The sequence below is a fragment of the Vicugna pacos genome, chromosome 15 (genome assembly GCF_048564905.1).
Source record: "Vicugna pacos chromosome 15, VicPac4, whole genome shotgun sequence".
NCBI classification, from domain to species: Eukaryota; Metazoa; Chordata; class Mammalia; order Artiodactyla; family Camelidae; genus Vicugna; species Vicugna pacos.
This window is the reverse complement of record NC_133001.1, coordinates 2406745-2458021: the sequence shown is the minus strand read 5'-3', so window position 1 is coordinate 2458021 and position 51277 is coordinate 2406745. Positions and strand designations below refer to the sequence as shown.

Here is a 51277-nt window from a genome sequence, read left to right as displayed (position 1 = left end):
AAGTCACTTGAATAGGTCGGTGTACAGTGATAGCTCATTGTGGCTTTAATTTGTATATTCTTAGTTACTAATGATGTTGAGCATCCTTTTATGTGCTTATTTGTCATCTGTACCTTGTCGAATGTGAAGTATCAGTTGAAATCTTTTGTCCATGTCCTGTTTAGGTGGTTTATGTATTCTGGAGACAAGCCTTTATCAGATCTGTATCTTGCAAATACTTTCTCCTAGTCCATAGCTTCTCTTTTCATTTTTTTGAGCACTGTCTTCTAAAGAGCAAAAAATACTTTAAGTGGTCACCTCTGAGATGTGGATGGGGTTAACTCAGGAAGACCCTGCCAACCACGGGACTTTCTTTTCTGAAGGAATCATGATCTCAGGGGTCAGGAGGAGAATTCGCGTCAGGGTTTCAGGAAGACATTTAGAATTGGTATCACTTTACCAAATACCACAGACTCAGGGGCTTAACAACAGAAATTTCCTTCTGAAAGTTCCGCAAGCTGGAAGTCCAAGATCAAGGTGCCTGCTGGATTGGTTTCTTCTGATGCGTCCCTCCTTGGGCTGTAGATGGGCACCTTCGCACTGTGTCCTCACATGCTTTTTCCCTCTGGGCACATACATCCCTGGTGTCTCTTCATTTGTCCAAGTTTCCTCTTCTTATAAGGATACCAGTCAGAATAGATTAGGGCCCACCCCAGTGGGCTCAATTCTACTTAACCACTTTTAAAGGTCCTATCTGCAAATACAGTCACATTCTGAGGTAGTAGGTTTTGGGGCTTCAGCATATGAATTTTAGGGGCTAAAATTCAACCCATAACAGAATTATATGCTTATGTATGTGGGAAGAGCCTACAAGGTCCTCAGGAGTTAAAGAATCCATTGACTTTGGTACAATAACTAATTTTCCTGTTTTCGTTCTTGCCCCCACAAAACTATTTTCAAAACAGCATCCAAAAAATTAAAAAACAAAGCAAAACAAAACAAAAAACCCCAAGCATCCATAATTACTCCTAAAATGTCAAATTGTGTCACTGTTCTAATGGCTTCCTGTGGTAGGCTGATTAGAGGTCCCCAAAGAAGTCACATCCTAGTTCTCAGAACCTGCGAGTATATTACCTTACATGGTAAAAAAAAAAAATTGTTGCAGATGTGATTAAGTTCAGAGTCTTGCGATGGAGAGTTTATCTTGGATTATCCAGGTGGACCCAATGTAATCGTAAGTGTTCATATAAGAGGGAGGCAGGAGTGTCAGAGTCAGAGAAGGAAATGACATCAACGAAGCAAAGTTTGGAGTGCTGTAGCCACAAGCAAAGAAAAGCCAGCAGTGATAGCAGGTTACAAAATTAATGTTCAAAAATCAGTTGCATTTCTTTACACTAATGATAAATCAACAGAAAAAGAAAGCAAAGAAACAATCCCCTTTAAAATAGCACCCAAAGTAATAAAATATCTGGGAATAAATCTAACCAAGGAGGCGAAAGAATTTTACACAGAAAACTATAAACCATTGATGAAGGAAATTAAAGAAGACTTTAAAAAATGGAAAGATATTCCATGCTCTTGGATTGGAAGAATCAATATTGTTAAAATGGTCACACTGCCCAAGGCAATCTACAGATTTAATGCAATCCCTATCCAATTACCCAGGACATATTTCACAGAACTAGAACAAATCATAATAAAATTTATATGGAACCATCAAAGACCTAGAATTGCTAAAGCATTACTGAAGAGAAAGAAAGAGGCTGGAGGAATAACTCTCCCAGACTTCAGACAATACTATAGAGCTACAGTCATCAAGACAGCATGGTATTGGTACCAAAACAGACATATGGACCAATGGAACAGAATAGAGAGCCCAGAAATGAACCCACAAACCTTTGGTCAACTCATCTTCGACAAAGGAGGCAAGAATATACAATGGAATAAAGACAGTCTCTTCAGCAAATGGTGTTGGGAAAACTGGACAGCAGCATGTAAAACAATGAAGCTAGAACACACCCTTACACCATATACAAAAATCAACTCAAAATGGATTAAAGACTTAAACATAAGACAAGATACAATAAACATAGGCAAAACATTATCTGACATACATTTTAAAAATTTTCTCCTAGAAGAAATAAAAGCAAGAATAAACAAATGGGACCTAATGAAACTTACAAGCTTCTGCACAGCAAAGGAAACCAGAAATAAAACAAGAAGAAAACCTACGGAATGGGAGAAAATTTTTGCAGGTGAAACCGACAAAGGCTTGATCTCCAAAATATATAAGCAGCTCATACGACTCAATAAGAAAAAAATAAACAACCCAATCCAAAAGTGGGCAGAAGACCTAAACAAGCAATTCTCCAAGGAAGACATACAAATGATCAAAAAGCACATGAAAAAAATGTTCAATATCACTAATTATCAGAGAAATGCAAATCAAAACTACAATGAGGTATCACCTCACACCAGTCAGAATGGCCGTCATTCAAAAATCCACAAATGACAAATGCTGGAGAGGCTGTGGAGAAAGGGGAACCCTCCTACACTGCTGGTGGGAATGCAGTTTGGTGCAGCCACTATGGAAAACAGTGTGGCGATTCCTCAAAAGACTAGGAATAGACTTACCATATGACCCAGGAATCCCACTCCTGGGCTTGTATCCAGAAGGAAATCTACTTCAGGATGACACCTGCCCTCCAATGTTCATAGCAGCACTATTTACAATAGCCAAAACATGGAAACAGCCTAAATGTCCATCAATAGGTGATTGGATAAAGAAGAGGTGGTATATTTATACAATGGAATACTACTCAGCCATAAAAACCGACAACATAATGCCATTTGCAGCAACATGGATGCTCCTAGAGAATGTCATTCTAAGTGAAGTAAGCCAGAAAAAGAAAGAAAAATACCATACGAGATCGCTCATATGTGGAATTTAAAGACTCATGGACAGAGAATACAGACTTGTGGTTACCAGGGGGGTAGAGGGTGGGAAGGGATAGACTGGGATTTCAAAATTGTAGAATAGATAAACAAGATTACACTGTATAGCACAGGGAAATATACACAAAATGTTATGATAAATCACAGAGAAAAAAATGTGACAATGAGTGTGTATATGTCCATAAATGACTGAAAAATTGTGCTGAACACTGGAATTTGACACAACATTGTAAAATGATTATAAATCAATAAAAAATGTTAAAAAAAAAAAAAAAGAAAGAAAAGCCAGCAGCCTCTAGAAGCTGGAAGTGACAAGGAACAGGTGGTCCCCTGGAGTCTCCAGAAGGAACCAGCCCTGCCAACTCCTTGATTCCAATCTTAAGACTCATTTCAGACTTCTGACATCCAGAACTGTCAGAGGATACATTTGTGTTGGTTTAATCCACTACATTTGTACTAATTTGTCACAACAGCAATAAGAAAACCAAAACATTTCCTATATCACACTGTAAAAGCCGAAGTTCTCACAATGGCTGTAAGACTCTCCATGACATGCCCCCTGTTACCTCTCTGATCACATCTCCTGCAGCTCTCCCCTTTTGCTCACACTGCTGTAGTCACACTCACCTCCTTGCTGCCCTGCCTCAGGACCTTTGCACCTGCTGTCTCCTTGCTGCCTGAAATTATCTTTCCCCAGAAAGCAAATGACTAGCGGGCTAGATCTCTAAATCTTTCCAGTTACAAATGATCTTGTTAGGGACACCAAATGTTCATTGCGAACACATTATCTATTTCAGACCCATTCCTGGCATCTTTTTATCTTGATCTCTCCAACAGTTTGGCTCAAAGAGTCAGACCCTTCTCTTGAATTCTTGCACTACTGACATGCACAGGATTCAGGGCTCATTACAGAATATACACTGGCTGCCCTTTGACATCTATGGTTTGGTGATTGAAGCCTTTAGTTCTGCACAATTTTACTTTATATCAAAGGTTTGTTTTCTCAGGTACAGTTTAAAGTTTTTGAAGGCTGGACCACCTATCACATGGAGTAAGAGTCAAATGCTAATTTAGGAAGTGAACTAACTTTTGAACCTAGTCTCTTTACTTCATTTAATCCTTACAGCATTAAATGATTCTTTTTTAAAAATCATTTTGTTTTGAATAGGGAGGTAACTAGGTTTATTTATTTTTAATTTATTATCATTTTTCAATGGAGGTACTGGGGATTGAACCCAGGACCTTGTGCATGCTAAGTGCATACTCTCCCACTGAGCTATACCCTTCCCCCATCAGATGACTCTTTTAATGAGACTTAAGCTATGAAAACTTAATGTTAAACTAGAACAGGATAATTGAAGTATTCAAGGATGAACTGTTAAGATGCCTGTGATATAGTTAAAAAAAAAAAAAAAAGAAACCAGAGGGCCATATAAACAAGAACAGCAAAAGCTGATATTGTTAAAGCTGGATCCTGGATTCAGAGGGGTTCATTGTTCAATTCTCTCCACTTTTTAAGAGTGTTTTTAAATTTCCCAATAAAAAGTTCAAAAAGAAAAGGTCAGAATGGAATAAATCCTATAGACAATTAAGAGACAAGATATTTGGAGAATTCCACCCATCCTCCTTTCAAAAGGTAAAAGGAATTACTTAAAAGTCCCACATCCACATATAGATTTGCCTTTTCCCACATCCTCTGGTCCAGCTCAGTTGTTCATTTTTGGGGAGGAGCAGGAGATGATAAGATGTATATAATATAAAAGATAATTTTTAAGTGTACAATTCAGTGGCATTCATTACATTCGCAAAGTTGTACCACCATCATTAGTGGCTCTTAAATGTTCAATGTTTGTGTGCAAATAAATTACTAAGTGTGGCATCAATTGGTGCCTGCGGAGGTCCTGCAGCCCCCAAACTTCCAGCCCTTTGGCATCTGCCTGCTCCTCTGCAGGATATAAACTCCTGATGGCTCTTTGCCTTTACACAATCAGCAACCCTGAGAAATGGCTAGTCTCACCATAGGTCAGGTAGACTTGTCACAGCCCACATCTTCCCTTATTGGAGTCATAAATTTCACTGCCTTGCTTGTGTCAGCCCATGTCTCCAACTTACTGGAGTCATAAATCCACTATCTTCCCATATACCAAAGCCCCTTGCCTCACTTATAGCCAATCAGAAGTCTGTTCCCCCATCCCTTTGTGTTCATAGCCTCTTCCTCAATAAAACACCCTACATGTTCACACTTGGTGGACACATAGGGACCTCTTGCCTGCGTGGCCCACTGTTGTCTGTAGCAGTGAACGTATTAAACTGTCCTTTGTTCTTGAACTTCTCCCTTTCTGGTAAATTCTTCCTACCAACCCGCATCACCGGCCCCACCAAGTGCCCCCCAACACTAAGCAGAGTGGGACACGCTCATCCTGAACATTGGACTTCATGGGCAGATGCCGGCCTTTGAAAAGAATTTGGACAACAGGGAAGCTTTACTCTAAGCACCTGCATTATTCATCCCCTTCCATTAGACTCCGCTCCTCCATTTCTCCCAGAGCGTCTAGCTGTGAGCTGAGGCCTTGAGCTCACCGCCCACACAACACACACACACACACACACACACACACACACATCCTACTCACACTTCTGGGAGGGAGGGGAGGATGCAGTGGAAATCGCATTATTCACTTTGCCCAACAGGCTCTGCCCTCCCAGGGCTTGTCCCCACTGCCCCCTCACTCTCAGCAAGTTCAGTCTCAGCCCACATTGTTCTCCAAACAACAGCCTCCCCAATCCATAGACAGAAAGTCCTGGCTTCACAGAGCTTTTTAAGTCACCTGGTAACTGTGTGGCTTTGGAGCTGGGTGAGGTTTGAGCCAAGCGCAACTTGCAAATCTTTCGGTCTGTGTGAATCAGTGAGGGACTAAAAGCTTCTGGACCTACTGAGTCATAGTGCCAGAGGGGGGGCGGGAGGATTTTTAAAAGGGGGTGGAGTTTGGTGAGCCAGGGTCACGATGAGCTTAGAGTTAGTCAGGGGCTGGATCACTCAGGGTCTTGGAGGCCAGAAGAAAGAGTCTGGATTGTATGCTGCTCTAATTTCCTCTTTAATGAGCTACAAGGTGGGGAGATACTCTACCCTACCAGCTTGCAAGGCTTTCAGCAAAGCCGCTCTGCAGGTGTCCGTTGTTATATTAATAATAAAAGCAGTAATAATGACAAAACTAACTAACGATCTGTTTTGTTTTGCTTTGTTTCAGCCATGAGGCTAAGTGCATTCTCCACCACGTTATAGAACACGTGCTCAGGAATGATTGTTTTCAGCCTTTATTGATTGTATCTTGGCCTTTGGGGCTGCAGCCAGAAGACAGTAAAGGTCAGGGGCTCTGAGCAGTATTCATGGATTCGGCACCTGTGCCTTAGAGCCACCTCCAGGGCCAGGGTTGGCAGGAACAACCTGGCAGATTGGAGGAAACTTTCAAGCAAGTTAATTCTGGCCTATTTAGCCCCAATCCCACCGCCTTGATTTTATGGATTTCAAACGTATCGACATGAAACCACTTGGGGAGGTGTAGCTGAATGCCCTCCTGTCACTGAGAATTGAAAGGAATGTATTGAAAGTGGCTCTTCTTTCTATGCTGCTGATCGAATGTCATCTTTTACCGAAAGCTCTTAACAGCCCCATTTCTAAATGTTGTTAGAAAGCATGACCCAAGATCAGCCCCTCTAGAATCAACATTGTCATTTATATTTCATGCTTGTAACATTTAGTTGTCTCACTTTCAACAACTTTATTCAATAACGTCTATCATTCAGTTACTCAGTGGTTCTCAACCCAGGGCAATGTCCGGGGGGCATTTCTGGTTGTCACAACTGGGCAAGGAGAGCTACTGACATCCATTGGATAGAGGCCAGGAAAGCCACTAACATCCTATAATTCACAGGCCAGCCCCCACAACAAAGAAGTGTCTGACCCAAAATGTAGAGTGCCAAAGCATTTTAAGATGACTGGATTTTATAAGGTTCAACAGGAGGTTATATTGCTTAACATTGTAAGTTCCCTGAGTTCTTTGCTGATGAATTTTTATGGCCCTATTGGATAATTGGTTACAACTCTCTGAAACTTTTCCAGACAAAAATATTTTCCAGTCATGCTTTTGTGTAAAGAATGTTGAGATTTCCACCACCCACATGTTAGAGCTTGTATCAAACATACCCAGAGTGGTTTTCAGAGGGAAATCTTGGCCCTCCACGCACATCAGGCATGTGACCTCAGTCAGCACCCTTAATCATCATTACTATCAACACTCAAGTTCTTGCCCAAGAACATGACTGTGGCAGGGCAGCTGGCAACCCAACAGATCTGCACTCCCTTCTAACGAGCATTTTTAACAGACAGTGGCCAGCTGCTGCCTCCTCAGCACCCCCCCAGCCACCCCTCTACATCTACATGTGGCCTGGGTGTGTATGCCATTTCTGAACCGATATGATTGACAAGAGCCCCACTGTCACCTCGTCTTCCCCATCTGCTGACTGTGAGTGGAGCCGGAACGTGGGTGAAGCCCAGGTGGCTGAGTCACCCTTTGGAGGGAGGGGAGCCGTTCACCTGTTTGGACTCTACATGAGCAGAAATACACTCATGGTCAGCCGCTGAGATTTTGAGGTTTGTCTGGAATGGTAGTTTAGTAGCTAGTGTTACCCCAACCCCTCACCTCCTGCTTTCTTAATCAGTTAGAAAAACTGCTCCTTATGAAGGATCATCTGAAGCAGAGGTCAGCAAACCATGGCACGTGGGCCAAATCAGCTGGCTCCCTGTTTTTGTTTGGCTACAGTCCACAAGCTAAGAATGGATCTCACACATCTAAATGGTTGGCGGGGGTGAGGGGCCGGGAAACCTCTAAATAATAATTCTATCTTTTGACATATGGAAATTACAAGAAATGCAAATTTTGGTGTCCACTAATAAAGTTTTCTGAGAAGCCACTTGTTCACAGATTCTCTGTGGCTGCTTTTTCCCTACGACAGTGTTGAGTAGTTGTAACAGAGGCCTAATGGCCTTAAAATCGGAAATACTGACTATCTGGACCTTTACAGAAAATTTGTCTTCCTCTGGCTTGAAAGATATGCAAATCATCTATTCATTTAGAAATAATGTTTAGAGGTTGTCTCCTGCCCCCATTCTGGGTAGGACCAAGAGAGCCTGGAGTTCATGGTAGGTCTACTTTCTTTTAACACTTTGTAGTACAGCTTTCATTGAATAGTTCCAAGGCACCATTACAGGACGATTTTTGAGGACTCCAGGAGATACTTCTCTTAGGTCTTGGGACCCAGAAAAATCTGTGCCACTTCCGTTGTGACAACCTCACGACCTCTGTGTGTATGCCTCATGTCTTGTTTGGTCTCCTGGTTTCCCTGGAAAAGGCCCCACCCCAGTCAGGCCCTAGAGCCCTGAGGCTGAGTCCACGTGACCACTGCTGGGTTCATGGAATCCATACCTACCTGTCTAGTTGTTACCGGCCTACCAGCATATCCATCTCTTTCAAGCTCTTTGGACCTTCTTGATGCTCATTTACCTCCAACCTGACCTTCTCATCACCAGCGGTGTGATTTTTCCCTGCCGGGGCCACCTTCTTTTCCTCAGTCTATCCAGGGTGCTGGTCCTGGCCAAGCTTGTTTCATCCTTCTGCCAATAAATGCCATGTTGTGTCTGCGTAAAACTGAGCTTTGAAGAATGCCCACACCTAGAAGCAAGGGAAGGGCAAGAAGATATTTGGGGCCAGCCTGTGTTGAGAGCCTCGCTAGGTACCCCTGCGGCACCTTCACAGCACCATGAAATCATTTTGATTTTGGCCTATAACCCTGTCCTTCAGTGTCTCCCCAGTGCCCAGTACAGAGTGTGGCTGCATACATGGATTCAATCAATATTTGTTGAATAAATAAAGGAAAAACTGGAAAGTCAGGAAGGACCTAGAGAGAATTGACTTACTTAAGTCAAGGAAGACAAGTTTTAAGAAAGAATTAGGAATCTTATGGTTTGCTCCTCACCCGTTGCAGCACTGGTGTGGCAGTTGGTAGGTGACGGTCACCCAAGAGAGGCAAGATAAGTGCCTGTCCATTCTTGATGCTAAAATGCACTCTTGACGTTATGCTGCCTAAAAGGGTTTCAGTGATGGCTATTTTTTCTTGTGCTACAAGATGCTGCATAATGAGGTAAGTGCCAGAAACACTGCCATAGAGGCCTGGGACTAATTGGATAACATACTCTTGGTGTATTCTGTGCAAATTATCTGAGTATCCTTGACGTTTACCTCTAATTCAGTGACTCACAGTCCTGATGTGACTGCTCTCAAGGTGTCTCTAAATAGCTCAAGTATCAGCAGACTCTCCAAATGATGTGAATTTACCTTCATCTGAATACAGAGTCCCAGGGCCCACCCCCAGGCATATGTAATAGAAATTCTTGGAGTTGGGCCTCGAAACCTGCATTTCTTCACAAAGCTTCTCAGACAGCTCTGATCTAGCACTTTGGAATCATTGCTCTATTCCATGTCCTCCCATTTTTCCAAACGAGCAAACGAGCCAGGAGAATGTGACTTAGCATTGTCACATTGTGCCAGGATTGGGGCCAGGATCCTGGCCTCCTGACTCCAGCTCCAGGACTCTCTCTACCATTCTGCTCTGCCTCAAGGTGCCAGACCCTTGAGCCTGACTTCTAGGGAACTGAGCGAGGCTTACCCACAGCAATCCTGCTCTGCCCGGCCTTGTTCCTAAATGCCAGGCAGCCTGTGGGGGCAGGGAAAGGGGCCGGCAGTGGGTGTGATGTAATGTGATCTCTCTGAGAGGCTTCTGCAGCCACAGTGGCAGAGCTGTGAGTCTGGTGAGAACCACTGTCCCACTGGTCTGCTGGGAGCCCTGCCTCCCCGTCCCACCCCCACCTCCAGCTGTGTTGGGCTACTATCAACCTCTCCCCACCCCATCTGCCAACAATTCCCCCTTCATTCTGTAGCTCCCCAGAGGTGAGGCGAAGAGGAGAGACGGTTATGCACATGTCTCCTTAGAATAAATGGCTACAAAGAAAGGAACCTAGGGGTTGTGAGAGGAACGGCTGCCTGGGCCATTGCCATAGCAACGCCTCCATCCTGCCCTAGCAGCTACGTGCTGCCTGGCACGTGCACTGTGTCAGGTCCCTGAGGGCACTGCTGTCTCTCACTCGCTCATGGTTCAGGAGTGAGTTTTTAATCCTGGTATTCAAATAATAATATCCAAAGGCATCCGTGGGACCTTGAACCAGCTGGAGCTGAAAGCACTTGTCCGTGGGCCGTCTCTGGAGTGTCCGGGACTCGGGCACCGCTCTCTTCCTCCTTCCGCAGGGCTGGCATGCGGTGGCTGCTTAAGTACTGTTGCATGAATGGCTGAACAAATGAGAATTTCTCTGAGGCTCGGTAAATTCTTCTGGAGGTGAGAGAAAAACCACAGTAGAGCAAGATAGGCCCCCTCCAGTTAGGGGAGACACACAGTGATCTCCAAGTTACTTCTAAGAGCCTCCCCTCTTCACGCCTTGCAAACTGCGTGCCTGCCGGCCCCTCTGGGCTGCAAGCCGCCACTGCTGAGGAGTCAGTAACAAAGTGTCTCCCCTGCCTGGGGCATGTGACCTCCTTCCTCTGCAGAATCATCCTCCCATACCTCTCCCACAAAACACAGACACACAGACACCCCCCCCACACACACACACTTTGGGAGAAAATCACACACTTTGTGTGAAATCTCCGTGATGAACATGTTTATAGGGAGAGAGAAGATGCTTGGACACCTGCGAAGGATTTGCCATCGTCATCAGAGCCCAGAGCACATTTAAAAACAGAGATCTTCAATATTCTTCGAGGGTGGCTTTTGAATTTGGAAATACCAAACAAGACTGGTGAACAAATTAGGTAAATAAACCAGATCATACCATTGGGGATAAAAGACTCCTTACACTTAAATAAATTGAGAGGCTTGGATTTTGTTTGTGTTTGTTTTTGTTTTTGTTTTTGCAGGGTCAGTGAGTCATTCGGGAAACATTCTGTGGGTGTGTTCCATGATCATTTCAGGGCCTGGGGACCCGGAGAAGTGGGGACCTGGGGTGGGATAGGATCTAAGGGTGAGAAGGGAGTCTCAGTCCCTGGGGAGACAAACAGGACAGAGCTGCACGCCGCCCCTGCACTGGGCCTCAGACCCCATCCAGTGCGACACCTCCAATCCACCAGCCCCTCCCTCTCTCTGGCCCCCTGCCCAGTGACAAAGGTTTGCCGAAAACGCCTAGAGGAAATTCAGCGGCACAGGCAGCCCATCACTGCAGGTTTTATGAGGCCCTCAACGCTGCCCATTGTTATCTTCTGAGCCTCCTTAATGGCTCACTTGCTTTCACAAGCTGTTTTGAATTTTTTAAAATATATTTTACTTATTTATTATTGTATGATTTAATTATTTTATTTTGGCAGTGGAGGGGGCAGGTATTTAGGTTCTTTTTTTTTTTCTAGAGGAGGTACTGGGGATTGAACCCAGGATCTCATGCATGCGAGCATGCACTCTACCCCTTGAGCTATGCCCTTCCCCCTCCGGCTGTGAATTTTAACCACTCTCCTCATGCCCCTGGGCCACCATCTCCTCCCTCATGAGGCACAGATAACTCATCTCATATCTTCCAGAGAAAATAGAGATTCTGAGACTGGAGCTCCCTCAACCCCACCCCCATACACCCATTTTCATCTTTCTAGGGACCAATCAGCCCCTTACCTCTTCCAGCTCAGGGAAGGAGGCGGGTCTGCTCCTGTCCAAATCTAAGGCCTCCTGTGTGATCCTGAGTTCACTCCCCAGGTAACTGGCCCCAGGAGCCTCTTCCTTTCTAGCAATGTTATCCCCACATCACAGGAACATACCAAGGCTCGCCCAGCAGTTTAAAAGCAGCCAGACCCGCAACAACAAACCCTTGACACTTTGTCTCTTCCAGGCACTGTTTTATACCACGCTTTTCCTCTCCAGTGGAAGTTTATTTCAAGAAGAAAGAATTCTTTTGGAAAGGTTAAACATTCTTAGGGTTTTTTTTTAAATCAGTATTTTAAGTTAAAAAAAATTTTTTTCCTTAGCCAAGAAACTGTTTTTTTAATTGAAGTATAGTCAGTTCACCATGTGCCTATTTCTTGTGTACAGCACAGTGTCCCAGTCACGCATATGCATACATGTTTGTCTTCATATTATTTTTCATTGAAGGTTATTGCAAGATATTGACTATAGTTCCTTGTGCTCTACAGTAGAAATTTGTTTCTTATCTATTTTTATACAGAGTGGTTATCATTTGCAAATCTCTAACTCCCAGATTTATCCCTTCCCGTTCCCTTCCCCCTCCATAACCATAAGATTGTTTACTAAGGCTGCAAGTCTGTTTCTGTTTTGTAGATGAGTTCATTAGTGTCCCTTTTTTCTTTTTCTTTGTTTTTTTTTTAATTCCACACATGAGTGATATCATATGGTATTTTTCTTTCGCTTTCTGGCTTACTTCACTTAGACTGATGATCTCCAGGTTCATCCATGTTGCTGCAAATGGCATTATTTCATTCTTTTTTATCACTGAGTAGTATTCCATTGTATAAATATACCACCACTTCTTTATCCAGTCATCTGTTGATGGACATTTAGGTTGCTTCCATGTCTTGGCTATTGTAAATAGTGCTGCTATGAACATTGGGGTGCACATATCTTTTCAAATTAGAGTTCCTTCTGCATAAATGCCCTGCAAGCCCACTCCTGGGCACATGTCTGGAGGGAACTCCAATCAATATTTTTAGAAGCCAACAAGGTCGTCATTTTTTTAAATTTTTTTAATTTAAATATTGTCAATTTACAGTGTATACAATGTCTTCTTTAAATCCCAGTTCTCTTTTCAGAGGCTACCTTTTTCCCACCATTTTCTTTTATACAGAGAATTATGTCTATTTTTACCTTTTCTCTTGCTATTCTCACATAGTGACAAGCATTCCATATTAGCATATATAGATCTGCCCTATTTTTTCCCAATATCCCACATTGTACTCCAAAGTACACAAAATAGATATATCAAAATGTATTTGACAAGTCTTCCTTTGGTGCATGTTTGGATCCCTCTTTTGCTCTTTCAAATAATATTTCAGTTACTCATCATACACTGATGCTATTCTGAATACAAATGTTTCTGTAGAATAAATTCCTAGGTGTGGAATTATGGGAGCAAGCTGTGTGCACATTGGGGACTGCAAAAGATGTTGCCAAACAGGCCCACCATAGAAAATGTACCCATTTACACTCCCACCAGCAAAGAATAAGAGTGACTATTTCCTAACTCCTTAACAACATGGAGGTGTCCAACTTTTTTTTTTACCTTTCTCAGTCTAAGTGAAAATGGTATTTTAATATAGTTTTAATTTCATTTTCCCTTACAATTGGTGAGGATTTTTTTTTCATGTGCTTAAGAACCTTTTGTATTTTCTTTTCTGTAAACTGTTCATCTCTTTTGTCCATTCTTACACTGGGTGGCTCTCTTCCTTATTGACATGTGGAAGCTTTTTATGTTAAGTCCCTTTTTATGATGGGTTACCTTATTTTTTCCAATTTGTTGCTTATATTTTGATTGTGCCTATGATGGTTTTTGTAATGCAGTTTTTGATTGTGGAAATGTATAAACAACATGAAATTCATCATTGTAACTAGCTTTAAGTATATAGTTCAGTGGCATTAAGTGTATTTACATTAAGTGCAACCATCATCACCATCCATCTCCAGAACTCTGCATCTTCCTGAACTGAAGCTCCAGACCCATTCGACTGAATTTATCACTATTTTGTTTTTTTTAATTTTTTTTTTTGGTGGGGGTGAGGTAATTAGGTTTTTATTTATTTTTAGAGGAGGTACTGGGGATTGAACCCAGGACCTCTTGCATGCTAAGCACACGTTCCACTGCTTGAGCTATACCCTTCCCCCATTCACCTTTTTCTTTTGAACTTTGGAGTTGTATATGAAACATAGAAAAGCTTTCTCTTTTCCCAGATTTTTTTTTAAGTAACTGCACACTGCTGAATTTATCACCTCTTTCTTTTGAACTTTGGAGTTTTATATAATACATAGAAAAGCTTTCTCTTTTCCCAGAATTTTTTTCTTATTCTAGAATTTTTTTTTTCTTCTGATCAATGTTTCTCAGTCCTGGCTGCATTCCAATTATTGGGGCAGCTTTTAAAAATTATGAGTGTCTAGGCCTTACCTCCACAGATTTTGATTTAAGTAGCTTGGGATGGGACCCAAACACTGGTAATTTTCTTTGAAGTATAGTTGGTATACAATAATATATAAGTTGCAGGTGTACAATATAGTGATTCACAATTTTTAAAGGTTACACTCCATTTATAGTTATTATAAAATATTGACTATATTCCCCGTGTTGTACAATCCATCCTTGTAGCTTATTTTATACATAGTTTGTGCCTCTTAATCCCCTCCCCCTTTGCCCCTCCCCCTTCCCTCTCCCTGCTGGTAACCACTCGTTCCTTCTCTACATCTTTGAGTCTGTTTCTTTTACATTATATTCACTAGTTTGTTGTATTTTTTAGATTCCACATATAAATGATATCCTACAGTATCTGTCTTTCTCTGTCTGACTAATTTTACTTCGTATGATGCCTTCCAAGTCCATCCATGTTGCTTCAAATGGCAAAAGTTTATTCTTTTTTATGGTAATTCTTAAATAAATTCCTGGGGTGATTCTGAAGCTCAGCCAGCATTGAGAATGACTGTTTTTGCATGTTTATAATTTCATCATATTTTAAAGCTTTTGGCTCATCTGGAATTTAAACTAAGAATGATGTGGAAGTTAATCTAGTTTTTTTTCCAGATGATCCATTTAATAAATGTGAACTATCCAAACTGACTTCAGAAGTGAGAGAAATTCCTGCCCCCAGCACGTAGTATTTGGGTGTTTGGGGGCAAGTGAAGCTCTCTATGTCTCAGTTTCTTCATATGTAAAATGGGAATAGTGATAATATTTCATACAAGTATTTAATATTTAATAATTTATTTCATTTACTATTTGATATCTAATTCAACCTTAATCTATTAATTTAATTGTTAAATTAAATATTATTAAGATTAATAGTACCATATTAAGATAAAATATTAAAATAAAATATTAATATGATATTATTAATGTGACCGCTATTGTTTCAGTTCAACAAATGAACACACGCAGAGCCAACACAGATCTGATGTAATGTTATATAATCATTACAAATTACACCTTAAAAGAATTTAGTTTAAGTGAAAAGAGGCTATAAAATTAACTTATTTAGATAAAAATGCATATACATTAAATACTGCAAAGAAATACACCAACGTATTAGCTGTGATTATGTTACCGGAAAACTGGGTCCACTTGTTGGTAGGTGTTGAGCCAAAAGACACAACTTCTCTCGGGAGAAGGAAGGATTCATTCTTGCAGCAAGTAAGGAGAACATGTGGATGTTTCCGAAAGCAGCGTCTCCCATCACAAAATTGGAGAAGTCTCAAGCTAAAGGTACGTGCAAATTCATGAAGGGGCTTGGGCCGTCAACAGAGTCCAAGCTTTAGTTGATGGAAGTCACAAGGGTCAGAAAAGGTCAGCATCATCGACCCTTGGTTCCAGCTGATCTGCTGATTGAGCACTTCAGACTAATCTTTGCCTTTGAAACAGAACTGGGAGTCTTTACAACTGACACGCTATCTTTGCTATTGTTACTTCTCTTACCTGTATTCTTTCACTCCCTTAAGCCCATTAATTACTGAGACCTGTTCAAAGGCAAGCATCGCGGCCAGGCTTAGATCACACAATGGCTTGAGCCAAAAATGGCTTCTCTTATGTCAAGAAAGCCTTGCCTGGTTCTCTTTCTCTGGAGACTCTCTACCTTATCTGCTTACAGTCATATTTGGGTGAAAGGAGAACATGAATTCTTTTTTTTTTCCTTACTTTTCCTATATTTATCAAGTTGCCTACAATGAGCAGGTACTGATTATATCTAGGGTGGGAAGGGGAAGGAGGTTTTGAAAATTGCTAAGACAGGTCTGTCGATCTGGATTCCATCCTTCAGCATCTGCCCAGCACTGTTCAAAGAGCCTGTTCAGTATATCGCATTCGTGTTGTGGAGAGCTTTATTGGGGGGGAGGGGGAGGCCAGCATTAGGACTCAGCCTCCAGACATACTCTGGACTCTTCTAACGTGGCTAACTGCCCTTGAATCCAGCATTGTGCTATCACTTTATCAACAGTGTCATAAAAGACCTTATCAAAAGCCTTGCAAAAGCCTCCATTTATTTGTTCAGTCAACAAATGTCGACTGAGTCTCTATTATGCTCCAGGCCTTGTGTCTGTCTATTTCCTTAACAGATGAGCCTAGAAATAATATTAAAGAAAGAAAAAGGTCAGGCTGAAATATTCTGTTTATTTTTCTTCTTTTGTTGTGGGGGGGAGTGGTAATTAGGTTTATTTGTTTATTTTTAAAGGAGATACTGGAGGTTGAACCCAGGATCTCATGCATGCTAAGCACATGCTCTACCACTTGAGCTGTACCCTCCCCTGACGTATTCTGTTTTTAAAAATCTCACAGTGAATGCCAGTGATTTTTTGCTTTCCCCAAAGTCTCACCAACTTCATTATTATTTTTTTAAGTAGTGTCATCTAGCGTCTGGTCTGGGACTGAAGGCAAACACAGCCAGTGGTATTTGAGCAAACTGTGTTCTACCCCTTAGGCATCCAAATGATTTTTATTTGGTTCTTTTCTTCCAGGCCTTCTGTCATTGCCCTAAAATGGCGCAGTGAGCACCAGTGGGGCCATTCCTCTGTCCTGCAAACCTTCCAGGAACTGGGCTCCCGGTTCTTTGCACCGGGAGTCTGGAACTCAACGAGACCAACAAAATCCTGGAAACTCTTCCCCTATCTTGGCATTCATGTGGGAGAAGCCCACAGGGACTCCCAGAGACTTTTAAATGCTAGAGAAAATTTCTCTGACCTCACTCAAATTCTTTAGAAGCTTCTAAACACCACTAAAAATACTTACTTTAACAAAGATAAAACCTATGGGGGAAGAGGGTAGAGCTGAGAGAGAGAGTGCCTGCTTAGCATGCACAACGTCTTGGGCTTAACCTCCAGTACCTCCACTAAAAATAATAATGAAATAAACCTCATTGCCTCCTGCCCCCTGAATAAATACATAAATACATAAATAATAAAACCTAAAAGTAAAAGCAGGTCTGTTCTTTCCTAATGCATAAAGGACTACTCTAAACTGTTAGATAATAAATCGAAACTTCAAAGAGCTGAACGGTGATTACTTGAATGAATGGCAAATGAATAAATGAGTGAGTGCTCTATAGTAACACAGAGTAGGTCTAACTAATGCAGACCACATAACGAGAGGTGCCAACTGTGGGAAAGCACTTTCCACTTTCAAATTTAGAAGGAAATTAGATATATGATCCTAAGTTCTTTTTTAAGGTGGTGCAGAAACATTTAAAATAATGCGGTCTTTAATATGGTGTCTTAGTGTAGCAAGGAGAAAATTTTTCCAGGGGGGTCCTTATTTTGGGCAGCATCTATTTCACACATAAAACTCAGGACTTCAGAGAATAAAAGTTTCTTAAGCAAGTGGTTCCAGAAGTTTGATCTCTAACTTTCAGCATAACTCAGAATCCTCTGGAAGTCTTGCTAAAATATAGATTGCTGGTTCCCACCTCTGACTTTCTGATTAAGCAGGTCTGGGATGCAGGGAAAAGGAAGAAAGAAAGAGAGAAAAAGAAAGGAAGGAAAGAGAGAAAGAGAAAGAAAAGAGAGAAAGAGAGAAAGAGAAAGAAAGAAAAGGAAAGAAAGAAAGAAAGAAAGAAAGAAAGAAAGAAAGAAAGAAAGAAAGAAAGAAAGAAAGAAAGAGAAAAAGGAAGGAAGAAAGAAAGAAAAAGAAGAAGGAAGGAAGGAGGAGGGAGGGAAGGAGGAAAGAAAGGAAGAAAAGAAAGAGAGAAAGGAAGGAAGGAAACCCTAAAGGTGATGAAAAAGAAAAGTGTGAGGGACGCTTGCCGGAGGGGTTGATTCTTCTATAACGAGCTACAGAAGGAGCAAAGGGGGAAACCCTGACAGTAACAGCTAACATCTGTGAGCGATGCCAGTGTGCTTACTCATGTATTCATTCATTCATTCATCCTCCCATCAGTCTGAGGAGATGGGTGGCATCGTTGATGCCATCATCATCATCATCATCATCATTTCCTTTCAACAGATGGGGAAACTGATGCACACGCTAGTAACTGGAAAAGCCAGGATTTGGACCCCAAAATTTCAACTTCTATGTTAACCTCCACGTAACCTCCAACTTAACCCCACATTACAACCCTTTCTGAGGAAGCTCTGATCACCTGGCCAGCCTTCACAAAAGCAGGTCTAGGATGGTATTTAGCCCCAGACCCTCTCATATAAATGCCTTATGGATAGTCAGAGGGTCACTGATAAATGTGCCCCTCTCTTAAGACCCAACACCTTCCACAGTGGGTGTTTATCATTTTCCCCATGTCACGGATGAAGAAAGTGTAGCTCAGAAGGCGTTAAGTTCATTTAAAGCATTGTCATGTCCGAAGCGTCCCACTCTCTGGCACTCAGCACCGTGCGCCTCCCAGGGAGGCACCCTAACCACACCGGCCCTCCCCCCAGCTCAGCGCCCGCCCAGCCCTCTGATGGGATGCTGTGCGCCTGGGCAGGGTCTCCCCACGCAGCCACCCTGAGTCACGTCAGCCTCACAGTGTGGTGAGGAAGGAATATTTTGGGGTTTTGAGTCCTGGCTTTGTCATTTGCAGCCTGTGGGGCCCCAGACCCACCCCTTAACCTCTCTGAGCACAGTTTTCCTCATCTGTAGAATGGAGATTAAAAACAGTGCTGATTTCTAGAGCTGTTGTGAGAATTAAACGAAAGAATGCACCAAAAGTGAGCACTGAATAAATGGAAACGCATTTCGTTACCCTCTGCCTCCGTCCCGTCGACCCTTCGGCCGCCCCTGGCTGTGTTCCCAGCCCCTGTGCAGAGTGGGGTTATAGAGGTGCTGCTCACCCCAGCAAGCGCTGGCAGCTTGCAGTGGCCCGAGGCCTCTGCTTCGGGCACTCACTGGGCTTCCTATGTTGTATGAGGGCCCAGCATTCATTTATGGCTGAGGCTTCAAGTCTGAGCTTCTAGGAGCCCCCAGGGGATCTGCTGGGGGTGGAGAGGAAGAAAGGAGAGTAGGAGGCGAAGGAAGGAATGGGCTTCGAAGAACAATTTCTTTTGAAGGGAGTTTCATGAAGTTTTTGCTTTATTTTCCATTTGAAAACCACTGACTGGCAGCATTGTTTCTATGAGGGAGACTGTGTTTCAAGTCCAAGACTATACACTTAGGACACAATCTGTTCCTCTTGCAAGAGTGACATAATCAATGAGCCAGTCTCAAAATGCTGCAAAAGGCAGCGAGACAGAACCTGGCCTCTCAACCCAGACACGAGAAGCATTCTAAGCTTAAGAGTAGCTAGTGTACGCGCCTCTTCTTTTAACTAAACACATCTATTCATTCAACAATGATTTAGGGGGGAATGTATAGCTCAAGCAGTAGAGTGTATGCTTAGCATGCACAAGGTCCTGGGTTCAATCCCCAGTGCTCCTCTAAAATCAATCAATCAATCAATCAATCAATCAATCAATCAATAAACCTAATTACCTCCCCCCACCAAAATAAAAATAAAATAAAAACAATGATTTATCCAGGTCCTGACATAAGCCAGCCTCTGAGGCCAGCACTGGGGATACTGAGATGAATGAACTCTGGGCCCAGCCTCCCATGAGTGGTTTTGCCTCATGGGAGAGACGGATGGGGACGCTATGAGCTCCCTCAGGTGGGGCAGGAGTACAAAGCGACAGAAAGGGTTTCCAAGGGGAAGAGTCAAGCTTCATGAGGAAAACAGCACTGGATTGAGACTCAAAAGCTCAGCAGGTGCTGGGAGTGGGGTGAGTCTAAAACATGGAGCGTCGCATGGGAAGGCAAGACAGCAAAGCACAGGTACCAGGCAGGCCCACCACACACCTGCCCCTAACTCCTCTTCAGACTGCCCCTGGATCAGTGCACGCGAGATCCTGTGTCCACTCCCTAAGAGAATGAAGTCTCTGTCTCTCCCAGTCCTGTGGGCTCCTGACGTTAAGCCCCGCTGGCCTTCAAAACCAGATGTCTTGGGGTCTCCTCCTCCTCCCACTGCCGGAACCCTGGGCTGGGGGGCCTGACGGGGGTGCTCAAAACTCTCACTCCCGTGGGAGGGCCTCTGTGACTTACCTGTTGTTCAGCTTGTGGGTCGCCCACCACGGAGGTCACGGGGCCCAACTATATCATGAGACCCCCCGCCTATCTTCCTGCTGTGGCTCTGTGTCAGTGTTTCCAGTTGAAGTAGACCTTTTTTGCTAGGCTTCAGTCTTTTGGGCTCTTCAGCAGTCAGTGGTGGTTTTGTTGTCCTTGCGAGCAGAGGGGAGCTTGTGGTCCTGCTACTCTGCCATCTTGACTGGAAATTTTCCCCTTCAGACTGAGAGCACCACGCCCACAGGCCCCGAGCTGGCAAACCATGTTAAACTGGTCATCAGGAAACGTGGCTGCTGACTGGATGGATGTGCTCCTGACCCAAAGGCGCAAACTGGCCAGGCTGTCCCATGACGTGCTCAATACAGGTGATTTTAAGTAAAGCAGCCAATCACCCTGGCTCCCTCTGGGATTTACACGGGAAGAATAGCAGACATTTGGCCAGTAAGTAAAGGCAGAGAAGCAAGACACCAGACTAGACAAGACCCAACACACTAAAGCCGCCTCTGTCCCTACCCCAAATCTGAGTTCTACTTCAATCCTGTTCTGCATAACAAATCATACCCAACCCCCACGGTTTACTACAACCATCACTTTATCTCTCAGAATTTTCATGAGGTAGGAATTTGGGAAGGGCTCCGCTGGATGGTTCCGGCTCAGGGTCTCTTAGGCGTTTGTAATCAGGGGAGAGGAGTTAGAACATTAGGGAGCTGGCGTACCTGGGGCTGGCAGGACAGCTGTCTCTGTATGTCACCTCAGAACTTCCCCATGCTGTCTCTCCCATGAGCTGACTGGGACTCCAGGACAGTGAGCCGACTCACACAGCAGCTGAAGGCTTCAAGAGGGAGCGTTCCAGCCAGTGACATAGAAGCCCATGAGACAAGCTCCAGTGAGGTCAGCAGAGCTGAAGCGTAAAGCATGAGGGGGGCACAGGGAAAGATAAACCTGGGGAAGTAGGCAAGGACTTTCATGCCCAACCAGGGAGACTGGACTTTTTCCTACAGGTGTCCACTCATCCTTCTAGGCCGGGGTGGATGGTTTCCATAGGTAGATGGCCTCTAAGGGGCAGAGACTGGAAACTGGTGGTTCACAGAGCATCAGGCACGGTGCTTGAATATATTGTAAATATTCCTTAGACTGCGAAAGTTCTTACAAAAAAGTCAGCATTTCTGGCTTCTTTTGAAAAATTAGGAAATCTGGTCACACTGGACTCTCCCTCGTGCACAGACAAAACACTGGGAAGATAACAGCTGTCCTCTTTAAATGGGGTGTGTGCTCTCCAGTGAGCCACAGCCCACACTGTCTCCTGTTGCATCACAATTGTCGTGGTCCATTATTTATGTTGACTTTGTAATAAACATGAGCAGGTGACCTCTGACCTCAGGCTCCCCACAGGCAAGACCTTTTGTGGACCCAGGCTTTCAAACCCCCCTCTGGTTTAACACTTGGCTATGGACTGGAAACATTCTTTCTTCAGTCAAAATGTAGTTTGCTTAAACTAAAAATAGACCTACCATATGATCCAGCAATCCCACTCCTGGGCATATATCCAGAGGGAACCCTAATTCAAAAAGATACATGCACCGCAATGTTCACAGCAGCACTGTTTACAATAGCCAAGACATGGAAACAACCTAAATGTCCATCAATAGATAACTGGATAAAGAAGATGTGGTATATTTATACAATGGACTACTATTCAGCCATAAAAAAGAATAGAATAATGTAATTTGCAGCAACATGAATGGATCTGGAGATTGTTATTCTAAGTGAAGTAACCCAGAAAAAGAAAGGAAAAAAGAGATATCATTCATATGTGGAATCTAAAAAAAAAGAAAAGAAAAAAGAAGACACTAATGAACTTAGCTACAAAGCAAACAAACTTACAGACATAGTAAACAATTTTATGGTTACCAGGGGGAAAGAGGGTAGGAAGGGGTAAATTGGAAGTTCAAGATTTGTGAATATTAACTAGTATATATAAAATAGATAAACAACAAGTTTCTGTTGTATACACAGGGAACTATGTTCAATATCCTTTAGTAAATTATAATGAAAAAGAATATGAAAATGAATATATGTATGTATATGTCTGACTGAAACATTATGCTATACACCATAAATAATTGATACATTGTTAATTGATTATGCTTCAATTTAAAAAATGCAGTTTGCTTAAACTCTGTAAACACCATGTGCACAAATGTGTTTTCAATTGTTTTTAAAGAGAAACCTTGTTTCTCCTGTAAAAGATGACCTTGGGGTCAACTCCCTTGCTAAACTGGATTTGGTAAATTTGTTTAGGACAAGTAGAAATAACTGTGTACTCTGTAAAGTGTAAATCAGGTACAAAGTGACTTCCCTGCAGGAGAAGTTACCCCAGGTGCCCTTGTGAGCCAGCAGCCTGGCTTGATGGCTGAGCCCCTTAACCCACAGGTGATTTCAGCCAATCAAAACACGGAAATACCCACTGAGGGTTGTGTGAGGGAGGTAGTTTATCATACTCCTTTCAACTCTATACATCCTACCCTTTCTTCCAACTCTGAATCCAGTCTCAGCTCTTTCTAAAAGAAAGCCTTCCCAGATTACTCCAGGTGTGTAGACAGTGCTTACTACCTAGGACAGCCTCTGTGGCTGGTTCTGTGTCTGTATTTACAAGTCCCTGCATCCCAGCTCTTTCCTCTCTGTGCCTCATCTTCCATCAGACTTTCTTCTGGCCCATAGCTTGCCTGGACCTTGCCCCAGTATGTCTAGAACTCTGGTTTGCCTGGCAACCTGACACCTTGCTATAGCCTGTCTGGTTGGATCAGCTCTCCCAAGGGCTATTCGTCCCCACTGGCCAGCTCTGGGTCCAGTACCTCATTTTCTCCCCATGTGTTCTTCCATAACTGCCTGTTCCTATGTATACTCAACGACACTGAAGCCAGTGAGAGGGTGAAAAAATGAAAAGACCGAAAAGAACAGGTTCTTAGGGGGCAGGCAAAAAAAAAAAATGACCTGGGAAACTCCAGCCAGGGGGCTGGCTGAAATGAACACTGATGTCTTTACTTGGAATTGAAAACGAACCACTGCCAAATGACATTCTAGAAAAGGCACAGCTACAGAAACAATCAAAAGATCATGGTTTCCAGGGATATGGGGAGAGGGAGGGAGGAATGAATAGATGGAGCACAAGGGATTTTTAGGGTGATGAAATTATTCTGTATGATACTGGTGGCTGCATGTCATTATGCATTTGTCAAAACTCATAGAATGTACAACATCAAGAGTGAACCCCGATGTAAACCATGGACTTTGGCTGATAATCATGTGTCCATGTTGGTTCATAGATTGTACCAAATATATCACACTGATGAAGGATGCTGAGGATAGGGGAGTATATACGTGTGGGTGGGGAGGGCTGTGTGCGAACTCTGTGCATTTTCTGCTCAATTCTGCTGTGAAGCTGAAACTGCTCTAAAAGAATAAAGTCTATTAAAAAAGGAAAATGAACCACTGGAAACATATGGACACATGAGTGGGCATCACTGGTCCACACCTGTTTTTCTGTTCAAATAGGGGAAGCACCATCATCAGGACTAAAGAGAAGACCAAGAGGACAGTGAGGGTCTCAGAACTGTTTATGAAAAGGAATCAGAAGCAAGAAAGGGTGAGAGAGACTGGATGCTTTTTGTCGCTTGCCAGCTGTCCACAGGCAGTTAAGGTGTAATGTGGCCTAACCCACATATATAAAAATGAAACTGTATTGTAATTTAGGGTATATAGATGGGGCAACAAAAAAGAGTTCACGAGTCAGAAAACGTCACACTTGGATTAAAGTAGTCAGATGATTTAATTGCTGCAGGAAATGATCAATCAGTCATATATCTAATACATAATAAACACTGAATAATATCATGGGCGTGTTCAGATGATATGGACCAGGTACCCAGTGAGATCAGATTAGATAATATGCAACATGATGGTTAAATGCTGCCCGTCTGTTAATCATCACACATTAAGGCCTTAGGTGACTTCCGGATACCTCCTAAAGGCGTACAATGAGCCAGATACTGGGGATGCGGTGATGAGAGAAAAAAGACACAAACCCTGACTTCATGGTAATTATGCTCTAGGATTAGTCATCCTCAGCTGAAGGCAGTACCATTCATATCCCCAGGGGACATCTAGACATGGAGGGGCACTCTTGGCTGTGTATTGACTAAGGACTGCACTGGCATTTAGCTGGCAGGGACCAGGGATACTAAACATTCTACGTTGCAGGGACTCACTCTAGGCCAACAGCGCCCTATGGGAAAACACTGGTAGTGCAGGCTATGGCACCATTTTTAGAGGCAGTTTTTTTTTCATGGATGTTTTTCTTTTTTCTTTTTTCTTTTTTCTTTTTTGAATCACTTCGCTGAGGTACAATTGACATAGAAAAGCTGTACATTTTTTTGGTAGGGGGAGGTAATTAGTTTTATTTATTTATTTGTTTATTTATTTATTTATTTTAATGGAGGGACTGCAGATTGAAGCCAGGACCTTGTGCATGCTAAGCATGCACTCTAGCACTGAGCTCTACCCACCCCCTTATGATGTTTATTTTTGAAGCAGAAAATTTTCAAATTCCTTTACAGCATTGCTATTTAAATCTCACAGAAGACTTGTCTTCTAAATGACACACTTTGAAAAACGAGAAGAGCAGAAGTTAAGAGCAGACACTCCTAGGTTTGGATCCCAACACTTATCACTTCCTGGTTTGGACGATGAGAAAGTTAAACATCTCTGAGTTTCCCAACATGATCTCACTGAGATCTTGTTGGATTGTTGGGAGGACCAAATGCAGTGACATCTATAAATTGCCTTGCACTGTATCTGGAAATCTGGATTTTAAAAGAGGTGGCCAGTGTTGACAATGCGGCCCAAGCAGTTTGGATGTGGGAAGAGATGATGTGATGACTGTAGAGTGAACTGGGGACAGGGACTGGCTTCTTGGAGAATAAGGACACCTGAAGTACTGAAGGGCACAGAGGAATGAAAAGAGGAGAAGGCAGCCCAGCAGGTGAAGGTACAGGACAAGCAGACAGTGATCCAGGCAAGAAGTCACACCTGTGGGGGGGTATTCCTAGTCCATCGCACATCCAAGGTGTGACTCATTCCCCACACAGGTTCCCCTTAGTGATACCTCACCCCACTGTCTTCATCTCTTTAGTGAATCCAGTGACACTCTAGAAGAGAGTGCATTCTCTTGGTCTCCCATGGTCTTGCCTTTAATGATCACCCACAGAAAGGTCCACTGAGGGTGAGGGCAGAGTCTTAGCAGGGTCTAAGTGAGCGCTTTGCCAAGCCTCTCTTGGAAGGTCATCTCGGAGCCCCATCACTATGTCAGGTGTAGGGACAGGACCAGGGAATCTAAGCAAATGGACAGCTTGCTTCTTCTCTCCGTAGTCTGGCTTGTTGGTTTGCTTGACATCTTAACTATCTTGACAAGATTTCTGCAAAGTTCCTTCAGACCACTTTTGTCAGGCAGAATTCTGTCTCTTGGCCAAAGAGATCCCCCCACTGGCCATGAGCAGTGTTCTTGCATTCTGGAGGCACTCATGTACCAACTGTGTAAAAGAGAGCAGTGCTTTGGGTGTGTGGAGAAGGGAGGAGGCAGAACCATGGGGAGGGCCTCTCTGCTTCTAGACATGTGATCCCCATGCAGACCACTGTAGGCTTTAAATACTTGTCGGGCTTTCTTGCTTGTGGTAGAAAGCCCCAGCTTTACAATTTAAGTATTGGTTCCACCCACACTTTAATGAAAGGCAACACCCCCCTCACCCCCGCAGCTGCCAACCCTATGCCGTTTGCCTCTTTCCCCAGATAAAAATATTCAGGAAAAAAAATTCAGATACTGGGTAAGAGTTGCTCCATTCTTAGTCTTACCCATGCTTTCCTTTCATTCTCAGTGTTCTATCCAGGCACTTTCCTAGGGCCAGCAGCTCTTCAAGAAAGTGAGTTACAGCTCCCAGAAGTAGCCAGTGGGGGCATACGTCTGTCCAGTGCTTTGAGATGTCACCAGGCAGATCTCCTTGTTTTGGTTTTAGCATCTGCCCTTGGCTAAATGCTGAGCTTTCTAATAGGCCCCCTTAATTATTGTGTGGGGGCGTGACTGAACTCTGGTGTTGTCTGGTTTGTTTAGGAAGGAAACAAAGTAAAGTCATGCAGCTATTTCTTTCTTTTCCTTACTCACATTCTAAAGTTGATAATCAAGCAGCATTATTTATAGAAGAACTTTGTCCTTCCATCTTAATAAGGTCTTCCCCCAACCTGAGTTTCTATGCAAAACTCTCATCCTTCCATCTGAACGATGGATTCATTAATCAGAGGGGAGGTAGATGCTCCCTGTAAGGAAAAGAGCTGTGATAGATTAGTGATGTCTGCCTTGAAAGCAGCATGGACAGGTGGCAAATGTACACCACATGTTTTTCATCCTTGGTCTGTAACTAACTAGCTTATGGAATTGCCTTTCCTATTATTCCTAGGGTTACGGTTCATCCCATTGTCTCTGTCCTTGGAACCTATAGCTACCTTTGAAAGAAATCTATTTTTACCTGGGAAACTATATCTCATACCTTCATGCCACTCAACTTCCTGCGCTCAATCAAGAAATATTTATTGAGCCCCATTCATGTGTCAAATACTGTTCTAGGGCCCTGATGAAATAACAGTGAACAAGAAAGACAAGACCCTTCCCCTCACAGAGCTTATTTCCTAGAGAGGAAAATGATAAACAAGTACATACCTAAGAATATTTCAGGTAATAAGTGCCTTAAAGGAACAGAACATGCCCATGTGATAAGAGTGACTGGAAGGGGGTTTTGGTTTTGTTTTTGACATGAGAGAGACACTCTGGCATGCCTGTATGACACTGGGAAAATTGCTGTCTAGAAAGAGAAACGGATGATGCAGGAGAGAGAAGGAACAATTACAGGAACCCTGTGGGTACTCCTTTCTCTTCTACATACACGTTCTTCACCAGAGCACATCAGTTTTTCTCTCTCCAGTTGATCTTTTATGGTTTGTGATCAACAGCTTCTCAGTGCTTCCAGTGTTCTTTTCCACCCTATAAGCCATGACCATTAGCTTCCCAAAGAAAGTCATGCATGAGGGTCTGAGGTGCCCATATATCAAGTGTCTTCACGTAGGTTTTTTTCTGCTATCTAGGCTCACTTGTAAGTTCTTAAAGTCAATTCAGCTGTCTAGCATGCCATCAACAAGGAATGGTTTCCTTCTCTCATACTTCTTCAAGAGGGTTCATTTTCTTGATCCGGGGAAAGTGAGAGATTCCCAGACCACCAAATCTCCAAATTTATGACCAGCTGCTCATCCTTCTATAAATTCCTGAGAAAATAAGTAAATTTAGTATTTATCACCAGAGGATTTTGGCCCCTAATTCCCACATGGATTTCCTAAACTTTGTGAACTCAGCCAGGCCATGCACAGCCATAATAAAGTTTTTGAACCCCTTAGTCCAAAGTCCAGACTAAATCCAGGCCCAAACTTCATCTTGACCCAAGGAGTGGTGTCAAGTTGAAGTCTGACAGAAACAGACTCACAGACATAGTAAACAATCTTACCAGGGAAAAGGGGGTGAGAAGTGAAAAACTTGGGAGTTTAAGATTTGCAAATGTTAACCACATATCTAAAAATAGATTAAAAAAATTTGTCCTGTATAGTGCAGAGAACTATATTCAATATCTTGTAATAACCTTTAATGAAAAAATATGAAAATGAATATATGCATATATATATGCATGACTGGGACATTATGCTGTGCGCCAGAAATTGACACATGGTAACTGATTATACTTCAGTAATGAAAAAATGTATATATATATTTTAAAGTTTGAAGCAAGTAGTCGTTTAGAAGTGCTAGAAGACTTCTAGAACAGAGCCAGCCAAGGCCCAGAGTCCTTCATTAAGCCAGTTGCTCTAGAGGAAGAGGACCAAGAGCTAAGCAGTCTGGAAAGGAAGAAGCTAGAGGAATGGCAACAGGAAAAAGGAACTGACACAGAAAAGCTTTTAATCCTTTACCGCGTCTACCACTGTAGCCGGATTGTTTCCTGGACTTTGACGCCTATCAGGGCTCCTCTTTTCCTTCTCTTCTTCCTCTTCCTCCAGGTCTTCCTTTCCCCGTATCCAATGTGTACACGAAAGGTTTGGCCGAGAGGTTCGCTGGCCCTTCCTGGAGATGTGAGCATGCCATCAGCATAAAGCTGACCATTTGCGATTGAGACAGTCAGATTCCTCATTTTGGCACGTTGCTTCTTTAGCAACTCCTCCCAGAAAGTGTCCTTTATATTTTCTTGCTCTTACGTTCTAGATGTGAGATTATGATCTGGATCCCTGAGATCTGCACCTTATCACAAGGCACTTCTGACATTTTATGGAGGAATGGCTGGGAAGTACAAAAGATGAGCTCATTCAGAAACTTTCCATTTGTTATGGGTAAAGATCTTAATTGGAAATGTCTCCTTGTGGAGGCAGGAGGTGTAGAGCTCGGGTAGTAGAGCGCATGTTTAGCATGCATGAGGCCTTGGATTCAATCCCCAGGACCTCCTCTAAAAATAAACAGTCAGACCTCATTACCTCTCCCTGCCAAAAAATAAAGTAATATGACAATAAATTAATTTATTTTTTTAAAAAGAAAGAAAATATCTCCTTGTGCAGTGTTTAAATTCTCATAGCCCGAAGAACAACTCCAGTTTCTTTGCTTCACATCCTAACCTTAACCTGTGTTAATTAATCTTGTCAGGTAAAATCTATTTTTGGTGACCTCTCTTGGACAATTGATTTCTGTACCCAGATGCCAATTAAACAAAAGCAAGCCACCATGTTTGTCAAATGTTTCTTAAGCATGTTCAACAAGGACCAAATGAAAAATCACAACCCAAAACTATCCCATTTGTATCAAACAAATTATGTTATCACGATCTACCCCACATTAACTCAAGGGGAATTTCCTTAGCATTGGGAAATACATCAAAGGTTTATATCTCCTGTAGGAACAACGTTTTTAAATTTAAAAAATAGCTTAGAATGTAACATAGTTATTGTTCAAATCATATTTCATTCTTATTACTAATCACAAGATTAAAGTGTTAATTATTGGATTTAATCTTAAGCTAAATAAATATTACTCTGACTTTAAGGGGGACAGAAAGCAAGAGAATGATAAGCACAAAAATGGGACAGACATTCTCTCTTGGTGGTAGGAAGTCAGCGGCATCTTCAACAGAATGAGTAATATTCTAGGTTATATATTCAGTGGTACCCTCACAGATTTGCTATCACCAGGCTTTATCATGTACCAAAATGTTGCATAACACTTTTTTATACAGAGCAAATGTTACATAAAAAATGTTCCAGCCTGAGTTATAAGCAAAGAATGCATTATTTTTTTCTTGGACAGGATACCATTATTTTAAACACAAAATTCAAATACATTGTTCTAGTTTTCTGGCTTATTCCCAGCAGGATTTTTTTTTTTTAAGATTTTCAGGAGTTGGATTCACATGTTAATTAATTCCTAAGGTAAAAGATATTTTTGGAGACTTCTTTTGGCCAATTTAATTCTACTGTCAGGTGCTAGTTGGATAAAAGAAAGCTGCCATATTTGTTAGTGTGTTCATTTCAAATGTTTGGTGCAATTTTCTATGTTCTGCTGTTTCTAAGGTGTTAGAATGAATGTGTTCATGTTCGACTTTCCACTCAATTAGTGGCCTTTTTTATTATAGATTTATGAAAGCTCTTCTTATATACAAATGTTTCTCCAGTTTTTCATTTGCTAATTATGTTTAATTTTTTTACTTATAAAAAATTTTACTCCTTAAATTATACACCAAGATTCCATGATTTCAAATTTGATTTGTCACTCTCCTTTAAGTCTGAAGAACACAATTATATAATTTATTAAGTTCCAAAGAAATAACATTTAGTCTGAAGTCCCACACTCATAAGAATTAACTGTTCCTGCCTCAGGATACCTGCAGTAAACTTTTAAGTCCACACTAAGACACAAAAATAAACTAGGATGTGTATGTCATATAAAAAACTTTTCAGATAAACAACAAGGTCCTACTGTATAGCACAGGGAACTATATTCAATACCTTGTAATGGCCTATAATGAAAAGGAATATATATATATGTATGTGTGTGTAACTGAATCACTATGCTGTACACCAGAAATTAATACAACCTTGTAAATCAACTGTACTTCAATTTAAAAAAAGAATTTAAAAAACCATTTCACAGTGTACTGTGAAAAATAACATTAAAATGTTACCAAATTTCAACAATATTATTCATGGTGTTTACCCAATTAGGTTTCAAAATGCCTGATCAACTGAATTAAATGCAAATAACTTCACAGAGGCTCTTTAAAAAGTTTTCCCAAAATTTTGAAATGTTTATTGAATTAATATAACTTTTAAGATGTCGAAGTGTGCTATACATATTGTATTTTCTGCTAGGCTGAGCTAGTATCTTCCATGACAAGATGTGAAAACTATTGACTAGAATTCACTTTAAGATCAACAGGTACTTGATTAATTTCCCTGAAACTGTCAACATCATTACCAAAACCATCCAGGATTTTGTAAGATTTGATTATTCAAATACAGTTTTAATTTAAGAAGGGAAAAAAAGCTCTCATATATTAATGTGAAAACGTTTTTAGCTCTTAAAATTAGATTATCAATCTTCTTCTTTGTTATTTTGGGTTTTTGGTTTTTTGTTGTTGTTGTTGTTTTTAATTGAACTCATGTTTAATAATTACAGGCACCGTGCCCCTCTTCCCCCTGCCCAGGCAGCACCAGGGATGGTGCAGGGGCTGGAGCATATGCCCAGCAGTGAGGATGGCAGTCCCAAGAGTGATTTTCAGAAAATAAAAAAAGACCCCAGGGGCAGGCAGTGGTGCCCGCCCCCCCACCACCACCAAGATACACCGAATTTCAAGACTTTATATACATCTCTGCGCCCCAAGGGGAGGAGAAGGACACCTGGCAGCATCCTGGAGGTGTGGCCCCAGGCAGCCCCAAGCCATCCTGCCTCTTCAGCCACTTTATTAGCTCAGACATATGGCACCACAGGCACCCACTGCCACTGCAGCTGCTGCCGCCCCTCTTGCAGTCCGGGAGGCTGACTTGGCCGTCTGAGGGTCCATGGGGCTCCAAGTCCCCGGCCCCCCAACCCTCAGTTGCGGTCAGACTCCTCCTCCTCTGCCTCACGAAGCCATTTGAAGAAAGCTGGGACAGATTTAAGGGCCACGCCCTTGCCCTGCTGCTCAGCGGGGTCCTTGCTACTCTCCCAGCTATAGAAGGCATCCTCCTTCACCGCATCCTCGTCACACAACGCATCAAAGAAAGTCCAAAGCAGGTTGGCAGGCTGTTCTATGGTCACTGCAAGGGCCTGGAGGGTATAAAGTGCCTGCAACTCCTTCTGCTCATCACACAGGTATTTCTGTAGCAGTTTCGCGCGCGCTTTCAGCACCGCAACGTCCACTCGGAGAGGAGTCTCAAAGATAATTGCGGAATAGCAGACAGTTGTCATGAGGGCTCGAACTAGTGTGTTGGATGCTACCTGCTGCACACTCAGGTTGGCCTCTATCTAGTCAAACACCCGCTGGTCACTGCTGCTCTCCTTCAGCAGCTTCAGCTGCCCGCTCAGCTCCTCGGAGGAGAGCAGCCTCTGGCCCAGGGATTCTGACTCCTCTCCCAGGGTGGACTCCAGCTTCTGTGCAGTGACGAATGCACCGACATCCTGGCCTTCAGGTAGAAATTCCTTCCAGCTGAGTCCAGCCTCTCGCCACAGCATCCCCACCTTTTTGGGACCCGTACTTTTGCACAGGAGCCCCAGGATCTCTAGCAACAGGGAAGCAGTCTTGCCCAGGGGTCTCAGAGGTTTTGTTAATTCTGCTGAACGGCTTCCCCATGGGCACCCCACTATCCTGCAGAATGGGTGTTACCAGTTCTGCTAGGTAGAGCCACTCGTGAGGGATGCCAATTTCCATGTCTTCAGCCAATTCCAGGACTTCATACAGCCCTTGGCAGTACTGAGCAGCGGAGAGGTGCCCGGCACAGAGCAGCTGGTGCAGCAGCCGCCCCAGTGTGGGCTCAATGCCGTGCCGCACGAAGGTGAAGAGCAGCGAGGGCGAGGCCAACTCCTGCACACACTGCACTGCCTCCTTCATGTCATTGAGATGGAGGTATTCTTCAGTGATGGCCCTGGATTTCTTCTCCAGCTCCTCTTCAGAGAGCTTTGCCTTCAGGGAGCTCACCTGAGGCAGGGCAGCTTCTTGCTTCACAGCACCCCACCCACGGCCCCGATCCTCCCCTAAGGCTGGCTGCCTTGCACAGTCCCTCAGGCCGGGAGGGCCGCTCTCTACTCCACTCCTCCACCTCCTTGCTGAAGCTCCGCTTGGTGGCGGGTGTCCATGCATGATCAAGCCGGTCCCTACGGTCACCTCCCCCTTCACTCCGCTCCAGGCAGTCTCCTCGGTCCCCAGCTTTCCCACCTCGTCCCCAGCTTAAGCTACTCCTCTGTACCACACGTCTGTTATCTGTGCTCTCTGTAGGAACTGCTTGTTGAAGGACTGAGAAGCGATTCAAGGTACTGGACGAGCAGCTTCTGATGCTGGATGGGAGGGCTTGGCAAGGGCACTGCTGCCCTTGCCCCAGCTCAATCGCCTTCCAGGTACAAAAAGCTGGTTGTTAGAATCAATGAAGCCAGGCTTCGTGATCTTGATAAGTCATGTGGTTTCAATAGGGCAGCTGCCCTTGCTGATGGGGACTGTGTTCCAGCCACCGTCATCCACAAGTGGAAGGCCACGGCTGATGGGGGTCCTGGAGGGCCACCCCGACGCTTGTCGCTGCCCTTGGTCATTAGCTGCTGCACTTTTATGTGCTCCCGATGCTCCCCCATCTCAGCCTCCTTGTGGATCTGGTCAGTTGTCTTGGGACTTGGTCCCCTCGGCTTGACACCCAATTGCTCCGTCGCAGATCCAGTACATCTTGCAGCATAAAGCGGATTCGGGATGAAGTCTTCTTTTCCTTAATGATTTTTTTCATCTGGTTGAAATACTGATCCATTCAGGGCTTGGCCTTTTCAAAGTCCAGGACTTTGCCAATGACAGTGAGCAGACCGCAAAGGCGTTCAAGGGACTCTTCGTCGTGGTTCTTAAGTCGTTTAACCACGCAGTCATGCATGATCGCCTCCGCTAACATCTTCAGTTTGAACAACTCCCCGATGAACTTTATGTTCCCTAAAGAGCGCCGCCAGGCAATGTCTCAAGCCTATTCCAGCTCTTCCTTCAGGCGTCCCCATTCCTCTGCCGTAGCAGCTTCATGCATCTCTTTTTGCTCCCTCTCAAAAACCTCATCATCATCTTTGTCCTTTTCAAACTCCTTTTGACATTGATTCAACAACAGTTTCCCGAAGTTCACAGTCACTGTTGGCTTTTCTGCAGTGGGCACTTTCAGCGCCGTGACACAGCGGCAGATGTTGGCATAGGCCACTGAGTAGTTGGGCTCTGAAATGGCCTTCTTGAAGATGAGGTCAATGACCCCTTCGAGGCATTCCTCCGTGTCGATGGTCAGCTGCATCACTTGCTTTATCAGCTGCTGGAACATCTGGGGTGTCAGCTTATTCAAGATGGAGCGCACCCTGCGGAACAGGTCCTGGGTTTTGCTACCATCAGCATCCTCTTCCCCTCGGTCCTTTACAGCTGCCGTCCGCTTGCTGCTGGGTTTCCAGGCCTTCTCTGCTTTGTTCATCTTTTTATCTTCAGTTGTTGACACTGTGGCAGTAATCTTGCATGGTTCCTTTTGGGGCTTCTGCTGAGAGCGCCGGGGTCCCAGACTAGCCTGCGGCCCTCGGGATAGCTCCCCACCTGGCCCACCCCTTGGGGGCCCACGGTTGCTAAGGGCTGGTCGGCCAAGGTTGGCAAGGACAGAGTGAAGTCTGGGCCACAATTTATGCCTTGAAGTCCAGCAGGATCCAGTGGCCGCAATGGTGTCTTATTGGCCTTATCCAACACCACGTCACTGCTATGGGGCAACCCCTCTGGCTTCTGCACACATACCGGCAAATGTGAACTGAAAGCCAAGCAGGAACGCACGGTCATAACGCTTTTTCTCCTCACGATTTAGAGGCTTCCACTGATCTGACTTATATTCATACTTCTGTTCCCCGGGCTGAATGTTCTCAGCATTTTGAATCTTGTCTTCCTTTGAGTCCCAGGTCTCATCTGCCTCCTCAGGCCGTGGGGGGGCACACCGCTGCCCTCAGGCTCTGGGCTGGACTTACTGCCTACGGGAGGCTGGTTTTCCACTTCTGGTACTCCTGGGTTCACCTTCTTGAAAGCATCCAGAAGGTCTCCTGCAGTCTCCTTGTTGAGCTCCTTAGTCTTCCGTCTCCTCTTTGGCACAGATGCTGCCACTTGGGTGGCTGCTGCTGCCTCCAAATTCTGGAACTGGCGGGCGGGGAGAGGGGTGCTCTCTGGGGGGAGTGGTTCCTCTCCACCCTTCTCACTCTCAGGTTCTCCTGCTTCTTCCTCTTCTTCCTCTTCCTCTGCATCCTCCTCCTGAGCAGGGGAGGCAGCTGAGGGAGCCACAGCTGGAGTGGCAGAAAGGACAGTAGGGGGAGCCACTGATGCTGTAGCCTCCTTGGTCTGCTCCTCTTGCTCCCTGACGGGGCTTAAGCCCACAGCTGGTGTTGAGGGGCTTCCGCTGAGCAGTTCCTCGGGTTGGGCAGTTGGAGCAACAGGCATGGGGGATCCAGAGGGACAAACCGAGGGAGGGAGAGGGGCAAGCTCCGGGCTTGACTCCGCCTCTGGTTCCAAATCTTCAGATGGGACTGTGCCATTAGGCTCAGGAAGAAGTTCCACCTTGTGAGATGCCAGGGGATGGGAACCTGGAGAGGCCTGGAAGAGAACTCAGATTCTGGAGCTGGTTTGCTAAGCATCACTGCTACTTCCAGTATGGGTTCAGCAAAGGGGCAGGCTCTGGAGAGAGGCAGCATGGCTCCCCAGGGTCACAAGGCATGGGGGTCGTTGATTCTTCTATAGACATTTGTTCCATCCCGTTTTCATAGTGTCCCCAGGAGTAGACCCCAGGACTGCAACATTAGGCTCAGACCCCGGTTCCAAGACTGGGAGTAGTGGTGGGGTCGGAGAAGGTGATGAAGGCTGGGATTCTGAAGGGCTATGTTCTGGGCCAGGCAGCCCTGGCCCGTCCCCAGTGATTGCTCCCTGCAACCGGTCATCTGGCCGGACAATGACAGCGAGCTGGGGAATCTCCCCATTAGCCTGAGGCTCCAGAGCCCCTCCCACCTGGGGAAGAGTGAGCGTGGAGGCGGTGCGGGCCCTAGACATGGTCTCCCCTGTGATACCCTGCCCTTCTTGATTCAGATCTCGAATTCGGATCGTCTTCCACTCCCTGTTGGGTGCAATCTGGGGTGGCTGGTTCATCAAAACCGGGGTGGGGGGCCACACCAGTGGGAAATTGCTGCACACCCTGGGCTGGGTGGTAGGCACCAGCATTGGTCCCAAACTCTGCAGGGCTTGTGCCTGGATAGAAGCTTGGGGCTCCCGGCTGCACAGGATGCTGCTGTGTCAGGACAACCTCTGTAGAACGTCCCTGCCCAGGGATGTAATAGGCCCCCTGGGAGGCCGGGTAGGAGATCTGGGTGGGGATCATCATTACTTGGGATCCAGCAGGGTAGACACAGGCAGCAGGGCCAGGGCGGGCAGGGGCTGCACTCTGCACTCGGGGCTGGGCCCGGCTAGGGTAGACGTGCTGGCGGGGCTGAGAAGGCATGATCATTTGTGTCACCTGAGGCGGACTGAACACCACCGGTGCTGTCTGCCCGGGGGCAACCGCTGGCTGCGGGAGTCCAGGGGATGGAGCAGATGGGGGGCCTGTGGGCTGCGGAGCTCTGTTCATTTCACTTGGTGCCACATCAGGGTCCCCCCAGCACCCCCTCGGTTAAGAATAAATCCACGGTGTGGCCTGCAGGTTCTGGGCATCCGAGGGCCTTCAGTCTCCTTCAGTCCGTGTGGCCGAGCCCCACGCAGCCACACAGACATAGTCCACAACCATTCCCAGCTCCCTGCACGGATCTCCTGTTTTTTTGGTTTTGGCCTTTGCATTATGACAGTATCCTTCATCCTAAAATAATGAAATCAACCATCTAAATTTTCTTCTAGCAGGTTTACGGTTTTATTTATGTTCGTAGAAGGCATAGGTCAACGTACTACAGCCCTTGGGCTAAATCAAGGCAGTGCCTACTTTTTTCTAAGATCCTGTGACCCCTGGACCTTCATATATATTGCTATATGCTCTGTATGTGTTCAAAGCAATATAAGCCCTTTGCCAGCCATATGTGTGGCGCAGTCTCCCTCTGCAGACTTCTTTTTCACTTTCCTAATGTCATTTTTGATGAACAGAGGCTTTTATTTTACTGTATTCATATATATCAATCTTTTCCTTTATGATTAGTGCTTTTTTACGTTCTGTTTAAGAAATCTTTCCATATCCTGAGATCATGAAGATAATTCTTTTATACTGTCTTTTTATTATTTTCCTTTCTTGATTTTTTTCTTGTCCTATCAGATTTATTTTAAAAATTACTATTTCAAGATAATTCACATGTATTTCTAAGAAATAATTCGATGAGATCTTGTGTACCCTTCACTTAGCTTCCCCCAGGGGTAACATCTTGCAAAACCGTAGTACATGATCACAACCAAGATACTGACATTGACAGTGATACAGTCAAGACACAGAACGTTTCTATCGCCGCTGATACCTCCTGTGCTGCCCTTTTGCAGCCACATGCACTCCTTCCAGCCCCCACCGCCTTCTGAACTCCTAGCAACCATTAGTCTGCCGTCCATTTCTGTAATTTTTTTCCTATTATGAATGACATATAAATGGAATCGTTTAGTACATAACCTTTTGAGATTGATTTTTTGACTTTCTTTAAAATGATAGTTTACTAGAATTTTATTTGTGTGTGTGTGTGAAGCAGAAATTAATTTTCATCTTTTTCGTGATGGGTACTCCAATATCCCAGAACATTCACTGAAAAAGGTTTCCTTTCCCACTGCTCTGCGTTGCCACTTTTGACACTGATACATTTGTTCATCCTTGAGTCAATCCCACAGTCTTACTACTATAGTTTTTAATAAATCTTGATACTGCTAGCTAAGTAATTTCTCCCATATATTCTTGCTTACATATACATGGTTAATTATATATTATTTTATATACTAAATTAATTTATATTAATATGTAATGCTTATTATATATTATTTAACATACATTTGTTTATGTTAAATATATAAATTTACATAAATATAAAATTATAAGTATCTGTATATATTTATTATCTACTATTTTAATAAATTTATATATAAATTTCCTTCTAAGCACAGCCTTATCTGCATTGTACAACACGGGATGTACTTATAGTATTTTTATTATTATTCAACTCAAAATACTTTATAATATTATCAGGTGCCTACGTATTTAGCGTTGTTATATCTTACTAGTGAATGAAGCCCTCAATTATATCTTTCTAGAATGAGTTTATATTACTTCTACCATGTGTCTAGAAGCACTAGTAACCTGAGAGCACCTTCATCCAATTTCAGAGACTGAATAATTAAAACTGAGTTGCAATCCCTTTGAAGGCTTATTTATATCTGCTCCCAGCTTACTCCTAGGGTATAGACACCCCTTTGAGGTCTCAGTCTAAAAGGGGAAGAGTCCATCAGGCTTCCCCCTTGGTGAGCCCTGGACTTCAAGCAAGACGTCACTCAGCCTCGTAGCCACCCCCTCCAGGACTGGCAAGTACTCCAGGAACCTGCATACTGATGGGAAATAATTGTTCCTTTTGCATTTTAAGCTAAAGCTGATCATGGTGCTGAACTTGGCTGTTAATTCTGGAAAGTTGTCTCTGCTGCTTCTGTTACACTCTCCAGGTAGATAACAACGTCGCTGGTAAATGGTCATGCTTTTGTCTCTGTGGCATTTGGTCCTACAGAGGTAATGGGCACAGTCAGTCTAGTTTTTAAGCATGCCTCTTGGCTCAGAAGCTTTATAATATTTTGCTTACATGTCGAAATGTGAGTCTCTTCTCGTTGATTTGGTATAGAAGGAGCAAACCATTTTAATCAACATGGGAAACTCTTTCCGGCAGTCAGAAAATATTCTTTTATTTCCTAGTGAAGTATTCTGTTCGATTTGTTCTGTTCTCTTCTTCACAAACATTCACTTATGAGATGCCTCAGTTTTCTGTTCTCTGTTCCGTTTTGTTCATTGTATCTCCCACAGAAACTTTTCTCCCTTTTTCTCTGCCTTCTGGGAGAATTTCTCAGTCCTGTTCTTCACATATTCCCGTTTTCATTTTCTGTATCAGTTTTGCTTATTTCTGTCTCAATATACATTTTTTTTGTTTTGTTCTCTTTCTCTTTGTAGGTTCCTGTCTTATTTCATAAAGACCATGCCTTCAAGTCCACAAATGACAAACGCTGGAGAGCCTGTGGGGAAAAGGGAACCCTCCTACACTGCTGGTGGGAATGCAGTTTGGTGCAGCCATTGTGTAAAACAGTATGGAGACTCCTCAAAAGACTAAAAATAGACTTACCGTATGACCCAGGAATCCCGCTCCTGGGCATATATCCAGGTGGATCCCTACTTCAGGATGACACCTGCACCCCAATGTCCATAGCAGCACTATTTACAATAGCCAAGACATGGAAACAGCCTAAATGTCCATCAACAGATGACTGGATAAAGAAGAGGTTGTATATTTATACAATGGAATACTACTCAGCCATAAAAACAACAATGTAATGCCATTTCCAGCAACTTGGATGTCCCTGGAGAATGTCATTCTAAGTGAAGTAAGCCAGAAAGAGAAAGAAAAATACCATATGAAATTGCTCATATGTGGAATCTAAAAAAAAAAAAACACCCATAAATACAAAACAATAACAGACTCATAAACAGAATACAAACTTGTGGTTGCCAGGGGGGTGGGGGGTGGGAAGGCACAGAATGGGATTTCAAAATTTGTGGATACTGACAGGCATATGTAGAACAGATAAACAAGATTATATTGTATAGCACAGGGAAATACATACAAGATCTTGTGGTAGCTCACAGCAAAAAAAAAAGTGACAATGAATATATGTATGTTCATGTATAACTGAAAAATTGTGCTCTACACTGGAATTTGACACAGCATTGTGAAATGGCTATAACTCAATAAAAAATGTTTTAAAAAATAAATAAAGCCCCCCCCCAAAAAATAATAAAAAAAAAAAAAAGACCATGCCTTTTTTTACTCTACTGAGGATACCAAACAGCTTCTGAAATTTTCTTTGGAGCCTGAAATACTTTATTTCTTTCTTTTTTTTTACTTTTTGGGGGGATAATTAGGTTTGTTTATTTATTTATCTATTTATTTTTAATGGAGGTGCTGGGGATTGAACCCAGGACCTCACGCATTCTAAACACATGGTCTACCACTGAGCTATATCCTCCCTCCCCCAGTACCTCATATCTGAAGATACAGTTGAGCTCTGAATCTTTAGTCAGCTACTTCCTTCCCCTTGTTTCTGTCATTTTTTTTTTACAGGTTCTATATTGAATTGTTTTCCTCTTTATCATGGTCTTTATCATTATAATCTGGGTCACATTTATTGAGTGCTTATTTTGTACTGTCCTAAACATTTCTCATGTGTTGACTTATGTAATCCTCACAACAATGAAGAAAGAAGCATTATTTTTTTCTAAATTAAGTACCATCAGTTACAATGTGTCAATATCTGGTGTACAGCACAATGTCCCAGTCATGCAAGAAAGAAGCATTATTAACCTCATTTTATAGATGTGTATGCTGAGGCATCAAAGTTAGGTAACTTGCCCAAGGTCACAGAGCTATAAATAGTGGAGTCGGAATTTGAACCCAGACAGTCTGGCTCCAGAGTATCTTTATTATACTGCCTCTCAGTCATATATAAATCACTTTTTAAAAGGTAAATGCTATTTAAACTTAGTATTCTCACACCAGTCAGAATGGCCATCATTCAAAAGTCCACAAATGATAAATGCTGGAGAGGGTGTGGAGAAAAGGGAACCCTCCTACACTGTTGGTGGGAATGTGGTTTGGTGCAGCCTTTATAGGAAACAGTATGGAGATTCCTCAAAAGACTAAAAATAGACTTACCATATGACCCAGCAATCCTACTCCTGGGCTTATATCCAAAGGGAACCTTGATTCAAAAAGATACATGCACCCCAATGTCCATAGCAGCACTATTTACAATAGCCAAGACATGGAAACAACCTAAATGTCCATCGACAAATGACTGGATAAAGAAGTGGTGGTATATTTATACAATGAAATATTACTCAACCATAAAAAAGAATAAATAATGCCATTTGCAGCAACATGGCTGGACCTGGAGATCATCATTCTAAGTGAAGTAAGCCAGAAAGAGAAAGAATAATCTCATATGATGTCACTTACATGTGTAAGTGTGTAACCAAAAGAAAAAAAAAAGACACAAATAAACTTATTTACAAAATGGAAACAGACTCACAGACATAGAAAACAAATTTATGGTTACCAGGGGGAAGGAGGTGGGAAGGGATAAATTGGGAGTTTGAGATTTGTGAATACTACCTACTATATATTAAATAGATAAATGATGATTTTATACTGTATAGCACAGGAAACTATATTCAATATTTTGTAGTAACCTATAATGAAAAAGAAAATGAACGTATGTATGTATATGTCTTACTGAAACATTATGCTGTACACCAGAAATTGACACATTGTAAACTGATTATACTTCAATTAAAATTAAATAACAAAATAAAAAGAATAAAAAGAAACTTGCTATTTGACAACAGATAATGGGTGTAGATTTCCCCTGGCTCCATTTCTATTTGCGTGAAGGTCGAGCTCCATTCTCAGTTCCACAGCTGAAGGACAGGCTGGGGTATATAACATCCTGCCCAGCTCTGATTTCCAGTGGGTGTTCATCCATTTTAACCCTGAACTTGATACTTTAACCAATGTGATTCTTGAAAAGCTACAGTTCTGACTGGTTCCAACAGAGCTCTTTCTCTCAAAGACGACTCTAAGAGCTCTTTACCTGTAGGGATTCTGTCCCACCAGAATGTGGCCCGCTACCCCGGTGTGTCATAACACACACACACACACACACACACACACACCCCATCCCACTACTGACTGTCTAGTTAACTTCTGGGGAATTGCTGTCTTTTAAATATATGCAGAAAGTTAACAAGGAGAGAGGAAGAGAACCAACCATTATTACCTCAAAGGACTCCACAGTAGAGGATCAGCTGGGTCTGTGAGGAAACAATGGGGAGGTCTGAAGAGCCTTATGTTTTTCAGGTATTTTCTGTTTTATGATCCAAATGACAGGAAGGTTTGTCTTAACCTTCATTTGTCTATGTTAAAGACTCCTTTGAAATTTGGGGTTTGTTCTGCCCATTTCATTTCTGGGGTGGTTATAAGCTTTCTTCTCATGACTCCCTGCCGTGGCTTCAGAGATAATTTATTTTAAAAAGTGAAAGATGCCACACTGAGGGCTGTTATTCCAGTTATTCCAATATTCCCCTCAGCTGTAGTTTTGAACCCTTACCAAACAAATTAGATCAGATTAATGATCAAAAGAATTCATTAAAGTATTGAAGAGCCATGTTAATTTCTACACCTGATTACAGCTTCACCTACAGACACTTTTTACCTCGCTTGGCATTTTCCAAATTCTCAACATATAAAAAAAAGTCAAGACTGTCTAAAAGTACAAGCTTCTTGGGTTGGATATAGATAGGCAACAAGTACTGTTTGTCTATCTAATGAGTACTACCCTCCTCTTCTTCCTGAGTAGCACAACCCCACTTTTATTTAGAATGACTGCATTTTTGAGCCTCCTTTAAGCCCCTATAGCCATGTGACATTATTTTAGCTAAGGAAATGTGAGTAGAACTGGTTTGAGGGAAACAGTGCACAGAAAAAAGCTCCTAAAGGGAGACAGGCAGCTAGAGATTGCTCCTCTCCTTTTGTTCTTCCTCATTTCCTCCTGCTTCCTGCCTGGACTGCTTATGTGATGGCTGGATCTTCAGCAGCTCTGTTAGACCATGAATAACCTAAAGATGGAAGCCATGCATGGATGGCAGAGCAGAAGGAGAAAGTGACTGGTATGGGTTCCACATACCAATTTTGGACTTCATACCTCCAGACTTCTTTTAAATAATAATAATAATAACAATAATAATAATAATAATAATAATAATAATAAAGCTCATATTATCATATCATAGTTATTTACAGTCTTTTACTAGCAGTCCAGGGCAATTTCTATCTGAGATTCTTCTCCAAATAATAAAAGTAATAAAAAGCTAATGCTTATTAAATGCCGGTTATGTGTTGATTATTCTTCTAAGTGACATTAATTCCTTTAATCCTCATAGGAACATTATTATCTCACTGCACAGATAAGGAAATCTAGACCAGAATGCTTAAGTAACCTGCCCAAGGTCACACAGCCAGCTAGTAGTAGACCCAATATCTGATTCCAAGCCAGGATCCAGAATCTGCACTCTTAACCATGTGCTGATTGCCTCGAACATCCCAGCCCAAACATCAAAAATGGTCCAGAAAATATACTGGGCCCTGCAGTTAGGCAACTGCAAGCCCAACAGTTTAAGCTGGGTAGTTTCCAGGTTCCTGTGTGTCTTTCTTGGGATTTTCTGACTTTTCTAAGCATCAGATCACAAATATCAAAAACCCAAACTGACAGCCTGCTGCTACACGGGCTGAGCTGTACTCCTGGGTGGGAATCCCAGGCACTGTTGCCTGCAGGTGCTGGGCATCCTACTGCCTTTGGGCGTCCCACACTCACATCCCATTTGGGAATCTTGCAGTGTAAGTGATCCTTTGGCAAAATTTCAGTCCTTCCCCCCAAGTAAAACAGAAGCAGAACAGTTGTAAAAATTATTTATTAGCAATCCTTTCGCGTTTGGACCACAGCGCTTTTAGGTACCTGTGTTCCCATCATTCGTGCACGTCAACGCTTCCATGGCAACACTCCCCGTTTCCCCTCTGCAGCTGTGTTACACTGACTGCTTACAACAACAGAGTGGTCATCTAGTTCACTTATAAGAATTTGCTAAACTCTTTATGCGTACACTCATTTAAGGTGTTGTCTAGCCCTTTCTTAGTCAACTTCATGTTAAAACATTATTATGCTTACAGAATATTGTTGCTTTTTCCCTTCTTTTTTCTTTCTCACCCACAATCTGTCAAGCAATCCGACTGAGAGCATCTGACTGAAAAGGTTTGAGATACACCAATTTCAACAAACGGGAGAATACCCTGAAAGTTCTACCAGATCACAAACACACATTAGCCAATATTGCAGTAGGACCCTGTTTGAACATGTGCATTACTGGGCTCAGGGTTTTTAGATGCCTGGAGAGATGGGACCAAGTGAAGGAAACCAAGGGCCGCTCCTAGGCAGTTTGGGTAATTCCCTTGCTGCAAAGCATGATTTACTAGCGAGTAGGAAGACTTCTCGAACTGCAAATTTTCCTGTCATTGACCCATCGCTAATGAATGAGATCCTACCGTGATAGAATTGTTTTGGTTCTTACGTGCAGATGCTGCTGGGAATGATAGCAATTTACAACAACGATCTTCTTCCCCACGTAGAGCGACCTAGTTTATTAGTGCCCTTCCAACTAACAGCTACCTGAGAGGAAATAAATCAGGACACCAAAAAAGGCGCGTGGGCGCGCCCGCGCATGCGCACACAGGCCAAGGGAGGCGATGTAAGGGGCTCAAGGGGTGTGGGAGGGTGACGGCATGCAGAGGACGGGCTCAGGGAGCGGCAGGGTAAGGGGGTGCACAGAAGGGTAGGGGCACTAGGAGGAAGCCTAGGGGAGGCGAATTGGGACATACAGTCTTCAGTACCAAGCATGATCCCAAGTGGGGACGGAGTAGAAGATATAACCACTGAGGAGACAGGGGTGGCAGCTTGTGGGCTCTGGGTTCCAGCGGGTGGGGGAGGGGGAGAGAGCGATCATGGGAGTGAGAGGAGAATGATGGCATAATCCATTGTCTCCTGTTTCATGCAAACACCCTCCTAGGTGAGATGGGCATGAGCACCTGATGGATGGTTGTCCCCAGTTAGCCCTGAGCCACGCCTCACCCGTCCTCTTGCCATGGTCAGTCTCCAAAAACTGGTTGCCCAATCACGTGTGCATGAGTCAGGGCCCTGCCAGGCTGAGTAGGGCGTGGGTGTGGGCAGGAGCCGGGAGGCTTGCACAACCCTGAACGGCTGAGGTCACCGGAAAAAGCCCAGCTGCGGGAGACACCCCAGAGGGACCCCTCAAAAGACTTGGGGGGGGGCACTGACAGTAAGATTTCTGGCTTCCCATCTGGGCTGGCCATCTTATGTGCCCTGCCGTTTCCCAGACCAGAATATTAACAGGGATGTTAAGTCCTACTTCTGTCTACCCCAGTGGGTAAGGGGCAAGCCTAGGAGGTGTTGGAGCCAATACCCCTGACTTCCCCAAGCCTGGCTTTCTGTGCCAGTGACTGGCGCTGGGCAATCCTGGGCTGGAGACTGGAGTCATCACAGCTCAGAGGGGCTTCCTGGAGCCTATGGCAGGGTGGAATGGGGCACCCTTCTGAGGACCACTGGCCTCGAGAGCCTCAGCCAGCTTGGATCCGACGGGAGGAAGATAAGGGATGTTGAGTCTCCAGTCCAGTTCAGATCAACGTTGAGGGTTTAAGAGCCAGCCTAAGCTTGTAGCAAATTTGGGTACAGCCACTTTGGTTCCCCAAAACCATCTGCCGAGCAAAGGCAGGGAGCCAAGCTGATAGGAATAAAAGCATATGTATACTACTGGAGATGGTGCAGAAAGCAGCAAGTTACACATAGAGGAATCTATCACTTCTCCTGTCTAGAACTTGTCACATCTGAGCTAAAGTCTACAAAGAAACTGTAGTGCAGTGATTCCAAGAGTTCATGCCTCTGGGTGGGGTGGGGCGGGGGAATCTGTGATTCTCAACAGTGGGGGAAATTTAAAATTCCTTCCAACCACCATCACACCTACTTGCAGAAATTCTGAATCATCTTCCAGGTAAGAAGCCTACAGTATTGTCCACTGAAAAGGTTCAGTAACTATTTACTGAGCACCTCCATGTGTTGATTCCTCAGGGCACTGGGCAGACACAGGTGAAGCACCGCTGTGCCATTGGATCATCATGCTGGACTTGTCTGTGTGTGACAGTTTATTTACTCACAAGACAGTCCAGCAGGGAGGGTCTGACCCAGCCCAACCTCACCATTTGGGGTGGGATGGATAATACGGGAAGTGATCCTCTGGCCCAACCAGATCCCCCATGCTCAGCCAGGCAGGTGAGGCTGGGTGTCACTGTCATGGGCAGTCACCCCTCTGGTGGCAGCAGATAGTAAATAGCGTGGGACAAAGCAGAGGTCAGCTTCACGAGTGGGCAGAGTGCAGGCACTATCAACAGGGCCACATTTGGAAGTCTGGTTGGGCAGGTTATCCACAGCCGGACATCTGCAGCTGAGCTCTGGGGTGTAGGAGAATTCCCCAGTCGGAGCTGGGAGCTGGCAGCTACAGGCAGGGAGACAGGTGTCCTAGGAGGTTACCTGAGAAGGAACCCAGGAACAGAGCCCAAGGGGAGGCCAGTGGGGTTCTGGCCTTGGATCTTGAGAGATGGCCTGAATTACCTTGTCGGGGATCAAATGAAGGAGGGCAGGAGTTGGGTAGTCCTCAGGCAACATGGACGGGGTAGAGGACTGTGAGCCTGCCAGGGAGGGGAGCCTTGGGCCTGGAGGAGGAGGAAAATTGGGAGCGGGAGGTAGGGGTTGAGTTCCTGGCTAGCAAGGAAGTCTGTCATCTGTGTCTTGAGGGTACACAACCCATCCAGGGCTCCCTCTAGCCCACATGGGGCCCTGATATGACCTGAAAGTCACCACCCCCCACAGCAGACCCGTTGGGTAGACACACCAGAGGCACTCAGATGGCACCTTTGTATAGAGAGAGAGACTCGGCTCGCTCCTGCAGGTACAGCCCACACCAGGACACACAACTTGTGAACAGAACGTGAGTTGGATCTCAGTCCGCGTTGGCGGGCCTCGTACTCAGGATGCCCTGGGACCTGCTCGGCAGAGGGTGGTGAACCCTCTGGTTCCCCCTGAAGCTGGGCAAGCCTGGACCTCCCAGCAAGGAGCGTGACTGTGGGTGGGCTTCACTCCACGGTGGGAGGAGGGAGTGTGGATATAAACCAGCCTTTGTGCCTCTGAAAACCGGCCCCACCCCTCAGCTACCACCCTCTGCAGTGTAGCCTCTAATGGATTCCTTGTTCACACCACGTCAAGAATCAGTGCTGGTGACACCCCATCCCCATCTAGTGGCCACAGAGTCACAGCTGGAGAGAGACTGACACGGTGGGCAGCCTCAGCCACAGCCTTATGGCGTGAAGCCTGACCTGCAGGTTATGGTCCTTACTAGTAGCAACTAACATTTATAGAGCACGTTGCAATTTACCAAGTGCTTTCTCACACATGATCTCATCTGCTCCCCGTGAGGCGGGGATGACTGGCAGGCCTCTCACAAATGAGAAGACAGCCGCGGAGAGGTCTGACCGAGGTGGCCGGGGAGGGGGGCTGCCGCAGGGTGGGCGGGAGGAAGCTCGCTGGCATCTGACTGCCTGGGTTCCCGCCCTAGTCCTGCGATTTCCTGGCTTCACCTTTTCTGTGCCTCAGTTTCTCCATGCATGAGATGGGGATGTTAGTGGCTAACTCATGCGTGAGATGGTCGTGGCAGTTATAATACTAGAGCAGTGCCTGGCATGGAACAGCTGACCCCAGCATAGAGGGCCTGCTTTCATAGCCAATTCTGGAAATAAGATGCACCAGTGTGTACCATTTGTGGTACAGTTAAGATTGGGTCAGATTGCAGTCATATTTGCAAAATTTACTTGTTTGTAAGTTTGTTGCCCATGACTTAGTTCCCATGCAGATGGACGCAGTGGACTGAGGACTTAGGTAAGGTGGCCACAAATGCAAGTGACAGGGATGAGGGGAGCAGGTGGAGTGTCCTGGGCTGGACTGGACAGTGCGGCCCCCTGTGAAGGCCAAGTGGGAATTCAGGGTTAAAGCCCCTTCCCAGTTTTCAACAGATCTTCCCATTTTTTCAACAGAAGCCCCAAACACTGACTTTAATTTTCTATTTTAGCAACGATTTTGAATTTCTTTAAAACACTGTGTGGACTAGAACCAGACCAGCTACAGGCCGGTGTGGGCTCTCCAGGCTGTCCTCTGGGACTGTGACACCACCCCCCCACTGCCCAGAGCCTTCTGTGCCTGCCGACCACACCCCTCTTCCCCAGGCCTGTCTTTGCCAGGCTCCCTGATGGACACCACCCTGCTTGGTTTGCTCCTTGAGGCCAAAATGTCTGCCATGAAAGCGATGGGTGTTCTGCCTGGAAGATGCTATAAAAATTTCATTGCTCACTTACCATGTAATATGAAGAAAACTGTGCTGTGTAAAAAAAGATAAAAGCTGAGATGCACTTCTGGATGCAATCGAGCAGTGGCAAGTGTTGAAGCTGCACACACATGTAAGATATGATGTGTTCATGGTAATTTTTAAATAATGCTCATCTCAGGAGAGATTCGACACCACATGAAAACCCCTCATTCAAGAGAGGAGCCTCAAAGTCATCTGTCCCAACTTCTCACATAAGATGGGGAAACCAGTGGGGAGGGTATAAGTCAATGGTAGGGCGTGTGCTTAGCGTGTACGAGGTCCTGGGTTCAAACTCCAGTACCTCCATTTAAAAAAAAATTAAAATACAGAAATAAACATAATTACCCCCCCCCCAAAAAACCAAACAAACAAAAGATGGAGAAACCTGCCCAAGAGCTAGTGCCCAACCTTTCATCAACATGCAGCTGCCCTCCTGCTTCCCAAACCCACTTTTCCAGTTGTACTGTGTAGTCCCTGCTTTCTGGGGCCTGTGATCTCCCTCCTCAGGGCATATCCCCGCACATGTCACCCCAAGGATGTTCACTGGGAGCCCTTCTGCACCCGTAGGGTAGCCCTGGCGCCTCTGGAAGGTAGCAATCCAGTAGCTGACTTTGTAGGATGTCGTCTGTGTTTATTGTATGTTCCTCTACTTTCCAGAAAGTGTGGAAGAAACGACCTGGGCTCAGGTTGAGGCAGACGGCATATAAACAGCACTTAGGAGCCAAGTGATTTTGTGTGAGGCATTTGGCCCTGAGTCTCTTATTCCTTTTCTCTGAATTTGGATGGATACCAGCTACCACTGAGTGTTGGTTATAATTATGATCAGATTTCCCCCCAGGAGAACACAAGGTCCCTGAGAGTTACACACACAGTGACACACCTGAACATGCGCAAGTGTGCACGCACTGCCCAGTGCCCAGAGCCAGAGGGCTGCTGAGGAGGTGGCCCTTGGGAACCCACCGTGGCAGCAGAGCCAGACGTTAGGTCATCCAGGCTTTTTCTGGCACTTGGGTCCAGCAAATGCTTTGCTTGGCTGGGGCTGGAGGCCCCTGTTCCTGGCTGACCACTGGCATTGGGATGCCTTCTCCTTGACTTCAGAATCCTTTCAGCGATCCCAGTGCACACTGAGACCAGACTGTTTCAGCAGCAAATTACAGAGACAATGATCTCAGCAAGATTGAGGCAACAGAATCAGAACTGAGCGGCATCCATACTCACATTTGCGCAGATAAAGTTACACACGCTGGTTGTGCTTGAATTTGAAGAGCCTGTCCTTCAGGGTAGGAAGAATTTTCCAGAGAGGAACAGCGGGTACCAATGAAGAGCAAGATTTGAAAGACTATAAGGGCAGGGATAGAATAGCCCATGACCCAGGCAAGAGGAATCAGGGGTTTATTCTAAACTCCATCACTGGGATCCTAATTAACTTAAAAAAATAGTTTAGTCTTCTTGGCCATTGTCCTCTCCATTTATAAAGGGGGTACTATTACAGAAACCTGAATCTCATCGAGAGACCAAGCGACACTTGCACGGTTGGAGAACTCAGGTTTATTATGCCAATGGGCCAAGAGGAGTTAACATTCTAAGCTCTGGACCCCCTCCGTAGGTTTACACAGGCTTTTATAAAATTTTAGGTTTCAATTAAGTTCACACCACATTCAAATGAGGTGTTAGAAATGGACCAATCAGGAGTGAGCTCTTGGGAACCAATGGAATTCTAGGGGTAAGTTTCATTTTCCTAGAAGCAAGCCATTTTACGGAAGTGCAAAAGTGGGAAGGCAATGGCCCTGCCTGGGAGGTCTTGCTGGTCCCTTTGTGGGTTTTGTCCCTTCAGTGCAATACCCAGTCATCAATATCTGATAAATGCACCCAATATGCCAGGTTCTGTGTTAAGCCACTTTACACGTGTGTCCCATTTAATCCTCATAATGGAATCAGTTCTGTTATCATTTTCATTTTCCAGATGCAGACATGGAAGCTTATTTACTACCAAAAAAGAAATGATAAGTTTTCACAGGAGTAGCTAGGGAAGGCTTTGTAGAAGAGGTGATGTTGGAACTGTCTTAAGAAAATGAGTAGATGTCTGTCAAGTAGGTAACATGAGGAAGAGGAGAAAGCACAGGACATTCTAAGCAGAGGAATCAGCTTGTACCAAGGCCCAGTGGTCATAAATGAACTGGAAGACCAAACCGACGTCCGACTATGAAAGGCTAAGCTAGTTTTTTTAACAGACTTATTCTCTTGGAGCAGTTTCAGGTTCACAACAGAATTGAGCAGAAAATGCACAGAGTTCGCACACAGCCCGCTCTGCCCACACATATATACTCCCCTATCCTCACCATCCCTCATCAATGTGGCATGTTTGGTACAATCGATGAACCAGCATGGACACATTATTATCAACCAAAGTCCATGGTTTACATTAGGGTTCGCTGTTGATGTTGTACAGTCTATGGGTTTTGACAAATGCGCAATGACATGTAGCCACCACTACGGTATCATGCAGAATAATTTCATTGCCCTAAAAATCCCTTGTGCTCCATCTATTCATTCCTCCCTCCCTCCCTCTCCTCAGACTCCTGGAAACCACAATCTTTTTATTGTTTCTGTAGCTGAGGCTAAGCCTATTTGTTGGGCAATGTGCCATCAAGGATTTTGATGGGAGAGTCACATGATTGGATTTGTTGGGTGGACTAATGATTCTATAGTGCCTTTTGGGTAAAGTTTTGCAGTCTTCATTTATTATGGCTACAATTTACTTTTAATTCTCCACCACTTCCAGCTCACTCCCTTTTCCACTATTCTAGTGGACTATGCATTTAAATCTTTTTCAGAAGACAGGGACTCAGTACCTACTGTCGACTGAAATAAACTCACCACCTAAAAGTTGAGAGTTATGGTTTATTTGGTGGACATTTCTGAGGACTCGAACCCCTTCAAGCCCAGGATGACAGCCTCTCAGATCGCCCTGAGGGACCGCTCCGAAGAGGCAGGGGAGGAGCCAGGATGTATAGGAGTTTTTGCAACAATGACCAGGTAGTCAGAACATCAAAAGATTACTGTTAACTAGAGAAAACCAGACGTCTCCAGTTACAGAATTTAGCCCTTTTCTATGTATGGGAGGGAGCAAATATCTGGACTCATTGAAATCATTCCTTCGACAAGCATCTGGCTATCTAGGGCCAGTATCCTGTCTTTCCACATCCGGAGTCCCCACAGCGGGCACCGCTGGGGGTGGCTGCAGAGGCCGGGCTGCCTGCTTGTCTGCATCCTGAGTTGGCTGATGACTTGATGGCCCAGCATTCTCTGCTTACTGATATGACGTGCAGT

General features: G+C 44.2%; 2 long non-coding RNA genes and 1 pseudogene across 2 annotated transcripts; 1 reads left to right on the top strand and 2 right to left on the bottom strand.

The window, feature by feature from the left end:
* Positions 1-10208: 10208 nt before the first annotated feature.
* LOC140685614 (uncharacterized) lies at positions 10209-21581 on the bottom strand. The gene is made up of 3 exons (XR_012058865.1): positions 21022-21581; positions 20285-20708; positions 10209-10374 (listed from the first exon to the last, which is right to left on the bottom strand). It is a non-coding gene; the product is annotated as an uncharacterized lncRNA (long non-coding RNA).
* Positions 21582-31523: 9942 nt separating this feature from the next.
* On the bottom strand, positions 31524-36398 carry LOC102538408 (eukaryotic translation initiation factor 4 gamma 1 pseudogene; annotated as a pseudogene).
* Positions 36399-44536: 8138 nt separating this feature from the next.
* On the top strand, positions 44537-47774 carry LOC140685836 (uncharacterized). Its single transcript, XR_012059272.1, has 3 exons — positions 44537-44605; positions 46402-46519; positions 47654-47774. It is a non-coding gene; the product is annotated as an uncharacterized lncRNA (long non-coding RNA).
* Positions 47775-51277: the final 3503 nt, after the last annotated feature.